Consider the following 70,294-nt stretch of genomic DNA (forward strand, 5'->3'; position numbering starts at 1 on the left):
ATGGCTACTGTCCACTTTTTGTGGTATGTATACAACATCTACACTGTATTGTAGGAATGAGGCCATTGTAGTGAGACATTAGTTGTACTGTTGTAACAGAGCATTCAAGTTTAAGACTACACATATTTATTTTAAAACCTCATTAATGCTGCTTGTGAAATGTGTAACATAACACTGACTTGTTATAACATACAGTACGGCTACTTGGCATGTATCATAATATATACAGCCCTCAAGATATATGTAGCAGACTAGCAGGTGCCAAACACATTAAGGGTATATACTGTACATGTTGTGCATGCATAAATCTCCAGATGTCACCATAATAGAATGATAAGCACACGTGTGTAATACGCAGAGTTTGTAGGATTAGTGTGCCAAACTAAATAAGCTATAGGTATGATGTGTGCATGGATTTAGCATTATATACACTCTTTCTTGAGTATGAGAATGATAAATGAAACCTACAATGGAAATGCGACATGAAGAGCCATGACCATATTGACTGGAACATGACCACTAAAGAGCATATATTTGTAATAATATATGTTCTTAAATTCTTATAACTCAGCATACCAACTACGCTGACTGTTGTCATTATCAGGTTTATTTTAGACAGTTAGTTGATCAGTCAATGTAACCCACACTGTTAGCTATTTCCTTCAGTGACTGGTATATTTCCTCCAGATTTTCTACAAGTAAATTTCTCAAGAAACATAGAGCCTACACTTTACCACTTGAAACATTTCATTCTGGATATGGGACTGGTTTCAGTTATGGACATTTCCTTGAAGATTCAATACTGTGTCCAGTATACTACTGACACGTGTGTTGTTACATAAGTGCAATTGTGACAAGTGCTCTCTGAAAATCCTGAGTCTCCAGGTGAGTTTCTAACAAGGCACTTCATCTCACTGTCTCAATACATATACAAATGTGTCAGTCATGTTTGGTTAGCAACAGGATACTATTTTTTGGGATGCTGTTCTGTCCCAGTACATTAAAAGCAGGCTGGAACTTGAAGAATTTTATCTATCTAGAGGAACTAGCTACCCATGCCAGTGTCATCAGGAAATTGATGGCTACTGACTGTGTATGCATTGTTGAACAGCTGGAAGTAGGATAATGGTAGGATTATCAACTATAAACATGCCAGCCTGTTGCAGCATGTTACACACCTGAGAATGACCTTAAAGACCATGCATATGGTCAAGGATCTACATGATGCAAGTCAGTAGCTGTGACTAGTAAAATGCAGTTACATGAAACATCTGAATACAGTTGACACTAAATGACACACATTCAAAGTCCCAGATGGTGAGAGATTGTTTCAACTCACACACTATATACAATCTACACAATGAGGGATGTGTCTTATTTTGCTTACGATTTTGTAATGGTTGTATATTATGTGTATCCTTTGTGTAACTGTGTGTGGGTGTATACTGCACTAGTGTATGAGCTTCCCTTGACAAGAAAGAATAGCTTACGATAATACTGATTGACAAGATAAAGGATTAAATGAATCACAGGATAAAGGGAGGATAGGAGCCAAATGATGTATCTCTATATATGATATATGTATCTAGCTGTCAGTGAAGACTCTCTAATTTGGATTTATTTCATGATCAATTAAATGACTATTCAGCCTTTAAAATCATTTAACGGTGCTGATACATACTTTGATGTGCCATCACCAGGTGCATACATAGTTATTATCTAGTAATGATCATTATATATAACATATATTTCAGCTATCTAGTTACTGTAACATAAAAATCCACCCCCCCCCCCCCCCCCCAGCATGGCAACAATACAGTTACTCAGTTCAGGATGCTACAGCACGTGTTAAAAAAAAATTAAGCATGACACACGTTTGTGACGTCAGCGCTGGCCGCCAGTATTCTTAATGAATCTTGTTATACGCAGAAATCCTACGACCTTTGAACTTCCGGTACCGAAATCACGTGATCACATTTCGGTTCCTCGGTCATCCGGCACACGAGTTCCTAAAAGTGAGATTCTTCTTCTTTGGTGCTTTGGTGTTTTATCTGTTATTCTCACCTCAAGTAGTTACTTCGAACTGATGCTACGCGGCTTCTACGGTAAACCATAAAATGCTTTTAGTTCAGTTTTGCATCGACTGATTGTGGATCTTTGAGTGCTACTAAAAGAGCTGCAGGTAAACAAATGATGCTAGACTGACTACCTACTGAATGCAACTGATTCTCTCTGTATTCGTGGAGAGTACAAGGTTTGGATATATAGAAACTACATCATATCATTGTTACATTTTCACCTATGTGTTGATGCAGTGTCAAATAGGACAATTTCACAGATGGAATCAACTGCCACTCGTTATCTGAAGAAGTGGTTGGACAGAACATGTCCGGCTGATGTCTGGTTTTCATCCTGGGCAGTTGTTATTTCTTTTGTGGGCTGCTTCAGATACCTTACCAACTGCAGTTAACTTTAGGCGTTGGTGTGTTCAATCTGATGTTAAGTGTACATTGTGTGACTCGACTCATCCTACCACAGCTCACATCCAAGGAGGCTGTCCTGTTGCCTTAACGCAACAGAGATATACATACCGTCATGATCAAGTTCTTCACTTTCTGGCCTCTAAACTCAAAAGAAATATTTAGTGACAATCCATCTATCCATGTTTTTGCTGACCTTCAGGGTTTACGAGCTAGTGAAACACCTCAAGCCACTATTCTATCTACCTTACTAATCACACCTTACAGGCCAGATATTGTTGTATATAACTCAGGCAAACCCTCTGTTGCTTTACTTGAACTAACCTGCCCTCTAGACTCAGAACACAACATTCAATCTGCTAGGTCTAGAAAACAAAATAAGATTGAATATCATCGACTGCTTGCAGAATTTGATCACTTAAAAATCCCAAACTATTATGAAACTATTGAAATTAGTGTGCTAGGTCACTACCTACCTTCTTCCATTCAGAACATCAAGAACTTTATTGACTTTGTACAACTTTGTGTAACCACCAAATCTTCCATCCAAAAGATCCTCGACAATGCTGCTCGTCAATGTATGACATGTTCGCAAAAGATTTTTTTGTAGTGATTGGTCAACCGAGCACTTAACTTAATTTTTGTCTTGTAATTATTGTTGTTGCTGTTGTTGTTAGTCTTTTTTTTTGTTTGTTTGTTTTCTTTTTACATGTACACAACTTGCCGTGCCCACAAGATCTCATTTTGCTTGATCTGACTGTGGTCGCACAAGACCGAGGACTAATAATGTATTGTATGTATCATCTTATTATTAATGATGGTTCTCTCTCTGGACTAAAAGTGAGTAAATCATAAGGTGTTCAGTGCTATCAGTTAATCACAAAATAGTTATGCATTCTATTATAGCTGACAAGATAATCTGCACATCATGCCAATAATCAGTTCAGTCATCACAGGATAGGGCAGAGTTTGCCTCTCTGTCCACAGCTTGTATGTGAAGAGTGAAGACTTTTTTTAGTATTGTAGCTGTTGTAAACTTGTGTGTGTGTGTATTTGTAATGTGATTTTTGTTTTGTATTGTGTGTTCATCAGTTCAGTTGATGGGTGCTTGTAGATCTAGAAGTTGCTTGCACAGAGTGCAATTCCCCTGTTCCCACACATGCAACTGGCATAATGTTGCGCTATAAAGCTTATTAATAGATAACAAAGCCAAAAATAATTAAAATTCACACTGCCACATAATGTACTTTACCATGAAATTTATATACGGTTAGTCCAAAATTGCAATTTTAAGGTTAAAATTCTGCTACATTATTATACTGAATTATATTGACCACATTTGGAATGGATAAAATTACAAGAAAGAAGGCACAGCCTATATAAGTCCTTTCCACTTGTACGCTTACACAAAATGTTGTTACTGTAACAGCTAATTATGTACATATCAATGAAGAATAAATGCTCCAGCAGCCATGTGATCCACATTGAGTTCTATAGCAGAAACAGATCTACAGCCATGCTGGTAGGCTGCATGTGTTTCAGAAATTGCAACAACAGAGGAACTGGCCGACATCACAGAGCTGGAACGATGCAATTACTTACCTAGCTAATGCTTTAATTATTTTTCATATCCTGCTTATTGTGTTGTAAAACTATTTTGCTGAGTATTATAGCAAGATGACACAGAATCCACCAGTTTGAGATTTGGTGTACAGTAAGTGTGACGTGTTTATGAATTTGCTATAATAGACCATCTGAGATGTGCAATCTTGGATGTGGTTTTGTAAAAAGTTGAAAGCCTCGGGTAATGTATTGCAAATGGTAATGTTTGTCAGCCACGTATGTTGTCGTCAGGTATGTTTAGTACAAATTCATGGTCTTGGCTGGCAGAGGAAATTATTAAAACTTTTACCTTAATGCTATCCTGAGGTTTGCTTGTTATGACTTTCCACTGTCTGTATGAAGGTAAGTTTACAAGAGGGCTGGAGAGTGGCTTGTCCCAGCAAAGCCAGGTCAACTCTCAAACTACCATAAGCTTACCTTCAAACACCACTAGTGTGTCAAGTAAAATGAATACACTGCCAGCTGTTTAACCATTCTCGCTTGAAAACTGGCGCCGGATTCAAGCAAGGATTTTTTTTAAAGAAAAGATTCACAATGACATAGGTATAACAAAGATATTTAAACTGCATGCAATATAATCAATATTCCTAGTGGTTGTCATAATAATAATAAGAGACTAGTCAGATATCTCGATCAGTTCACTGGATACTCCTGATAATAAAGGCTGGTAAATGCACACCCTTCCTGTATCCACAGATACTATTGCATCATAATGAGAATTTGTGTAGTATAACAACTCAAAATGTGTTGGCCTCAACAAAGTACATTCTTCCATCTCAGGAATGTGAGGATACTTGAGTGTGGGGTTGTGCAGTGGGTATATAGTATTCCACTTGTGCTCATTTCCTGACTGCTCTATGAAAAATATCGGTACTGCAAAAACTGTTGCTGCAGCTACTACTTCTACCTGAGTGGCCCATGCACCTGACGGCCAGTTTTGCTCACAATGTTTTTCAATTGTATCCACATCTTTCCTTGGAATAAAATAAGGTCTGAAAATACTTTGGTTTTTTTTAACCATACTGGTTACCACGTGTCGAACTTCAAAGTCTTCATCTTGTGTACCGAATAGTTGAAAGGAAAGTGATGCATAGAAACAGTTTCCGTCCCATTTAATCTTTATTACTTTACGACTTTGTGTGGTTAAATATGCATCACATGATAACATCAACTCCTCGGCTACCTAAAATAAACATTCAGGCAGTATATCAAATACAATTTTAAATATTACTTTAGCAAAAGATTATAATAAAATTTGTTGTAAATGTGACTTACACCATGTTGTGTCTTAGGCTGTTTGTTTTTTCCATTGTTACTACCTGCATATGTTAAGTATGTCTGTATATTGTTTCGATTTGTTTGTTCATATACCTGATATAAAATTGTCAGTTAATTTCCTCGAAATTGTGTCGTCAACAGGCTGAATATTTTCCTAAACACATTGTGGTGCATTGGTATGTGTTAATATTACAGTAGTTCAATCATTATCAAACCTTTCTAGCAGTGTTCAGTGTATCAGTTTCCTGTGTTAATCTGTGTGTGAAAAACGCAATATCTCCATATCATTAACAATAAATTTGTATCGACCTTTCACATTTCCGTTCACTGCATGGCCTCTTCTTCTTTCCTGGCCCTCCATATTTTGGCATGTCTTGACAGTTGACGCACTTCTCACAATTTACTCTAGTACAGCCTTTGCAAGTGTCACATCTCTTTCGCTTTTTTCCTATTTGTATGGAAACAATGCAGACGTGTAATTGTAAAATATACTGTTTACCAATAACTTGTGGCTGTTGGTCTTTGACTGTACAAATGTTTGTTTCTCTGTCAACGTAAAGCTGATTGCTATAAATACATGTACGTTGTGTTTATCACCTTTTATGTACATATGCTTTATTTAGCTACCTGTTTGATGCTGTCTGCTGAGATCCAGATATCACTGACATTATCTTCAACTTGTCATCGTTACTAGGCTTCCTAGAAGAGAGAAGATGGTAATTATACTACGTACGTACAGTAGCTTTGCCTATAACTGTGCATGCATGTGTACAGTACACAACAAACTTCATTGGAGGGTTAGAGGGTTTTCTTCCAGGATCTTTTGATGTTTTCCATAATCGTAATTGTATTTCATTCTTTTGTGCCGGTGCAAATTTCTCCTTAACTTCAAAATTACACAATTCATTTTCTGGTAAAGATTGGGTAACAGCCTTCAAAGCTGCAGATGCTTGCATCAGTAAACACAACACACGTTCTAGGACATTTGAATCACAGGTGTGGTCACATGATTCACTTATGGCTTCTAGCATTTTCCTAACTGCTTCCTTGCGTCCATTGATGTCTAGTAATTATAGTAATTTGTAAATCACATTATATTAAGTACCTGAAGATTTTCACTTGTCTTGTGATGGGGTACACATGTATACAGTAGACGTCTCTGTTGTCTCAGTAGGTTCATCCTCTATAATGGACTGATGATTGATTGGTTTTAAGTCTTCCACCTGTGTGTTCACTACCAATGCTCTAACCTACATACATATTAAGTATTAAAGTTTCCCTCATACTGCATGTACATATGCAGAGTATGAAAGATGACCTTATGGGTATGCTTGCATATGTGTCCACATTTGTAGTCAATGCACGAACACTCCATGATACACCGACACAAATGGGAACACTCGGGGGCTATGCAGTGAGGGACACACTTGCTTCCTAGTGCACATTGCTCAGCATAAACATGAATAGTGTACTCCTTCTCTCTGCTTGTAGACACAACTTTAAAGATATCCTCACTGACCATCTATTGTAGAATGACAGATTATCACTAAGTATGAGTATATAATCTATACCTGTATTGACTCATCAGGAATTTCCATCCCACGGGTGTGCCTGTCAGTACCCTCTTGTTTTAGTGATACCTCACTGCTGTCTCTCATGACCTCCTTACGCATGCGATCAAAAAACAAATCTTCTTCAATTTGTAGGAGTGTTCCAACCAGATCATCAATTCTTTTGTTAACTTGATGTGCCAGATATCTTGGATTCATCTTTAGCTTGTTATGAAAACTACAGATACATGCAGTAGTATATATGATGTGTAAATTGCATCTTAACCTCTTACTATTATACACCTACCTTTCTACAAGCATATTAGTGTCTGTGCTCTGGTGATCAAAGTGACGGTAACACATGGCCCACTTTTCTATTAAATTGTAAATGAACATTTTCAGTAAATATGTGCACAAGTGTTATTACAAGTAATTGCTACAACTGGTCCCCCAAAAGTTGGTCCTCCTGACCACCTATATCAGCCACTGATGGTTCCGTAGACCACTTACAGTGCCACAAATGGTCCCTACGGACCATTTACAGCACTATGGATAGTTTCCATTTAACATAACAATAACCCATGTAACAAACATGAGTTGTATAATCAGCAGAGTTTGTCACTTTTCACTTATGATTGTGTACAGTAACTATACCATGTATACATACCACCAATAACAGAAGCCAGTCCTTATTATAAGTTTTGCTTCACTCAACATGTATCTTTTCTAAAAGGTAAAAGCTATGGTAAATCTTTTAAGTATCACAATCATGCTGGTTGAGAACATATCATATCACCCGTATCATTGTGGTTTGAGTCATTAGCTAGCTACCATATTATAGCTAGATAGTTAGGCAGGAGGAAAGTTGTAGCAGTAGGATTCTGGTGAGAAAATTTTTGGTGAAATTGTTACAGATTTGTATTGGACAAATGATTTGGCAGATTTTAGTTTGTTGAAATACCACACAGTTGCCAAACTTTCTACAGTATTGTGTGAGTGGGTGGGGATCACTTGTAACAAGGAACCAATTGAGACAACATTATATGCTCTGGCCAAACCATTAGAAGTACTGTTGTTGGCCTGGCCAGACAACTTGGAATGTGGACCACTTACATCATGACAGTACCTGCTCTGGATCTATACTCATTGTTGTAATACTCTATAAACTTCGGCTGTCTGGTAGACCAATAAGTTGTGAAAGTTTCCTCCTTATCTTTAAATGTGTCGCTGTCCTCTTCGTTCATTAGTATCCATAAACATGCATATAGGTTTGCCTTCTGTTCTGAATCCTTCACTAGGGCTTTCAATTTTCTCTGCCATGCTCTAAGTGTTTTGTATAAATACATGTTGTGATAAAAACAAATTGAGGTAGCACATTAACCTGTACCTATCAATATGCCATTTACAAAGCAAATGTCTCACTCCTGGATATACAGTACTACATCCATTGACTCCAGCCAAATCTACAAACATCATTGAAAATATGAAATAACACATCTTGTCATTGTGACACAATAGCTAGATACATACCGTCATCTGTCATCAAATTAGTAATCTTTGCTTTAGGACATCGTTCATGAACTACTTTGAAAAACATAGTTAGTGTAGCTTCATCTTCTCTATTAGAGATCAACCAAGCCACAGGACATCCTGGGTGTATATAAGCATAAGTATGCAGGGCAGGTTCTAACGATATTAAGAATTGTGATTTGGATTATACAAATGATTAGCTGTTCATAGAAATACAAGTGTGCACACTATCTTGTAATGTGATTGCTGGCAGCCTGGCATGACATGTAATTTTTATACCAAATACATTTGTAATACAATGCCAACCATTAAACCTGCATGTATAGCAGTACGTAGTCAGTACAGGGTACAATATGGGACTCACAGCCAAGAAATCATAATAATCAGGGAGGGGGGTTATTTCAAACTCCTTATGTTTTGCTACTGCTATGTTACTGATTGTTATAGATGGAAAGAAATTACATACATGAAAAGTTATCTTTAAAGATGGGCAAATAAATGTTAACAAATGTAATGTGAAAGTAGCATCCCTTAATTCTGTATATGCATGGGGATGTGCATTTCAAGGTCTTATACTCATTAGGCCATGCATACCTATCTGATCTCATGTTGTGCAGGCCCGACCAACTGCATTTTTCTTCAAGTGAAATAATTTTGAAAATCATGTGTGTGGATGGCATGTTCCAATTAAAAGACCATACAATTGTGTTACAGCCAAAAGGGCCCATTGAAGATTGTCCAACAGTCTAAAATTGTACAGATATAATGGGAAAGCTCAAAGTGGGGAGCCTAGCTGGCAAACAGGCAGTGTGATAATATGAAACCTGAATTTTTAACTGTGTATGTAAAATATAGCTACTGCATTTTGTATGAAAATTGCTATCATTTTCAAACTGATCTACCTACCCAAATTTAAAATAATTTTGCTCGTGCAACATAAGATCAAATAGGTATGGTCTAATGATTATAACAACAGATTAATAATTAATACAGTGCAGTTTAATGTTGTCTTACCATTACGAAACTCATCTGGGACTACCAGTGTTACTAACTTATGTTTATACTGGTTTGTCCGGTGCGTTGAATCCAGGCACACAATTTTGGCTGAAAATTCTTCAAATATATTCATCTGAAATTCTGTCATGATAGCCAAAAAGAAACTATCATCAGGTAGTAGGTACTGGGCATTGGTAATCCCTTGCTGCTTATATGCTATAATTGGTGATGGTGATTCTTGATTTAGTTCATTGACAAGACGATCTACAGAAATGGCATCATCTGTGTGTCGATGTTTTATAAATTCATTTAGTTTTCTTCGTATGTTTCTGCAATCTTGGCGAGAAACGAAGTGCTTTCTGCTTGCAGTTTCTCTGAAATATTGTCTCTTTACACGACTACCCACACTACCACGGATGTCTGTGTGGTTGAAAATAACTTATGTAAAATAGCATTCAGAGACGAATATTACATCTCACAGTAGACCCATGCCATGTGCAGGTTTGACCAGCCTTAATGTTCTTTTGAACAAGGTAAAGTTGTACACATTAAATTTCAACTATTTAGATTATTCACTGACCACTGCTGATGAAGACTAACAACTATCACTCAAAATTGGCCTGAAACACCCTCCAGAATGTAGCATCTCCTAGCAACGAGGGCCACATATACTACATCCCTTAGTCTGCATCCTTTTTTTTTGTCTGTATGCATTCACACAGTGCAGAATATGTATGTCTGACCAAACTTGATTGTGGTCAAACATGCAGCCCATATAATTTACGTGGATGTCTGGTCACGAACTTTTATGTTAATAGTTAACAAGTGCAATGCATACAACATAAGGGTAACTGTGGTTAGTGTAGTGTTAATAATGCAGAAGTGTGTGTGTGTGTGTGCTATATAGGTAGTATGTACATATTAGTACGTATGGTATACATACATGTTGAGCTGAGCCATTGAATACATCATACTGATGAAAAATTACACTAGTTCTTCAATTTGTAATATAATCTATTCATTCAAAATCTGACATGTTATTTATGACCAAAGTTGTCACTGTACATTTCCATAAAAGAGCATAGTCTATTTCCAGGAAGTCAAATCGCACATTATCTGTTTTGCTCTGTATTGTCATCAATAATGGTTGAATAATCTGCATTCTTTTTGCTGTTTTCTCAGGGCTCAGCTCAACGCATGTGTACATGATTGTTGTGTAATTGTTGCATGCTGCAATTCCAAATGAATACAAACAATTATGTGCACTTCATACCATCCATTATTGTTTCCATTTCCACGCCATTTGCTAACATGGTCTTCACCCTTTCTATGACGGCCTTGGGCAATGGCAGATGTTTACATTCTTTCAAATTCAGTTGGTGATTAGTGTGTGTTGCCGTGTAACAAACAGTGACTTTCCCTGATACCAAATTCTCAGTTGCCGTGATTGATGCCAAACAAAACTTCTCTGGTGTGAGTTTGCGAGATTCTTTGGAAGACCTCTGTTTATCAGTCTTGCAGTGCTTAGTACAGCCTCTGTACCCACCATCCCGACAGCACGTATAAACTACTATACGCTTTTCCTCTGTAATTGAACAGATGTGTGTGTATTGGTCACTGATAAACTATTGCAGTGTCTCTTACCATTAGTACGTTGCTTCTCTCCTGTAGGTTGTACAAAGTAGTAATGCAAGCTTTCTTCTTCTTGATCTTTCCATGATTCAAACTCAGTCCAGCTGTTGAATTCTTTCGTTTCTTGTGCTATTAAAGAGTACACCTGATATAATGTTGTATCATCAGTACCTCACCTATATGAATGCTGTGTTCAGTTTGTAAGTGTTTTATCAGTTCAGTACGATGGAAGTAACACTGTTGGCAATCATGGATGTGACACTTAAACCGTCCACTTTTTGTAGCTGGGATCTGGTGGTCTCGTTTCAAGTGTTGAAGTAAATTGTCCTTTCTGTTGTAGGACTTGCAGCACTCATTCTCAGGGCATTTGAACACCTGCAGCTGGTTATATACACACACAATTACATACTGCCTTCTTGGAATGGCCCCATATACAAAAACAACTGTGCATATCATAATACCAACTAGCAAACGCTTTATGTTATGGGTAACAATTAGTCTATAAAATATATAGGTACCTATAAGATTAAACTTGTCATTTCAGTACTGATTTGTTGGCTTTGTAATGAGCTACTGATTCGATTAGAAGTGCAATCAGTGAGTTACTTTACCTTTTCATGATCAACATGAGAGTAACCGTTTCTTTTACAATCCGTGTCAGGGTCACTGTCAAACACGATTTCCCTGGAAGCCATTTTTCCGCCAAAACTCAGTGGATGACGGAAGAAATTACGTGATTTTTGTAGAAACAGGAAGTTCAAAGGTCGTAGGATTTCTGCGTATAACGAGATTCATTTATAGTGAACCGGAAATTTTTTTGCAAGGTGTCGGATGTGCTATATGGCGAGCGTAATACTGTTGAATAACTGTTCCCAGTTGCTGTATTTGCTGATGTTGATAAACCAATCACTGAAGGACAGGATCATGATCAAGCTGCTGATCGCATTACTTGCCGTCAGTACGACTTCTCAGACCGTTCCTTTTTGTAGAAGAAATGCGGGATCACTAACTGATATTCACATAATCGGATTTTTCCCCTGTGCTGCCAGTAACGATACTAGAGGTATTAGAGCGGATAATTGTGATGGGATAGACAGAATACCCATTATGAAGTTAGCTCTAGAGGAGATCAATGAGAGATGTGACCTACTACCAGGATATCGACTAGTCGTCGACTATGCTAACTCCGCGGTGAGTACCTAAGGCCCCTATTTGGTGATTATTAGTTTCTCATCCAGCCATTCTAATTAGTACTATGCGGGCGGGCAGGAGGGTAGCTATTACCATTATGCCATTATTTTATAATATTAACACACTGATGTACAGACCTTGTCCAAATTGTCTTCCTTTCTACAAACATTTCCTTCACCAGCTGATTCTAGCTACTTTTCGTGATCGCCAACTGTTTTACGACAGTCAACTGAAAGTCTGTTTTGATGAAGTCGATAGAACACAATTGCAACTGGCACTGCGGCAAAACAACAGTTCTCCTGGCGATATATAGCGCATTGTAGCATTCATCAACAAAAAATTATAACAGTTTGGTATCACGTGTTCTTCTGAGCATGCACAGAGTAAATAATGGCTTACCATGCGGTAGCTTAAGAAGGATGCGGGCGGTGGATGAGAAACTAATATTCACCAAATAGGGGCCTAATAGCAGTTGTGCAATGGATGACTGGTTACTTGTAAACTGTTTAGCAGCATGTAGCAGCTAGGAAGTGAATGTTTACTAACAAAGAAACATTTATAATCACTTAGAAATCTGTAACGGATTGTAATTATGTCCATGAGCTGAGCCATCAAAATCATAGAAAGTTGCTATGGCATCAGGTGTTACTTTAGTGTTTTTTTATTCTTGGTTTGTGACCTAATTGAGATGATAATTGTGGCCCTGCTATAGAAACGGGATAAAGCACTGAGCAAAGTGTTGTCACCTGGCACTACAGATCTGGAGATAGTACATCCATATAATTTATTTGTTCGATTTCCCCAAATGTTTTGCACAATAGTGCTTCATTGTTATATATGCAACACAACCCAATTTCTAGCCTAAGTAAATACCCTCAATATCGGTTAGCCATTCAATAGAGAATGTATGACAATTCTTACAATAATGATTTCAGCTATGCAATTTTGATGATGTGACACACACTGCTTTATTGTTGCTTACAATTGTTACATGTGTTTGTCTGTGTGCATAGTATGTGGCGCGCATGCGTGTGTGTGTGTGCATGCATGAGTGAGTGCGTGCGTGCATGCGTGCGTGCATGAGTGCGTATGTAGTGTGTATGCGTGTGCGTGTATGCGTACATGTGTGTGTATGCGTGTGCGTGTATGCGTACATGTGTGTGTGCGTGTGCGTGCATGCGTATGTAATGTGTACGTGCGTGTGTGTAGCATGTTATTCCATTTTAAGATGGTCTATACATACCTACCTAATGAGTATGTTTATCACTTCATCAAGGGTGTATGAATGTCATCCACAAATAATAGTGTGTCTCACGGTTGTCTGGTATGTATATCCCCTCGTATCTTGTAAGGATCTTAGCTTAGATCATATTTAGAATTTGAAACTTTGACCCAGTATGATCTGTATTAAGAACCCAATATGGATCTTCATAGATTCAAACTTGGGGCATTACTGGTGCTTGTGTGATCATGCATGTAACAGTCTTAATCATGTGTGAAGCGCACACTTGATCAAGTGGAATGTGTGAAATGTGCTCACTTGATCATGTTTGGAACGCTCACACTTGATCATGTTTGGAACACTCACACTTGATCATGTGTGGAACGAGCACACTTGATCATGTGTGGAACTAGCACACTTGATCATGTGTGGAACGAGCACACTTGATCATGTGTGGAACGCACACACTTGATCATGTGTGGAATGCTCACACTTGATCATGTGTGGAACGAGCACACTTGATCATGTGTGGAACGCACACACTTGATCATGTGTGGAACGCTCACACTTGATCATGTGTGGAACGCTCACACTTGATCATGTGTGGAACGCTCACACTTGATCATGTGTGGAACGCTCACACTTGATCATGTTTGGAATGCAAACACTTGATCATCCGTGGGACACAATCATCCATGTAACCACACTTGATCATAAGTGATCAAGTTTATGGTACGCGTACATGCATACCCCAGCCATGCAATCATACTTGCATGCTCGCATAATTAATTTATTGAAAATAATTCAAATGCTGCATGCCAACAAAAATCATAAAACATATGTACAGTCAGTTCTAGCCATCGTAACTGATAGGCCTGGCGAATGAATACGTGTATGCTAGCTAGATAGCTAGAGCACATCAAGAGCCTTCAATATAGCTTCACTCAGCCAGTTAACTGATCAAGGTGAAGGATGACTCATGTATATGCATACATTTCCTTATTTGTAACTGCTAGTCAATTGTAACATGTTAGGCATTGGAACATTTACACAATAGACTGCCAGTATGATGAGGTAATACCCCTAGTGTATATTCACAATGGCCATCATGGATCCCACGTATTTTACAGCATTCCAGAGTTCACCATCATGTTTAACATACCAAACAGGCACAGTGATCTACCAAATTAAATATGTTTTGTAATGTCCTGTTGTGGGTTTGTGTGTCATGATGATGCATAGAAAAACACACAATTATTAACATGTTTGTAGGAGATCATGAACTCACTCTACCTAATACAATTATTATATGTCTACCTTCATTTCAATCATTAGTGTAACACTATGCTATCAAGAGTTAATAATAGTAGCTCCCACTATTATTAACTCTTGCTGCTATTATATATAATCAGTACTTCCAGGATGGTAAGGTTCAACTGACATCCTGTAGAACTGGGCAATATTTCAATATATTGGCAATATCGCGATATTGAACTACACAGTATATCATATCGAGGTAAATTATAGAGCCACAATAATATCACCTGGACAATATAATCGCCTGTATCGCCTAATTAAATCTGGCTAGTGGTTGTGTTTCTTACACTTGCTATATACCTACAAGGAAAGGTACTTCGATTATGGGCAAATTCCAGCTGTTGTATAGCACCATTTCACATTCTATGATATAATATGAAGCAATAATGTGTTATGTAATGTTACTAGTCTCACCGCTTGACAAATTTAATTATATTCAATATTTAATCATATAGTGAATATAAGCTTGTCAATATATCAAATAGCATTATTTTCAGTATCGCCCAGGACTATATCACCCAGGACTATAACATCCTGTCAGACCTTCTTCATGAGACCATTTCCTAAAACAATGGTAACAAGGCAGTCACTTATGATTCCTAATGACATAACAAAAGACATCACTGACTTTATGTTGCACACACATTACTATTGAGGTGTTAATAACATTAACCATCAGTGATTGTGTGTGTACACTTACATCTATTAATGGTAATGATCCCAGCCAGGATGTACTTATGATGCTAATGTATTTCATGAGCAGTCTAGCAAGTTACCTGACTACCTTATAAAAATAATTGTACTGTACATCAAGTACTAGTCTTGTCTTCTAGACAACAATCTACATGACTTCAGAAAATAATTCTACTGGTTTGGTATATGCAACAAGTGTGATTGATGGAATACAATGGTGTGCTATAATAAATGTCAGTTACTCGTGTGAAGAAGACTTCGCTGCTCCAATCTATAGTTCTTCTCCATTCTGTTGCACTACAAATCACTCAAATGTATTATTTTTATTTATGAAACAACACTATTAATATCAGACATAATGGTACATATATTATAGCAGTCTAAACGTTGTTTCTTTATAATAGCCTAGCCTGCTGTGGCCTAGTGGGATTTTGATATGTGCCAATATTACAATAATATTTACTCCTCACAAATGTGAAGCTCATTCATTACACTGTGGGACCTTCAAAGTGTTTTACATTATAGTTACTTTTGCTTGTGTTACCATTTTTGTGTGGGTATCAGTCATTAGTATGTCTTCAGATACACTAGAGGAACACATGGACCAGCACTGAAACCTTATAAAGTCATAATAGTGTACTTGCATATTCTTATAGTGGCTAAAAAGAGTTGTCAAATCTGTACCATGTACATACTGTACCATGTAATCGGTTTTTGTTATTATTAGTCCACTTGAACTGTACACTTAGCTAATACATGTATATGTTTAGTAGACTATAAGTGTTCAGAATGTTACACTACAAGACTACCACTCATCAATGGTGTCATTACAGCTTTGTAATTTTATCCCAGAAACCATAGATAATCATTGGTTTGATGTGTCATACCAGTTATGATCACATCTTGTGCTAAGTGAACACCATCACCTTCTGTTGTAAAACATTTCTACATGGGAGCCAGTAGCAGGGATCATGTAAGGGGTGGACTTTTCTATCCAAAAAATCAGCCTCAGTTATCCTTCACAACAGTTTAGTAGTACCAATAAGGTAGGCACAATATACCTACATGATTTCTGAGTCCTTCAACAAGTTTCTAGTCTATAATATTAAATTCTAACTGGATTTTGCTACTGACTACCTGACTTATGCCTTCAGCAAACCATTACCTGACTATGGCTAAGGCTACGGGATTACTCACACTTACGTAGGTCCACTTTTTGCCAACCAAAGCAACTATGTACTATGCATGCATCATGAACTGACAATACCTTTGTCCTTCTTTGTGACCCGGTTGTCGATTCATTGATACCATAGTCTTGTGTGGCCAAACCAATTACATAACATGACATGACTTTTCAACAGACAATAATATTTATAAATTATCCTCATTGAATGACATTATTACCATCTTATCTTCACAGTGCTCATCAATTCCACCAGTATATCATCTCATCCAACAAACTGATCCATCACAACCAACTAAACTAATGATCCTTGGAACTACTTGTTCTGTAGCCAGTATCATAATGGGAGAAATTGCTGAGAGACGTTTAAACATTACACAAGTATGATCATGTGTTGTTGTTGCTGCTGCTGCTGTTTTATAACTGTATATACATTCTACACTTGTTCTAGGTAACTTTGTAAGTCACAGTTGCTAAAGCCAGACCACTCTATCACAGTACCTCACATGATGCCTTAACAACAGATAACAGATACCTATTATCTATGTCTAATTCAATTAAAAGTTATGAATACCTTCTCAAAAGAGGGTGAACTGATTAGCATAGGCCACTCATTCAGCAACTGGGGAGGAATTATTTGAGAGCTTTAAATTCTAACAAGTCATGCTCCATATGATGTACGAAGCGTGTTCATTGAACGGGTGGTTTAACTTGTGATAATTGCTTCACTGGAGCTATTTCTTTGCGATATTTGTTTAGTAAATTGTAATGGCCGGACAACATAAATCCACATACCATATTTGAGCAAAATCTCTGTGTGCATTCATAAAATGCGAGCCTTCAAAGTTTGACTTACTTTCTTTGTTTTTTGGCTCTAGATGTTTCTATTTTTTTTTGTATGTTTATAAAAACTATTATAAAATGCAAGTGCATAACTCAATCACCTTAGCATAAGTCAAAGACGTATTAAGGAAAGTTTATGTACAAAGCTTGTTGCAAGTCACAGAATAACAGACAATTCTTTGTGTTAAAAAGACTGGTATTTTGTCATGCCTATAGGGTAAACCACTGGTGGGAATAATTTGAATATTGGTCAGTAATATAACCATCTTGCTCAAATCAGTTTTTTCTTAGTGACAGTTATGGAGTTACAAGGAGAAAACCAACTAGTGATGTGCAATAATATCGATAGTGTGGTAATCGTATCACAGTAATCCATTACCATAATAGCTTGTGATTATTGTGAGTGCAAATCAGATATTCTTATATCTTACAATTGAAACATTTTGTTGGTCTATATCAATTGGTTAATTAACTCTCAATATTTGCTGTATTTCTGAAGGTTTCCTCTCTCTCAATATTTGCTGTATTCACATTGTGTTACACTTCAGTATGGCATAGAATCAATAAAATTATAATGCAACTTATTATTTGGATCTACTATCGTGATAATCAATATAATGGTAAAATCATTATCACACATCACTAAAACCAATCTGGTGAGGTTGAATAGAACAGTCATTGAGAAGTAAAAAAAAGTGGACAAAAATGTTAATAAAAGTTGTCCAAGGTTTGAACCAGGGACTTCCACACCTAACTTAATTTCATCACTGAGCTGCTGCTGTGAGCTCAGCTCACTTTTCTTTATAAAATTAATTAAAGTTCTAGATAGTATCTCCACTCGTTTATTCAGATCATTAATCTGTTCCAAGATCAGGTCTTGTAGCTCCTAAAATTGCTGTTTCCAGCTCATCTGGATCTTGTATAAGTTCGGTGATCCGTTGGTTGAGGTTAATAATTTGCTCTTGCTTCTTCTCTAGCTGAGTGATGGCTGTCTTAAGGTATGCCAGGGCTAGTATATCAACGTCATTGGCTAGTGTGTCTTCCAGAATTCTAGTCATATGTGAGCAATACACTTTCCGTGAGGTCCATTTACAATTCTTCCATTGGTGTACTAGTCTGCTGAATGAAATAAAAAAAAAAGTTTGGGTTAATTAGGTGCTTGCCTCTCCAGTTACCATTAGTAGAATCACAGCATGCCATGCTACCACAGCGTTTGCGCCTTGGGAGTAGTGTTTCAGTCGGACTAACCTGTCACAGCGTCAAATAATGTCAAGTCTGGGGTAATACTGGAAGTGATCAACTCTGATTCACTGACCACACATGGATACAACTGCTAGCATTCTAATTAAAGCCCTAAGAGCCACGTGATGACATACGTCATATACATTACATAATAATAATAATAAATAGTTACAGTTAATTCTCCTGAAAAGCACACTATATTATGAACAAATAAATAATCATTCACAATTGTAACTATTGTCTTCCTTAATCATCGTTATATCTGTTGATAAAAAGAAATGTGGGTAATCTTTATGGCAAGCTTTGAGATACAAAAGAAGTGTAATCCATGCAATACAGCCAAATTGTACAGTAAAAGAAAGTGCATGTACAGCCTGGATGAAAAAAGTTGTGAAATCAAATATATATATGCCAATCAATTGTGATAATGGCTGTGTTTGGTATTAGCATCATTGCAGCCATTTCTTAACATCCACCATTGATTTCACAATGTTATTCACCTGCTGCTTTTGCAATGATAGTAGTATCATACAGCATGGTAGTAACTGTACATAAGGATCGTGGAGCTTTGCACTTTCTTACAAAAATTGTTTGCCAGAAATCAGCTTCACTACACCTTCCTAGTGCCTTGGCAATATTGGTTAGGCACAACCTAGCCCAAAAGTGTCTTCAGTATGACCCAAAATGCTTTCAATAGGTTGTTACAAAACTTTATTTTTGTTTATTTAGAGGTATTTTCTACTGACTGACAGACAGACCCAACCAACTGACCGATTGACCGACATACAAATGCCTTGACATCAGCGTAACTCAATAACATCTGGAGCTATTGGCTTGATCTTTTCACTGTTCAATGTCACTTCAGCCCTATGGGTGTCTTTCAGCATACCACAGTATGTGTTTCATTACTTTTTACTGCTATGATTTCTACTCAAATGTATTACTTTCCTTTCCTTAAACTTGTTAATGTGCTTTTTTGCAGTAACATAATTGTGACCTTATTTTAGAAAACCATACATTAAGTACATTGGTCAGATTTCTTTTTTATAGCTACAATGGAGCACTGAGTTGTTATCTACCTTGTGTTAAAATTATTTTGTGATGATACTTTGGAGCATTCCAAGGATATGGCTAATTTACTGTCTAATACATTACAAACTAACTTTTCATTATCAGTTTATAGTACTGTATAGTGATCAGTTGTGACAAACTGATGACAAATCACTTTGTTGACAAAGATCACCATTCTTACAATCTAAAATGGACAAAATTAGATCCTTGAGAGTTTAATCATGTGTTGTTTGTACTTTTCCTCAATTAAATCACATGTACTGTTGTCTAAAGACAAGAAAATATTTGATTTTGGGAATGAACAAATCATCCAATTTGTAAGTTAATTGATGTTCTACGCATTGTGAAACTACTACATGGTCTGATATAATTGAGGTTATCTCCTAGAAAAGAGAAGCTATGGGTGTGAAATTTCATAGCAAAAATACTTAATAGTTGATTTATTAAAATGTACAAAAAAAATCTGAAAATGTTCAATTGAGTATTCCCACAAATTTTCATGTGCCCAAATGTATGGTTTTCCAAAATATGGTCACAATTCATGAATGGTAAACAATGCCACATCAAAGGAAAGAATGGCACTAGACACATTATAAAGTTTATTGTTACCCAACTATTAAACCATGAAGAGGTCATTCTATTTCGGTAACTATATTCCACCAGTTATAAAACATGAAAAGTGAGAATAGTACAAGAAGCACCTCTGTAATCAATTCGGTCACTATAGACAATAGGGCTGAATGCATGCCCCAACTGTTAATTACTCAAAACACGAAGTCTCTCCTTGAGGTGACTGCTCTATTAGAGTATCTCATCTTGCTCCGATTTGTCTTATAACATTGTGGCTTTAAATCTTATTCTTCTAAACTATTGAAGAGCCTTTCTAAGGTGATTATTCCATCTGCACATCGATTTTTAAATAATTCCACTGAGTGGTTTGTCTGGTAGGTGTGGCAAGTATTCGTTGTTGTTGTTTTTTAAATTAGCTAATCTCGATTGCATAATTGTTACACACTGTTGGTTGTTTCGCTGTATCTTCACAGTCTTTATCTCAATTTCTTCTAAACCACAAAAGGTTTGAGGTTCAATAATTACCCTATCCACGTACCAATTTTTAACGTCTTCCCGTAAGAGATTTACCCTGTAGGCATGACAACATATTGGTGTTATTTTTCGTGAATAATCGATAATAACTCCTTCACTGTTCAGCCAAACTTGGTTTCAAGATGCACCATTATACCCCCCTTCTGTGTGCCAAATGTCAAGGCAATCGGATAATGCATTAAGTGTTTTATGGCAATTTTTGTAAGTGTGCAAAAAGATGAAGAAAAAATGAAAAAGACTTAGCCAATGTTTGAAATCTCATATCTCAGGAATGCTTAAAGCGATTCTGCTGAAATTTGGAATGTGGAGTACTGAAGTTGGCAGGCATGTCCACAGCAAAAATTGCTTGTTTCGTAAAGGAAGCACAGAACTATGAATGCATGAAAATTGCATTTTCTTTCTTCCTGTCAATATACTCATGGTGTTGCGTGCCGGCTTCTTGGGCTGCATGACACACTATCGTGCGTCTTGATATGATAGCTAGTTATTGCTTAGGAAGTAACTACCATACATTGCAGTATAAATATATTGAATTATGGCCTCAGTGAAATGTAATTAAATGATAATTTTGTTAGTGTTGTTGTGATATTATTCATGTCACTAACTCATTTATTCAGGTGTCCTATGCTGCCACCTCACCATTGTTTGGAGACAAAGAAAGATATCCAAGGTTTTACCGTCTGGTTCCAGACATTACACAATACTTTGTGGGATATAGCAAAATTCTGGGAAAGTTCAACTGGAAAAAAGTAGCAGTGATATATGATGATGATTTTACACTGAATGTATGTTATGCATTGTGTGTCTTTGTATTGTAGTGTGTGTGTGTGTCTGTGTGTGTGTGTGTGTCTGTGTGTGTGTGTGTCTGTGTGTGTGTGTGTGTGTGTGTGTGTGTGTGTGTGTGTGTGTGTGTGTGTGTGTGTGTCTGTGTGTGTGTTTCCTACATGCATCATCATTCTTCATTTGCTCATTACCTCAAAAGGTAGTGGTTTTACTCATTATATGTCATTTGTCATAAGTGCATATGTAGCAGACCCACATCATAACATACCCTTAAGAACCTCATACAATGTAACTGAACTATGTTATGAAGTCTGTTCATGCTAAACTACTACATAAGAGGTACGTGTAATAGTGAACTGCATAATGTCTTGAAAATTTTGTTTGGGCTACCAAGTATTCTAAAATTACCAATCTATATAACTGCCCATCAAATGGAGTCATAAGCAGACCAGGTGATACTGGGGGTACAACAGACCTGTGGGTGAGGGGGGGGGCAACAAGGTTAATAATGGATTGGTATAGCTTGATGCATGCAGTACACTTAAGTCTAGTTGAATATCTCCTGAGAATACTGTTTGGAAGGATTGATGATTGTATGTCAGTGTCACAAAATGATGCTAGTACAAAATATAAATTAGAAGTCAATGGAATGTTATAGTGACTGCTCTATTAGAGTATCTTGATTTTGACTCCTCTATTAGAGTATCTTGATCTTGATTCAAAAATTATTTAAACAATTTTTCTACTGCATTATACCATATTCCGATTACCCATTGATTAGAGTGTGAGTAACCCCTAGCCTGTATGAAGCATATGGTGGGGAAGATACCAGTCATAGTACGTGTATATATATATATGTACTGTATACCAACATGTCATATATTCAAGAAGTTAAAATAGTACAATGCCTTGACACCATCAACATTGTGCTCTTCTTTCTTAAAAGGTTGGTAAAAAGTTTTTGAACTACCTAAACAATTCTGTTGAGATAATTTTGAATTTGATATTTGCTGATGGAACAGATGACTTTATCATCCGACAGATTAAGGTGATCACATTAACTTGTTAATAGATAATAATATGATGATGTTGTATTTGTTAATAGAGTGTCAATGCTAGAATTGTGATATTGTTTATTCCTCCATCACCATTAGACATACTGGTTAACTTTTGGTGTAAGGTAAGTTTATATTTTAGCTACACTGCATAACTGATGTTGACCTGAAGTAGGTACAGTAATTCAAACACTATATAGTATGGTGATCCACATGACAAGAGTGATTGTTTAGTAATATAGTAGCTTGCATTATCTTAGAGTAGTGTGCAATAATATTATGTGTATTATATTGTTGGGCTAAGAGATACTTTGAGGGAGTGTCTTGATTATGTCAGTGTCCTATTAGACAGCCCAAAAATGAATACTCAATTTAACTACTCCACTCACAATTTGACCTCTTCGTTGAGTGACATGGCAGATTCTGGTGTCCCTGGGGGATTCCCTTCTGAAACTGATCAATGCTCCACGGCCAGTGTATTAGTAGGACATCATTTTATAAAGTACCAAATTTAGTTTAAATCTATTTACTAAACTTTTGTCACGCTTAGAGGATAGAGACTGATTGGCCATCATACCACACGCCAAACCCCTTAGAAACTAGAATGACAGCTGGTATGTATGTATATAATTACAATGATTGTTCCTGTATGAATATTGATAAAGCAAGCAGTAAGCACATGAACCAATTGTCTTTGTAATAAAAAGGTAATATTATTTCTTTATTTGTCATTTACAACCACTGAAGTGTTGGTTGTTGCAATCACCGTGAAACTGTAGTCAGATTCTTGACCAATGTACTTTATAGGCTATTAAGAGCAAACTAACTGGACCAAACTTTGTGTGGCTCTTTCCTGGATATTTCCAGCCTGACTGGTGGAATACCACTGACTCTGATTGTAGTGCTGAAGAAATGAGAAATGCTCTGGAACATTCACTGGCGATTTTAGATAACAGTGAACTTACCAGTGATGCCTCAAGGATGTTAGTATCTAACAAAGTGAGGTTTATATGATCAAGTGATAATTGTAAATTCCATTATATTTGCAGAATGTGTCACAATTTCAAAAAGACTTACAAAGTAAAACTGCTATAGATAGTGTTGAAACAGATGTGGACATAATGATTACAAATGGTTATATATATGATGCAATATGGACCATTGTTCTTGCCTTAAACTCATCCATATCAATACTGGAAGATAGAGAGTTGGGAAGACTGGAAGACTTCACTTATGATTCAGTTGAAATGGCAAATGTGTTCACTGAAGCTGTTGCTAATGTGTCATTTCAAGGAATATCAGTTAGTTATTATATCCCTTAATATCCCTTAGATGTCTGGTATTGTAGAATATGAATACATACCAAAACAGCCTACGTAGCTGTGAAAAAGGGTATGGCCTCCAAAAAAGCTGGGATGAAAAAAAGTTGTGAAATCAAAGGTAGTGGCCAAGAATGGCTGCAATGATACTAATGTTAATCAGACATTATCATCATTGCAGCCACTCATTTCTTGGCAGCCACCTTTGATTAACTTTTTTTCACACTGGCTTTTTTGGAGATCACACCGTTCTTTTTCACAGCTAGCTGGCTGATTTTGTTAAAGATACCACTCCTTTTTTAAAATTATCCAACACTAACACACAGCCATGTACTGGCTTTGGGACTGATTTTTTAACTTTTTTTTTACTGTGAGAAGATGTGATGAGATTTGAACTATTAATTTCAGCTGGTTGCTAATTATAATCATTTACCAAAAAGGAAACTTATATCTCCTGTGGAAATCTCTACAGAATGACTTGTTTGTAGCTCATAATGAATTCTATACTGGGTGACTAGTTGAACTCTCTACCTGCTGAATGTGTTGAGTGTACATTAAAAACTACCAGGAGAATTATAATGTAGCTGAACTCTCTACAGGGAGACTTGAAATGTAGCCAAACTCTCTACAGGGTGACTTGTAATGTAGCTGAACTCTCTACAGGGTGACTTGTGACCGGATCTGCCAGAATCCCATATGTTGGTGCATGTAAGCAGTATAGAATATGCAATAAACGCAATGGGTGAAATATTTATGGAATCAAAAAAAAAAATCTGTAAGTTTTTTTTGAGTGCTTGTTTCACAATGAAGGAAGATGATACCAGCAAAAACTATGGTAGCATCATGATCCCCACAGCAAGAGGAGTTCGAAACTCGTTATTCTGTGTCAGTACTCCCAAGGAGAGAGAAGATATGAGCATTAGTTTGCCTTACATTGGACAAGCAGTTCATCATTATATTTTTCTCATGTTTTTGCCTTCACCCTAGTTGTACGAAAGGCCTGGAAGACAAACTTACCCAGTCATGAATTTGCCTTTAAAGAAAATGGAATTCAAAAAATGCATGGGGTTCTTGAAGATCCAGTCACATTAATTTTTGTTTGTAGCTGAACTCTCCACTGGGTGACTTGTTTGTAGCTGAACTCTCTACAGGGTATTGTAGTTAAACTTTCCACAAGGTGACATGTTGGGAGCTGAACTCTCTACAAGGTAATTTGGCTTGTACTGTAGCTGACTGCTCTAAATGCATAGCTGACTGCTCTAATAGGGTGACTGCATGTGCTACAGGTAGTTGGTTTTTGCATTATAACTCACAGATTATAAACCTAAATTGTTCTGTCCCCTTCAGTGGTTTGTCTAGTACAGTAGGTGTGACAATAAATTGTTTTTTTATTGACACAACTAGATTACACACCTGTTAATCTATCTACAAACTAATTTTCAACTGCTTTTGAAGTGGTTCCGTGTTTTTGCATTTTAAAATTTGTGCATAACTTTCTTGTATCTTATGTATTCTGTACAAAAACTGAACTTTAAAAGTGCTCTATGACATTTCTACTCTCCCCTGCCCCAAATTTGAAGTAAATCGAATAAAGCAAGCATGAGTTATAGCAATATTTCTAAGTGGTGCAAGAAGCAAAAATATGAAGAAAATTAGATGAATGTCAAAGGAACATATCTCAGTGATGGCTAGGCAGATTCAGCCTTAAATTTGTGAATAGAAGGTACGTTAACTACCCCAAGGTAGTGTTGGGCGGTATACCGAAAATACCGTGTACCGCGGTATTTTCATCATACCATTTGAAAGGTATTGACTTTCAAATATACCAGTAATATTGTATTGGGCTATGAGAGAAGCCAGACATCAGGTCTTGGCATTTAATTAAGTAATGTGTTAATGGTTTGGATGTGACCACAAGGCCAGCCTAACAGGAAACCGTGAGGTTTCAGGTTACAACCTACTGCCAGCCTACTTGTATCAACTGTATAGATGTTAGTAGGGCGTGTGGATTCAGTGGAATGGAATGGTGGACTGGAATGGAATAGTGGAATGGAGTGGAATGGAATGGAACGGTACTTAGGTAATTTCAATTAGGGTCATCTCTTTAAAAAGACCACCTTCTAACAAAGACCACCTCTTTACAAAGACCATTTAACTTTAATATCTGAATTGTTGTTTTAGAGCCCTATAAGACAGTTTTATTGATGAATTGTGTGCCACATGTTATGTCTAGAAAGCCAGTGATATCTGATTTATGATACAATACAGTAATAGCTATATACCTTATACAAAAACAGCTTGGCTATACAAAAAAGGGTGTGTCCACAAACTAAAAGCAACTGGCAACTAAAGGAGCTAATATCTGATGAGGCCAAGAAATGAATGTTAATATAATACTGGCAACTAAGTATAATTTACAATAATCTTGGTCCTTTATCATTGACTTGTGCAGTCTGACTGTATTCCTAATTAATTCCCTGTAAGTCTAATAGGCTATTAAATTGGTACCTTTCTCAATAGTCCGGCGTTGTAGAGGAGAAATAAAAGACGGCTAAATTACTAGCCAATTAGAATTGCAGGGAATTAATTAGGAATGCAGCAAGACTGTACGAGTCAATGATAAAGGACCAAATTTTTATAAATTATAGCAAGTTATTTGCCAGATATTAGCTCCTTTAGTTGTTAGTTACTTTTAGTTTGATGGGGACGTCGTTTTTGTACAGCCAAACTGTTTTTGCATGGGGTATATTGCTGTATTACAAATCAGATATCACTCTAACTTTTCTAGGCATGTGGCACACAACTGATCAATAAGACCATTACATGGGGATACACTCTAAAACAACAAGATAGCAGCAATTTAAACATTAAAGTTAAACGGTCTTTATAAAGAGGTGGTCTTTATAAAGAGGTGACCAATTGAAATTACCAAAGTACCGTTCCATTCCACCATTCCAGTCCACCATTCCAGTCCACCATTCCATTCCACTGAATCCAGACGCCCATGTTAGTAAAATGTATTTATAACCTGTTAGCCATGAGTAACTTTTACTTGTGGTATATATCCAACTTTGGATAATAACTACAGATTAACACTTGACTGTTTTTATCACAAACAAAGCAATACCAAGTTGATTGAAAGTGTGTTATTAGTTGACTGCCAGGATACTGTGAAATACCAGATACCAGATACTGGGGTATTTTCTCAATACCAAATACCAGGATCAAAAATACCATACCACCCAACACTACCCCAAGGGAGTTTCCACAGCAAAATTTGGTAATTCCTGTTTAGGAACTACTGAGCTATGGATGTGCAAAACTTAGTTTTCTTAGTTCTTGTAAATACACACTTGCCTGTCATGTGCCCTCTCTGGCTGTACTTGGCCACATGATACACTATTGTGTGTCTAGATTGTTGTCAGTAATATCACACAATAATAATCTGTAATACTGCATTAGGGAAACGTGTCCTTTGAAGATGGCAACAATACTCAACCTGCTTCTCTTCTAATTATTCAGTATCAAGGTAAATATTGAAACATTAGTTACTTAATTATGTAATTTAGTAGCCTGAAGGCTCTTTGTGAGTCACTTTAAGGTGCTATCAATCAACTTTTATTTAACAAGTACACAACTAGAGTAGGACCCTAGGGACCATAGCACATCAATAAAAAGTGCTGAAACAAGCTGGAGTAGTGCACAATCACAGTAGGGATATAACACTTCTTATTGTTTTACTGTGATTTAATATTGTGGTGCACTACTCCAGCTTGTTTCAGTACTTTTTATTGATGCGCTATGGACCCTACTCTAGTTGAAAATTCCAAATTGTTTGTGTACTTGTTTGTTAACTTTTTTTGTAAAATAAAATTGTTATGCCTGGTGAACACATGCATACCACATCAAATGAAATAAATGATGCCACATGCCCCAGCTACCTATTATTGTCTGAAAAGTGAAGTATCCATTATGCTTTGTTGTCAGCTATGTTCAACCCATTACACAGCATTACGGATCAAGAACTGTTCGAAAAGCACCTCTGCAATCAAAGTAGCTACTATTAAAAATATGGACAATTTCCATTACAAAGGGAAACCATCATGCGCTACTGCCAAATCAACACCTTTCGCTGTCAGCAAAGATGAATGGAGGACACTGGTAAGTCCATGAAGAATGCATTGTACGTACTGCAGTATGCTAAAAGGCATGTGTCGGCTGCAGCAACATCGAACAGTGAAAAAATCAAGCCCGTAGCCTTAGCTGTTAAAAAGTTACGCTTGTCTAAAGGCATCAGTCAGTCAGGTAGTCAGTCAGTAGAAAATTCCATTTAATATATATTTTATTAAATTCCATAGCAACTTGTTGAAAACATTTCGGGTTGATCTGAAGGCTTGTTTGCATGGGTTTAGGTTTACCTAACCAATACTGTCTCATCGTCATCAGGGAAAAATGAGGCTGGTTTTTGGGTGAAGTTTTTTCATGGGATATGCCCAAACCTTTGTGGTTCCTACTATAGCTGTATAATATTTACATTTTAATTGTCATCATCATACAGTACGGTATTACTGAGATCATGAAGGTTTAAATTTTCTCACCTATTTCTTATTCTTCATGGTGACTTGTATTGGTTAGGTAATCAAGCCTTAATGTACTTTCAATGTGACCTGAAATGTCTAAGTAATAGTTATACTTCAGACCACAGGAGTCTGCATAATTTAGTGTCCCAAAGGCCCTGCATCAATGGTGTTTGAGAAAAACAAAGCCAAGACACTGAGTGGTCTGACATCTAGCTTATTTAGACCCTATGTAATTGTCGTACTTTGACATTGTTGACAGCTGCTTGTAACAGAGAAATGTAGCATTAAAATTAGTAGAGAGTCCACCCATGACTGTTGTTATTTAATTCTCAGGCTACAAGTGTTTTGACATGAAATAAACATGAAAGGGTATAAGTAATTTAGAATTCACCTCAAAAGAGTCTAACTTTTATATTGATAAACTGACTAGCACCCAGTTACTTCTTAAAGTAACTCATTACTTATTACTATTACTTGCAACAGTGGATTAGGCATTACTCAGTGGATTAGTAATGGGATTAGTAACTTCATTACTTAGGTAATTGCAAGTAAAGTAACTTTGAGTTTCATTGCTAGCTTTTATAGCATATTTTGTTATGTTACTTAGTTACGTAACGAGATATGTAATGGGGGTAACATGTTGGGGATAACATAATATTACCCCCAACACTGCTAGCACTACCACCACCACCTAACTGACAAATATAACTCAATAATAATGCTACAGAATTGATGCTATTCTTTCCTTTGGTGCAGTATATACTGTAAACAATAAAAGCTTGACATGACTTAAGTTTGCATTTGAAGTACGTTGGCAGATAGTTTGGCGATTTTACCACACACAGTAGACCCTCAGTTATCCGATCCTCGTTTATCCGTACCCTCCTATATCCGAAAATTCTATTAGGGTATTTTGTGTACAAGTGTATGTTCTATTAGAGTATTTTAACAGAGCTCTGTATATAAATGTATGGGCTTCAGTTATCCAAACTATTCATTTATCTGAACACTTTTTCCATAGTCTGAAACACTTGGGGTTCAGATAACCGAGTGTGTAACAGCTAAATAGGCCAAATAAAATAGAGTTTGGCGAATTTCCTCAATTAGACAAATTCGCCAAACTTTAGTGATGCCAAACTTTCATCATTTATGATAGTACTATTTCATTATAATATAGTTTTAAAAAGCTAACCAACTAGTGTGAGGAATATATTAAGAATTTTACAGACTAGTAGGGATCATTACAATAAATGTGATGAAACAGGGGATTGTTACTTGAAGCACAAATTTAATTCTTACTGTAGGATAAAATTTACACTTCAAGTGACAGTCTTCCCTTTTTATCCCTACTAGCTTGTAAATTCCAAATTCTTCCATTACAATATTATCATGATGTGTTTTAGATGGTGATGCTAAACCAGTATTAGTATTTGATCCATCACAAACTAATGAGTCCGACAATTTACGATTTGTATCAAACAACAGTAGCTTTATCTGGCAAGGTATGTACAACTATACGATATGTAACCGGATCTGTAAACACCCAACACAATCATGCATTTTTTTAAAATTCCTGTTTATTTATAATTTAATTAGTCAATTGTACCCTCTAGCAAAGTTTCAGCCTCACATGCCTATAACTTGTAGCCCTAAAAAGTAGCAACAATAGAAAGATCAATTGTACAGCAAGTATAGGGACAATAAATACAGACGCTTACTAAAACAGTTGTAACTTACAGATGGAATTACGTACAGAGTTGTACTTTGTACCATCATGTTTTCCATGAATAGGGGAATTGATTGCTGGGTACATTTTTCCTTCCATCACATTTCTTCACTGCATAAAACTGTGGAATTTGTGAAGAAAGATTGATCATGTACGATTGCTTTGATGTATCATAAACAAACACCCATATTGTGTGACCTTGTGTCTACTGCAACAAGACAAAGATTTTCCAGCTCCGCTTGAGTAGGCTAAGATGATATTCAGGTTTTTATTGTTAGTCCCTTCCTTAAATTCGCTAAGAAAAAGACATTTAAAAATTTTATGGAATTTTTTCATAAGTATTCACCCATTTTATTTTATAATGTAAATTTAGGATTGATCAATTGTGTTGAGTTTTCGCAGATCCTGTCACATATAATGATATAAATGAAATGTTATAAGTTGATATGATCTCTCTAGGTGGAATTGTACCCAGAGATTCTCCTTTTCCAATTGTTAGAGAAAGCAGTTTGGTAGAATTTATAATAGCTGGTGTTGTGTGTTCTATTGGAATATTATCAACAATCTTCTTCTTCATGTTTAACCTCTACTATAGGAAGCACCCGTAAGTCACCTATACAGGTTCAATATACAACATGTTTAATAATTTTGCGGCAAGTCTTACATGGTTGGTCCAAACTAAAAAAGACAAATGGCCATATAGCTATGTACATACGTATATGCATGAATGATTATAAGGCTATGGCTATTTTAATAGTAGAGTGGACAGTTTCAATTGTTCCTTTCACTCATCAGCAATTAAACTATGGAACCAGCTATACCTCAGAACATAACTAATACTCTCTGACTTTTATAATGCCCAAAACACTTATGCGATTACGCCTGTGCACTAAACAATCGTCAACTAAAATTAATGATGAATGATTTTATACATATAGTACTTGAGATTTTGATTTGTTTCTTGTGCTCTGCAGGGTGGGTAAGGTCAAGATCAGTCAACATTGAGGAAGAATCTAGAAAATTCCTTTCACCACATTTTAGCTGCAGATTTTGTATGGCTTCTAACTGATTACTGTCAGTGGTTGTGTGCATGCAGTAGATGAATACTTTATGATAGGATGATTTGCTCAATGATAACTACACTAGTTATATAATAAGACTATGCTCCAGGCAATTAATATATATACACATTCTGTGGTGTATGGAGGCCAAGGAGGACTAAATTTCTATAATTTCTGTGGCCTAGTCATTATACATTGAACATCAATATACTCTAATAGAACAGTCAAATAAATCAGTCGCCAGTAAACTAAATGTCTACACAAGGAGTTAAAGAGAAGACATAAAAGTATTGTTTGTCATAGGTGTGGGTAAAGCCTTTGTAGACTCTTGCTTGATTACCACTTAGAAGAGTGGAGTAAGTGAGCTTAAAGCAAGTAACAAACACTTACTGCAACAAAGAGATGATATAATAAAATTACTTTGCTACTTGTCTGCGCCAACTGCATTATTTATGACTAATCTTAAATGTTTACTTGCTGTTGTCACAGTATCATTAATAAGAGCATAGGTGGTGGAGGGGGGGGGGGGGGGGGCTAGTGGGCTGAAGCTCCCCCCTCGGTCTGTTGAGGGCCCTCAGAATGATATCACGCCAGAATTATCCTTCTTGGAGTGGGGCCATGATAAAGATCAAGATACTCTAATAGAGCAGTCACTCTAATAAAGCAGTCACAGTATTAGAGCAGTGGGAGATGACCAGGAGCAGATCCAGACTTACGGTCAAAATGAGCTGAGGCACTACATTGTCTCTGGTTTGGTAAGGTGAGACCAAAGAAGAAAAAAAAAGTCACAGCCAGCTGACAATAGCTGCCCACCTCGCCAGCTACGCATTTATAGCTGATAAACTACATAAAATCCTTACATAGCTCGCTACAACCCTCATATCAACTCTTCCTCCACCACTGAATAAGAGCAGTATTAGTACAATGTTGTAACAATGACTTATATTACTATCATGGTGAATCCTACTTATTGTCGTCCAAATTATAAAATTACGTATAATGTTTGCTAAAATAATTGTGTTTTCCGAATTATAGTGTGTGTATAAGTGTCAGTTTTTTGTTAGGTCAGGCTAATTGATTCATCAGTTTTCCCTTCTGTAATTAAACTATGGAGTAACTTACCAGTATATAATATCTGTAATTAATTCTCCCCACTTAACTGTTTTTATACTTTGTACTTTGATTCCTGCATAGTAACACTAATAATAGTAAATTTTGTACATATTTTGGTTTCTATCTACTTTGCTAATTCTTACTATAAAGTAATTCCATCCTTATCTTGTGTAGTACCTAGATTATCTTTGCTAAAAAGTGTTCTTTACTCCTTTAGAGTTGTAAGAAAAAGCAGTTACCGGCTCAACTCACTAATTTTAGTAGCAGTTTTGGTAGGGTTTTTTGGTACCCTCCTACATGTTATTAAACTAGATGATGATATGTCAGAAGTTGTCACTACAACAATTTGTAATGTAAGTTAAATAACACAAAAACAGCCTTGGGGCTGTAAAAAAAGGGCGCTGCCAAGTAAAGTAGGATCAATCAAACAAGCTTATTGAACATGACTAGTAAGAACAAGGACTGATATCAAGTTGTGGCCAAGTATTACCATGATCAATCTGTTAAACAACTGGCAAGAACAAGGACTGATATCAAGTTGCGGCCAAGTGAATGCAGTATTACCCATTCTCTTTGTATCTAGCTATAGCTGTATAATAAAACTAGAGCAAATACACATGCATCTGTTATTAAATTGTCATTTGGCCGCTTTTTTAAAATCACTCACTACCAAAAAAAAGTGGCCAAATGACAATTAATAGCAGATGCATGTGTATTTGCTCTAGTTTTATTATATAGTTATAGCTAGATACTGCATTCACTTGGCCACAACTTGATATCAGTCCTTGTTCTTACTAGTCATGTTCAATAAGCTTGTTTGATTGATCCTACTTTGCTTGGCCATGCCCTTTTTTTACAGCCCAAAGGCTGTTTTTGTGTTAGGATATCACACATTTTTGTCACTGAGCAAGACCAAAAAAATTAATGCATAAAGCTATAGCTAGTTTCATACAAGCCACCTTTGGATATCACAACAGCTTCAATAGTTATTGTGTGTATTACATCACATAGCTTGGGACATGAAGTGGTAAAATCAAAGAATGTAGTTTGGTACAAGTGGGCAGGTACTTGTCGGTGTTGCAACCTCACTAGGGTATGGCTTCTAGGCACCGTTGAAACCATCAGTGAACAGATTGAGTAAAGGCCATTTCCCGGCAGGTGAGAATGTGCCCCAGACTTCTTATTATACTGGATTGTCCCTTGAAACAAACCGACAAAGCTATATTGTGGGCCGCTACTTCAGACCCATTATTAAATAACAAATGAATAACAAACACTTACCAGAATAGCATGAGCGATAGCAAGTTCACTGGGTTTACTACACTGATCATGTTCACCTAGCATTGACGCTTACGGCCGAATTTGCACCGAGTTTCACCAACTATAATAAACGCTACCGTAGTTAGAGTTGTCTTATATTTAAGATAGGGTTCTAAAAGACTGCAAAATAAATTAGCAATTAGCGTAGGCGCCGTTATTACCCTATGAGTGCACGTATGGAAATTAACTCATCACTTCCCAGAAAAACGGCAGGTCATAATCGAGCGAAACTACTCCATATGTTTAATTACATATCAAAGATTGTCCCATGAAGCGCAAGAGTGAATGAATCAGACTTTGAGAAAATTGCTTATGGTAGCTCTCGCAAGAGAGGTGGAATTCCATGATTTGTACTGAAGACACTTAACTAGCCAAAGAACTTGTGATAGCAAATCCAAGGCTGTGCCACTATCACAGTGTAAGATACAAGAATTTAAAAAATGGGTGGCTCGCACTAACGAGTATGCAAAGAAGAAGGATAAGAAGAATACGACGTTTTTAGCAAACTTTAATGCAGTGTTACTAAAATATAACAGGAATTACTTACTTAGTAATACGCTTATATAACAATATACCAAAGGTTTTGCTGTATCGCGAGGTTTTTTTTTACAAAAGAATAGTTTTAAAGGTTGGTTTTAGGTGTGTGTTCTATTAGAGTTAGTAGTTCATGTAAATAACTCAGGGTAGTCGCGCGCCCTACTTTCCTTGGCCACGTGACTCACTACCGTGAGTCTTGATCACTGATAAAATCCCGTTTAACTAGTTTATGTAACACAGTGCATGGGCAAGTCAGAGGAGCCACCTACTATATATCTCAATGTAGACCAGCTACTGTGGCTAGCTGATTATATAAAAGTTAAGACTGAAATTGATGTGAGAATGGACATAATTACCATAACACCACTCACATGATCCATGTATTTTGCTATCCTACAAGTTTGGAAGCATTTGGTACTGACTTTTATAAGCTTATTAGCAAACGTTTAAGCATGCTTGCAAATAATGAACCACACCCACTGTATGGATAACATGAAATAAACACTCTACAACAAAGCTGTCTGTTCATATTGATAAATGTAGCAGGACGTATATCAACTGTAGACCCATAAGCAATTGTTGTAGGCCAGTGGATGCACTTGTATTTACTTAGGTGATTGATAGCCCGAATGGGCTACATTAGCCTGCTATGGATGTGTTACATATCTGCTGTAATGTCGGGTTTCTTGATACATATGCCCTTATCCCTAGAGCCTTTGGCTCTTGGGAATTGGGCATGTATATCAGGCAAAGCTCTCATCACTGTGTTACAAGTATTACATGTACACAGGCAAGAAACTGGACTAACAATTTAGCATTTGTAGTTGCTTTTGGTACACTATTTGCTAAAATTTGGAGACTTTACAGAATCTTTGCCAACAAGACTTTGACGAAACGTGTAAGTGTTACTTTAGCAATGTGATTTGGTATATATTTATGTGACTCACTATACTGCACAGAAACATTTGGATGATCAATATTTACTTCTGATGGTAGCAGTTATAGTAGCACCAATCTTAGTAGTATTAATTGTCCAAGTTGCAGCATTTCCACTGAAGTTACATCAACATGAGATTGTGAATGAGGTAATGTTTTCTTTAGTTTTTGTATAATATAATTTTGCATGGTTTATATATCTTACACACATTGTTGATTCCTTTCTATTACTCCAGGATGATTTGATGACAGTAGAAATTTATGAAGATTGCAGTGGAGATCATGAGTTCATATTCTTAGGAGTTTGTTACATTGAATATGTTCTACTAGCATTGTTTAGTATACTAGTAGCTTATCAGACTCAGAAAAATATTGGTGTTTATTATAAACATCTTGAATCAGCTGTGATCAACCTGACAACAATACTAGCTGTCCTGTTGTCCTCTATTTGTCAAGTTGTTGTGATCATTTTTCAGTTGAATGAACAACAAGAAGGAGTATTATTGGTGATCACACTGCGTGATTGTCTGTGGATGTTTCCAATGATCTATTTGTTGTTCATTCCTAAGGTAAAGATGCTACTCTATACAGTGGATAACATAGCTGGGTATTTTTGAGGGGTAAATAATTCGCAAGCAACTGACCTTACTAAAACATGAAGGTAAACAATTCTTAAATCACAGCCTATAATACTGTCAACCTCCAAATAGTTGCTATGAAATTTAAAAGTTTATATATTTAGTGGAATTTTGTACTGACTGACTGACTGACCAATCGACTCACTCACTCACTGACTAATGCTTTCAGACAAGCATAACTCGATAAAGGCTATAGATGCAGGTTTGATTTTTTCACTGTTCAACATCGCTTCAGCCTGACAGGTACCTTTTGGCATACTGCAATTCATGGACTTACCTTTTGTCCTCCTTTGTGTCCCATTTCTTTTTGCTAACTGCCTAAGGTGTTGATTTGTGGTAGAATGATGGCTTCCCTATGTTTGTAATCGAGAATCATCCGTATTTTCTGTGGAAACTGGATTGATTGCAGAGGCACTTCTCTTGCTGTTCTTCATTTGTAATGCTGTGTAACAGTCTGAACATAGCTGAAAGCAAAGTACACACTTTCGAGTCAGTAATTGATGATTGGGGTGCAATATTTTCCGTGGTGACTGCTGACTGGATTGATTGCAGAGGCGCTTCTCCTACTGCTCTTCATTTGTAGCACTGTGTAACAGGCTGAAGATAGCTGAAAGTGAAGCAGAATGGCCAATTTACTTTCCAGTTGATAACTGCACGCGTTTAGATGAAAACATTGACTCTGGCACCATTCTTACCTATGATGCAGTATGCACGGTTTCACCAGTCATAATTATGTTGCAAACAAAAAGTACACAAACAAGTATAAAGAAAAAGCCTACACTGAATATAGAGAGTAAATGTCCACTAGTATATCTGCCGGTGTAGGCGACCTCCTTGTCTCCCTACTTTTTCTATGATCCTAATTGAACCTATAGTTCATAAGTTTATTCCTTTAAATTTATTGTTGACTGTGAAAGATAAAAATTATATGGCATAACCAGTTTGGATTATACATATGGGAGTGTAGTGGACCACCAAAAAAGTTTTTTTTTTAAAGCAGTTGTTTTGAGATGGGAGCTATTAGTCAAATGGTACAATATAAAAATGCACACACACACATGTGACCCAGTGATCCAGTCTGCTAAAACCAGTTAATAGTCTTTCGAGACATCCAAGTTTGATAGCTAGTCACTGTGTTTCACTTAAATACTTAGCTGTCACATCAGTTTCTATTAGAGGCTAGAAAGGGGATAGTTGTGGCCAAAAGATTAGTTGTAAGTATTGTAAATGGCGACTGCATGGGTTAGTTGCAAAGTCAGACTGAAAAACAGCATGTACCACAGAATATTGCTATAATTTTTATGACCCAGTCTAAGCTTGTAACCTTTCCAATTATCACATCATTTCTTACAGGTATACAGAGTAAAGAAAATGCCTTTCCAGTTCATTATTAAAGTTAACGAGTCTGTAGTAAACACTTTTTTGAAAAGAAAGAGTGTAAAAACAGCAGATTTTGAGCTCGAGGAAAGACGAAGTTCAGATGTTTATGTAACACATGATGAAAAAACACTGGAAACATCTCTCGATTCAATTTTAAATTTTCACTCTGAAACTAAAGTAACATTTTCAACTGTGTTTGAGAATCACAATGGAATAGAACAGGATGCAGTAGATGTGCCATATCACTTGTGTGACAATGATACACTAAATGATATTCAGTTATAGTAAATCAAACAATGTTTGAAGACTTTTATGTATTTCTACATGCTGGTACTTCAGATGTTAAGTTGAACCTTGTTTGCAATATCTTTTGTATATTTCATATTTAATTTTTATAGAACACTATCTGACTGACACACTTCAGAATGCTCTAGTCCACAAAGTGGGGTATGCATAACACTAACCTTTGAATTACTTAACCTCAGCTATCCAAATTCTTGGCTAACCAAACTATGGAAATGACCGCTCTATTAGAGTGATGACTGTTCTATTAGGGTAATTGATAATACTGAAATTTTTTCTTTGGCTATTTATACACAGTTTCAGAGATATGAACTTTTCAGACTTATGGGGATCACCCCCTGATCCCAAGAGATTCAGTTTCAATTTTCATAGCTGCACAACAATCGTATACTATAACAAGTTTTATAAAACACATTTTGTGAGTTTAAACATTACCATTCGTCTGATAACATGTTAGTATCTTATAAGTGACTATTGTTGTTGGTAGATGCATTCAGTATATGAACACAATGTTTGACCGGCCTATGACTGTATCTGATGCTTAGTCGCATGGAAAATGCTGAATGGACATACGAATGCCCCATCTCTGTAAATATGTACATATTTGTACATGTAACTATTTGAGGCCTCTATACTACGAATGAGCCACAATGAAATTTGAAAATCGATTGAGTGTATCCATTGTGCAGGTTAATGATTGTACTGTTAGTAAATTTGTTTGTGAAGCCAACCACAGTGTCCATACACTTGCTGATTGATTGATTTATTGTTTATCCTCACAGTAGTCGGCAGAGCCGTTCTTCCCTACTGGAGCACACATACATACAACAAAGTACAAAAACAAAAACATACAGACACAAGAAACTAACTACTCAAACAATACAAACTCAAGAAACTAACTATACTCAGCACATCAGTGATCATTAGTGAGGTGTGCTGTCTATTGACTCCTTCAACTGGAGATAGAAGGTCTCATTTTAGAGAATCTCTCCAGAGGTCTCTTAGGGATTTTAAAGACCTCATTATCTCTCAAAGATCAAATGATTTTATGCATACAATTTTCTAATTTGCCTTAGTAAATCTACTGAGCGCAGCTGATAATAGTACAACATAAAATGCACAAGAAACAAAGGAAGGAAATTACACCAGATATTAGCTATGTAGTTAATGACTGTATTGTACTAAGTTCTGTTGGTGCTGCAACAAGCTTGATCTAAATGGTTAGCTATTCTTCCATCATGTGAACAAATAATGCCAAACATCACACTGTGACAAGATTGAGTTGTTTTCTTAACCTTTACTAAAATAGCTAATTGTAGACTATTATAATGTCTGATCACTCTAGTACACATACACTGTAGCTAGTACCAGCACTGATTATGGTCTTAGCTAGTTATGAAGTGTGGCTACCTGAGATAGATCACACAATAGACCACATACATGCACAATTGTATTAACGTAACTTGTAGTATAAACAGTCTACTGAGTGCTATAGAGTCCTCAGAGGTCATAGCTATGTGGCCTTCAGTAGTATTATTCTGTGCAGAGGAACGGCAAGTATTTGGAGTCTAAATGAACTTTTTTAACGTCTTGCTATAGATTCTTAATTCATCCAGTAATAACTATATTTCATCCTACATAAGGTTTAAATTACTAATCTGTATGTAAGGATACTAGCTAGTAACATAGCTGTTATAATTAACTTTATATAATTGAGGGGTCAGTGGAAATAGCTGTAACTTAGAAACAACACATTAAATAGAACTATTATGCAGACATTACTGAATTGCCACATCCTAATGCAAATTTATAAATATAACTAAGTTGTGATGTGATTTCTGTTGTTTTAATTTGTGAAAAATTATACAAGCAACTACAAAATGACACATGTACAACTCAAATTATGGCATAGCTAGATTACCCACTGACCCTTTCAGTTGTTGTGTATAATAATGTGTTTCAATATACATAGTTCCAGGAAAATGTTTAACACCAGTAAATTATGCATTATTGTGTGATACTTAGCCACTATAATATATGGAATGATGCTTAAAGGCATTTTAATGATGTAGTGATGTGGGATGACTCCATATAATGGATGTGTTGTGTTTGTTGATATAGCTAAGCTATCTATAGACCTATAATTTTTTTCTTCCTGGTAGCCAGTATCACCTGCATGCAGTTGTTTACGAGAACTCACTCACCTCTAGTGCTTGTTGACAATGCAGGTGTTCCATCTGCTCTGTGTTTTACTTTGAGTATTGTGTGTCATGTAGGATCACTATAATCTGATAGCTGTAATGTACTGCTCAATGTTCAACTGGCTCTGTATATTATGTACCTTGTAATTGGGTGCCAGTTATTTAACTCTAATGTTTAACAAACACTGGTAAATAGTTAATTCCAGCTGTCTAGAGCCTGACAATAAGCCAGACTTTCCTTCCAGCCTAGAAATGAAGCTTGCAACTTAGCTTATCAATAACCTTCAGAAGTATATTGTGAGAATATTTCTTTATTAGCTGTTCGCAATATTTATATTTGGTTGTTATGTGCTTATACCTTTCCAGTATTTGCAATTGCTTTTTATACCATGTGGTAGGAATCTCTCAACAACACTACATTGAACACTTGTAAGGAAGCTAGCTAGCACATACCTTTCACGTAGCAGTATTACAGCCCAAAATTGCCTCCATACAGCATTTCAAAATGTACAGGGGAACATGTCCCCAGACTCCATACGCTAGAACTATACATGTACACTTTACAATGAATCTGGTGGTCAGCTGAGTGTGATACAACAATAATTAGTGAGCATCATCCATGTATTATGAAGTTTTACTAAAACCACAATCAATTCATCTATCTAATAGTATAAATGCACCCACACCATTTTCTAAGTCAGTTAGAGACTGCCCACTCAGATCTTTGTGGCATTAAAAACCTTGGCTTTGCCTTGGGTTTTTAAAATCATGAAGATCCTCGTGGTAGGTCTCTAACCATTACTTAGCTACCATCCTCCCTGGATACAAGCTCAGGCCACTGAATAGTGCTGCTTGCACCAAGTATAATCACTACACTGTACAGACAATTTATACCTATAATAAGCGATGGTCAAAGTTAGCTATGCATGTTCGACTAACAATACTATAATTATACAGGGATTTATCTAATCCGTAGGGTAGCACCAAAAGGCACAACCTATACAAGGGTGCTTCCCTAATTTACACACAAGGTAGCTACAAACAACACACACAATAGCACAATTTAACAAAACAACACAAAACACATAACCAATAGCTATGTACATACAAAACAAATGATAAATGGCATGATGAAAAGAATTACAGACTTGATAGTAGCTAAGTATATCTATTGATGCATTGGTCCACAACAAAAAGGTATTTACAAAAAAAGAAAACATGTGGCTGTTGCAGTTGATAGATGACCATGGAGGAAGTTCATGATAAGGTCTTGTACAGAACGATATGTATTGATATAGTAATCAGTAAAGAGATGTTCTAGGTCTCTTATTGAGGATAACAACACAGACAGGTATTTATGACAATTAATGAGACTAGGTCAAGACAATCATTAGAAAGATGATTTACCCACTTCCTAACTGAGAAATAGGATTATACCAGTTCCCACATGCCCACCTAACAGCACGACAGTACATCCTCTAAAGCAGAGTGATGGACACAGGTGTTCTCAAGCTAGAAATTTAAAAGTCACAGATTTTGTAGCTGTGAATAGTCTTGCCAGCCCATTTGATAACTAGTCACTGCTAGTCTCACCTGCCAGCCAGCCTGTATTTTTCTTTCCCGACCAAATGACAAATGTAAAAGTACAGGCGGGTCTTGCTGTAGTAACAAACAATCAGCAGAGCTTTTAACTTCTCTACACAATGCAACGTCATCAGCAAAAATAATAATTAAAATGTAGAGTTGCTTACAGCATTTTGCAAATCATCAATACAGATCCCTGTGGCACTCCTTAACTGGAAACCCACCAAACTAGGTCAATAGCTGACTGTATGAATATCAGTCTTATCAGCGAGTACAGTACAGGCTGGTATTACTGGCCAGCACAGCGGGAGGTAATATGGATCACATAGCTTAAAACAAGTTTAGTAGGTTAAATCCCACAGATTTAGGAGTAAAAAGATAATATTCAGATCATCATAGGTACTGATTATAAGTAAGCCACAAATTTAATTAGGAGATCATATAGCTATAGCTTCTTTATACTGTCAATGATTGTCTTTGCTATGTGGTAAAGAGTACAAAGATATAACTTAGTAAATTATGAAGTCAGCTAATCTGTTTTGACTGTCTACAGTGTCCCTGCATGTTACTCTTACATATGAAATCAAATATGAAATAGTCAACATAGCTACAGGCATGGTGTCCTCATGTGTCTCATAGTGTTCCAGAAAAATGATCATACAGAGTTAGACAGACCACCACCTGGTACGAAAATTTTTAAGATAGTTCTGTGAATGTGGCTACCCACTAGGGAGAAGTTTATGGGTACAGTAACACTAATCTGGCGGCGCCCGCCCCTTATAAAGGAAGGGTATTCTATACAAGAGCAAAAGATGGAGGTTGAGAGCCTTGTAAATGGAACTGGTATGCTTAGCATAATAGAAAGTACCTTTGGTCGTGCTAGTAGCTGAACTACCTGGGTGTTAATCGTGCCATTCTTGCCGCCATTCTACGGCTTAATTGCATTCCATTGTTACTGTAACAATTCCTTTCCTCTTTTTGCGAAACTGCGGGCGCCGCCAGACTAGACGAGTAGTGTGAAACACCAGTCACTAATGCTTCAAGCTAATCACTAATGCTTTAATGAAGATTACACGGAATAATCCGATGTCAAGAGGTAGTACCGGGTATTTGATCGCTGAAATTCCGGCGAACTGCGGGACATAGCTAACTAAGTTACTGCTGTTGCAGATGGTTGAAGATTTTGATAAACGTATGACATTATCATGACCAAGCTCCTGATTCTATTGCCTGTCATCAGTACGACTTTGAGCTCGACTTTCAGTGCTCTTTGTAGAAGAAATGAATCAACTGATATTCACATAATCGGATTTTTCCCCTGCACTGCCAGTAACGATACTAGAGGTATTAGAGTGGATAATTGTGATGGGATAGACAGAATACCCATTATGAAGTTAGCTCTAGAGGAGATCAATGAGAGATGTGACCTACTACCAGGATATCGACTAGTCATCGACTATGCTAACTCCGCGGTGAGTATTTGATAGCTAGTTGTGCAGCTACTTGTTAACTGTTTAGCAGCATGTAGCAGCTAGGAGTAGCTACTGGTTAATTGTTTTCTAATTACAAAGACTCTAGAAATCTGTAATTGATTGCCGTAATTTGTTATTGTTATTATTGTCTACTTTACCAGTTAGGCACTGGAGGATGTACACAGAAGGCAGAGCCTGTTTACTAAAAAGGTTGAATGTAGAGAAGATCTCAGATCCCAGCTGTTGTGGTTCCTCTGGCGCATGCCTAGACTGCACGTTGTGGGGGATCAAGTCACCACTGGGTCTGGGATTTTTTTCTGCATTCTTCAACATTTCAGTTACATGTTTCTTACTCCCTGTATTCACAGGCTTTAGCCTTCTCACAGGTCCCTAGTGGGATAGCATTTAATGTGTACCCCTAGGCCCTCCTTACCTTACCTTGTATATAGCTATTCCTGTATGTTGTCATTATCATGACGTTCACTACTATAATAATGATTACCCCATGCTTGGTTCAAGAAACTCGTCCTGCTACGGTTTGACAGGTACAAATAAAGGTCACAGTAGCTAAAGCAAATCTCCCAGTAGCCCACTGCATATCAATCTTCACACTCATTGTGCCCATGAGCTGAGCCATCAAAATCATTGAAGGTTGCTATGGCCTCAGCTGTTAGTTTAGTCAACAGGAAGTAGTGATTGAGCATTCTATTGCCAAGGCAACCGTACCTCAGTGTAGCACACTTGTATACTTTTATGTACAAACTTAATAATGGAGTATAAATTTCATTTGCATTTATAAAAGACTTTATGGTTCAGAATGTGTATGTATTTTTCCTGCAGTAATGGTGTATTGAATACACCGAATTTTACACTTCATCATGGTTTGTAATGTACATGGTCTAGCTGCTGCAATGGTCGGTATTATTCTACTAGTTGAGAGTGCTGCATAGATATTTCATTATCATTCTATTGTAATGAATGTACAACACAACCCAATTTCTAGCCTAAGTAAACATCCTCAATTTCAGTTAGCCATTCAGCAGAGAATGTATCACAATCCTTAAAATAATGATTTCAGCTATGCAATTTTGATCATATGCTTTATTTTTGCTTACAATTGTTACATATGGTCTATGTGCATAGTATGTGGTGTGTGTGTGTGTGTGCGCGTGTGCGTGTGTGTGTGTGTAGCATCAAGAGTTCGTAATAACAAATAATTCATATAAATATAATGCCGAGATGGTCTAATAGAGGATATGCATACCGAAAACATTCTAATAAGCACGTGATCTTTTGACGGTGAATGAAGTGCGAATTGATTCATAGCGTGGCAGTATCAGTGATTATTACAGAGCGGTGATTTCTTCTACCCAGGAGATAGTATAACTGGCAAGCGAAAGGCTTCCCGTAGCATTAGTGGTGAGTTATAGTCTTAGCGAAGTTATCAGCGTTTCTTACGGAGAGGTGATTTCTTCTATCTAGGAGGTAACACACCTGGCGAGAGAAAGCCTGCCTGTAGCATTAGTGGTGAGTTATGCATTAGCTACCCATACTTTTGTATGGGATTTTCACAAAATTTCGATAGTCGTTCACCGTCAACTTTTTTGGAAAGTGTCACCGCACTACTGTAATTGATCATTTTTCTTTCGAATAATATAGTACGCATATCCTCTATTAGATAGTACATACCCACCCAAAGAGAATGTTTATCACTTCGTCAATCTGTGATTATAGAAGGTATAATGTCATACCAAACAAGCACAATGATCTACAAAATTTAATATGTTTTGTTGTGGGTTTGTGTGTAATGATGATGCATGAAGAACTGAGACATATAATTATTATTAACATGTTATTAGATCATGTACTGCATCATGTGTTTCCTACCTAATACAATTACAGTATGGCTTCAGTCACTGGTGGTATAACAATGAGTTCTTCCAGGATGGTAAGGTTCAACTGACATCCTGTCAGAACGTCTTCATGAGACCATTTCCTAAAACAATGGTAACAAGGCAGTCAATTATGGTTCCTACTAACCAAACAACATGATCACTGACTTTATGTTGCAAACACATTACTATTGAAGCGTTAATCATCAGTGATTGTGTGTGTACACTTTCATCTATTAATGGTAATGATCCCAGGATGTACTTATGATGCTACTGTATTTCATGAGCAGTCTAGCAGGTTACCTGACTACCTTTATAAACTGTACTGTACATCAAGTACACTTATCTTCTAGACATTTATTATAGCATACAATTGTGTACCATGTGCCAATTCTACCTATGAATGACCATTTTCCGTACCAAACCAGTAGAATTTTTTCATCCGATTTTTACTATTAGACTTTTATGTTATGTGTCTGTCAATATTTCAGAAGACTTCACTTCTTCAGTTTACAGTTCTTCTCCATTCTGTTGCAATGTAAAACACTCAAGTGTATCATTAATATATAACAATAGACATTAATATGGTACACATCAGTGATGTAAGTGGGCCAGATTATCCGGGTCATTTGGGTCACATTTTGTCCGGGTCAAGTGGGTCTTATCCACTTCACTGAATGTCTGGGTCTGACCTGGATGAGATCACGTGTGACTATAAGTTAACAAGCTCGATTGTAGTGGTGGAAATGCAGTTGTAAACACTCATGAACTTACGTGGAGCCACACCCACCATTCAGGAATATGCTTTGCTGACTGTGCGGGATATGTAGAGCCACGCCCACTTATCTGAATTGTATCAGCTGTTCTTTGTGTGCATCACCAGATCCGTGTTGCTACTTGAAATGTAGGTAACTAACTTCTAGAAAATTCTTAATTGCTGTAGCTGCATGTAGACTTACGTAGAGCCACGCCCACTTGATAATACGTAGCTACTCATTTCTTGCAGTCAATCCTTTCTATAGTGTAAAAAGTCTAACTAATGGAACGTGGAACTTGTGGGGCTTCAATCTAGCTCCTGAGGCACACCTCTATTTTAATTAAACCAGGTCACATGCGCATCAGATCTAGGTACCATCCGGATTATTATTCAGGTCAGTAGGTCAACCGGGTCAACAACACTGACCCACTTACAACACTGGTACATACATTATAGTAGTCTGAACATTGTTTCTTTATAATGGCCTGCTGTGGCCTAGTGGGATTTTGATATGTATAGTTCCCCCAATACTATACAATACCCTCCTCACAAATGTGAAGATCATTACATTGTGGGACCTTCAAAGTGTTTTACATCTCAGGCTTGCGTTACCATTTTGTGTGGGTATGCGTGTATTGTATTGATGTATATGTCTTCATCTACACTACATAAACTCATGTATATACCATTGAAACCTTATAAAGTCATAATAGTGTACTTGCACATTCTTATAGTGGCTAAAAAAGGTTGTGTCGTATATTACCATGTATGTATCATGTATATGTACCATGTAGACTATTGTTATTATTTGAAGATGTATGTGTACTTAGCTACATAACAAAATCAGTCACTAGACTATACTGTAGTGTTCAGGATGTTAAGAGTTAATTAACTCTTGATGTTACACTATTATGGTATCCTATACAAGACCACCATTCATCAGTGGCTTCCAAAAGTCATAATAGTGACCTTGTAATATTATCCCAGGTGTTATTAAAACATGTCATGCATGCCAACTACGATCACATCTTGTGCTCCTTGAATGAACACCATCACTTTCTGTTGTAAAAAAGTTCTCTGTACATGGGAGCCAGTTATATCATACAATACAGTCTGCAGTGTACTGTATAGCAGGAATCATGTAGGGGTTGGACTTTTCTACCCAAAAATATCACCAAATAACCAGCCTCAGTTATCCTTCACACAGCTCAGTAGTATTAATTAGTAAGGCATAATCAAACGCTTACATGATTTTTTTTATTGACTCCAACAACATTCAAAACAAGTTTATTTTTTGAATTTTGCTACTGACTAATTGACCGATTCCTTCAACTAACCATTATTCGACTATGGTTAAGTCTATGTACTTGATTGCTTCAAATACTGGACAACTATATATAACTGTTTAATTTACTACAATTGTGATTGAATTTTGGAAAATCACCCATATGGGTGCATCGTTGATTTACAGAAAAATGTATTTAATAATTTAAAGCTTTATTACCAGCCTTGGCAGCTAGCCAGCTGCACATATGGAGTTTTCACCAAAGATGGAGCAATAACATTTAAGACCATCTGGTGGCCAAGGTAATCCTTGTAGAGTTTCCTGCCATTTTAGATAGGTTCTTTCACCAGTGTTGCTGTATCATGAGTCCTCAAAAAGAGGTGGAGGGTAGCAGGGTGGGCAACAGATAGACTAGAAAATGGACGAGGATGGTATTTAAAGGAACCAGACCACAAAACAGCCGGCAGAAAATAGGCTGAAGTCTCACAAGCAGACAAACACTACACATTCAGCTCCCTGTTCATCTGTCCAGAGTGTTTGAACCCTCTACAGCACTTCCCTGGTGTTCACAGGCCTGTACGGACATATTATGGTGTGGTATAACATTATACAGGCTGCCAGAAAACATGCAGTCTATATATCAAAAGTAGACCCGACAAGTTGAAGGTGAGTTTGTACTAGTAGTAGCATGGGTAGCAGTGTTTGGGATAAATACCACAAGTGTTGCATTGAAATTTCCATTTTCAATGTAACAAGAGCAGTATTTATCCCAAATTTCATTGCTATACCCATGCTATGCTTGCTGCATATACCCATGTACGCAATTTGTCACTATGTACTAAACACGCATCAACACTAATTGGCGCTACATTGTTAACATAAATTCTAGCCAATGAAATTGCAATTACAACTTTTTCACTGCTACCAGTGAAATACGGGATAAATTTCACTGCTACTATTGAGACTTTTGTATGGGCAGTGAAACAGGTATGCATGGTATTAGATGTGGAAATTGTTTGCCAGATAATGCAGGAACTTCATACTGGTGTTATATCAGATTTGCCTTTTGCACCAATATGTTTGATTTTGCCAAATCCAGTCACAAATACAATTGTTCAGAGCAGTAGCTTCAATCTGTAACGGTGCCAAACATATGTGTAGGATAGTGCACGTATTATTATACCGGTAGCTACGTACACTGTTAAAATGATATGGAGCAGTTGTGCATGAACTGTATGACATAATAGATTGGGAAGGATCAACGCTTTTATGATTCTTCCATCATAACAACAATGATTGCCTTATTAGGTAATCCAACAGTACAAGGATGTAATATTCCAATTTTACATCCACATTGAAATTATCATCTTAGTGGAATTATCCTCGACATTATTACCATCTTATCCTCACAGTGTTCATCAATTCCACCAGTATATCACCTCATCCAACAAACTGATCCATCACAACCAACTAAATTAATGATCCTTGGACCTCATTGTTCTGAAGCCAGTATCATAATGGGAGAAATTGCTGAGAGACGTTTAAACATCACACAAGTATGATCATGTGTTGTGATTGATCTTGCTGTTGTTGTTGTTGTTGTTGTTATGGCTGTGGTTGTTGGTTGATGTTAGCAGATCAATAGTGGTATCTAATCACTGGACTGGACTAGTGGATTGACATTTCTAGGGTATAAACAGTAGACCAGGTGACCCAACTTTTCTTGGAATTCTATACACTTATACATTCTTTACTTGTACTAGATACCTTTGTAAGTCACAGTTGCTAGACTTATAAAGCCAGACCATTCTATATATCTCTGTCACAGTGCCTCACATGACACCTATAAATCATAGTAGTATAGCAGCACAATTAATGCAAAAAAATCATACACTTTATAAAGCATGAAATTTTCCACATAAGTAGTACTCCTCATGACATAATATTTTTGATGTAGTGCCATCACAGATTTGACCTTTATGGCCATTTTGCCCAGAAATTTGATCATTTCTGTCTTTATCTCCCCAAGCATTTATTAACGTATTAAAACATGGTACCAAAATAAAGATATTGTTGAACGAAACAGCTTGATATTAATAGGTGATCCCATTCTAAAGTTATTTATTATTACCCATGAATTTTGAGATAATTTACCTCCCCATGAGTAATACACACCCCAACAAGTCCTCAAGGGCAGGTAAACACAAAGAACTTTGCAGCTAATAAAAGTGATCATAACTTCAAAATGAATTACCTGTTAACTTCAAATGAAAACCAAGCTGTTTAGTTCATTTAACAAGACCTTTACTTTGGTACCATGTTTGTTAACACATCAATTAATGTCTCAGGGAGGTAAAGACTGAAATGGTCAAATTTCTGCCAAAGGTCAAATCTGCAATGGCACTATACATGTCTTGAGGAGTACTACTTGTGTAGAAAGTTTCATGCTTTTATGAAAAAGTGCAAGATTTGGTCCATTTTGGGGGCTACATCGCTATACTATAGATAATAGATGGCTATTATCTACGTCTGATTTGATTAGAAATTATATAGTCACTATGATTAGTATAGGCCACTCAGCAACTGAGGGTGATCATGATGCATGAAGTGTGTTTGTTGAACTGGTGGGGGTTAACTTAACAATTGCTTTACTGAAGCTATTTTTCTGGAATATTTGTTTACTTAAAGTTTATGAACTTTTAGTAGCTAGACAACGTAATAGACTAGCATGCTCATCATGCAATGCAGTCAGCTGCAGACCCCTTTTCAGAGGTGCTTATAATTTATGCAAACATCATGTAAGGCACCATGATAAAGAAGATTGATTGGCCATGCAAGACTACACGTTGTGACTTGCAGAAGTATCTATTACAAGCATATAATGTATAAACATTGTGAAATATGTATGTAAAAGTCCAAGAAGAGTTGGATCCCTGGGTCCTGAATCACTAGTCACCGGGTCCACTATTTATACCTACCTCATTGTTTTGGTTTTACATATTTTAAGGGTGGGGTTCCTGTAAACTTGGATGACTTGTGACACCATTTCAGCACTGAGTATTAGTAGAGTAGCTTAGCATCAAATTTTGAGGAAATCGTTACAAAGCAGATAAAAGCACCAATTTTTTTCTGAAGGTTTGTTGAAGCATTTGGACCATTTTTAGAAGGGGTGCCATGCCCCCATTATTATTGGTCACTGCTTGTAGCAAAAAATCTAAATACTCTAATAGAGCAGTCAACCACTAACATATATATTGTAAATATCTCCTTTAGTAAGCTGTAGCTAATAATTTACCCAATAAGAACAGTCTAAAATGTCATAACAGATCTTCTATAATCTATACTTTCGAAATGACATTACACAGTGAAGTCTGAATAATACAGCAGATTTGGATGCCATTCTGGGGTCTGGGTTCATCTTTCCCAGGAATATTATACCCTATTCCCCACACTGCATGTTAAGAGTATAGGGATAAGGAAAGCAACACTTTCTTTGGCTTCTCTTAAGTTGTTTATTCAGTGTACAGTAATTTTAATTTTCAACGTGTTTGCCCTTAAACTTGCCAATCTTATGGTAGGACAGCATATCGTAATAGTTTACATCTTTGGTTTACTTCCAATGAAAATATTATGTGCCATAATTACACTGATGATCTAGAAACCTATTATGCTAGGGAGTCTAGTTTGTAAACATTTTTGAGCTTTTAAAAGTACATTCAACTACTGCATGTCATGGATAATGTAGTAATTGATTACAACCTCCAGGAGTTGGTCCACCCTGTTATGACTGTACAGAATGCAATTTTACCACCATGCAATTTTAGATGACACAACAGAGTGTCCCCCTTCTAATATTGATAAGTACACCATAAAGAACTTGTATACCAAAAATGGTGCTTTATCCACTCTGTAACAAAACGTTTGCTACGCTACCCTACTATATACAGGGAATATGAAATGTTTTACTTAGAGACAAGTGAGGAAGGAGTACACTTTCATAAATATTTGTTTATAGTGACTCTGAGCATGTTTCTGTGTGTGTATAGAGTTGATACTAGCTACCAGTATGCCCAAACCATCTTCTGATGGGTTGGGCATAGCTATTACTCTATACACATGCAATGGGCTGGCTACATCCCTGCTTGGCTGAAAGCATCAGTTAGTTGAGTTATATAGTAAAAATATTCATGTCAAATTCTTCATAACAACTTAGTAGTACCCATGAATGTTTCAGAGCTATCCCAAACTCTTTCAACAAGTTTCTATGGAAATACTAATCCCTACTACACAGTACTACTACACTGACTGTATGTATACGATGAATTACACTTGTTTTGTCAAAGATGATAATTATACACCTTACTGAAAGGACTATATGGTAGTTATTGCTCAATAGGTAACTACTATACATTCCAGTACAAACATGTTGAATTATGGCTTCAGTGGAATATGATTAAATGATAATATTCTTTTGTTAGTGTAGTTTTAACATCCTATGCTATTATTTATGTCACTAACTCATTCATTCAGGTGTCTTATACTGCCACCTCACCATTGTTTGGAGACAAGGAAAGATATCCAAGGTTTTACCGTCTGGTTCCAGACATCACACAATACTTTGTGGGATATAGCAAAATTCTGGAAAAGTTCGACTGGAAAAAAGTAGCAGTGATATATTATGATGATGATTTTACACTAAATGTATGTGGTAATTTATGTGTGTGTGTGTGTGTGTGTGTGTGTGTGTGTGTTTGTGTGTGTGTGTGTGTGTGTATTGTGTTGTGCGTGTACTGAGTTTGTGATTGATGCATGCATCATCATTCTTCATTTGTTCATTACCTCAAAAGGTAGTGGTTCTGAATGCTACAGTACTCATGACATGTCATTTGTCATAATTGCATAATATAGCAGACCTTACCTTAAGAACCTTATACCATGTAACTGAACTGAACTATAAAGTCTAAACTACAGGTTAGTTTGGTACTGCATAAAGGGATGGTGTAGTAATGTCTTGTTTGGGATACTAGGTATTCTACATGACCAATTTATATATTTGTTCATCAACTGGTGGGTCTATAGGTGATATTGTTAAAGGGGACACTGTTAAAGGTGACACTGTTAAAGGTGACACTGTTAAAGGGGTACAGAAGACCTGTGGGTAAGGGGGGGAAACAAGCTAATTATTGGATTGGTATAGCCAGCACGCTTACGTTCTAAGGGTCTAGTTGAATATCACCTGAGAAAACTGTTTAAAGGTACTGATGGTTGTATGACAGTGGAATGTTCTATAGTGACTGCTCTATTAGAATATTTAAAACTTTTACACCTCAGATCAAAGGAATGTCAGTGCATATATATATATATATAGCATATTTCACTGGTTCAGGAAAGTTAATGACTGTAAACAGTGCGTATATCTCGTTAAAACAGTGCATATATCTAATTAACTCTCAAGATATTACACAGTTAGGTGTGCATATGTAATAGTTATACCATGGCTGCAGGTGTATATGTCAGCAAAATTCCAAGCAGCCATGGTATAAGTGATATATATCACTTGGGGTGCACTCACCTAATAGGTGAAAGAACTAACGAAAACTCATCACATTTGTTTTATACAGTAGCATCTGAAGATTGATCGTAGTTTTAATAGCACGGGCTAATAGCCATCAAAACGTTGTCCATACGTTAAAACATCATGAGAGAAACCATCATTGGTGATGAACAAAAAAAAATGACAATGTACAAAAATATCTATAGCTAATTAAGTGAGTGAGTGAGTTCTCGGACACACACTACCACAGAGAAGGCAATAGAATGCCCACAAGTGGGTGTGGCAAGGAAAAAAACTAGTTACAGCAACACAACACACAAAAATGTAATTACAATAAACAGTAGAGTTGACAACATTCAAGCATCTTCAGACCATTGTGGGAAATCTCTTGCCTTGAAAATTCTTCTTGATGAAGAAATAGAAATGGTAGCAGCCAAGTCAAAAATCCTTTTGCAGGTGGATTTAGAAATCTTGATCTCATTTTAAATAAAGTTAACACAGTTCATAACAATGACAAAGATGCCGGCAAGTAGTGGCCTAAAGCACTTATTTCAATGGTATCATAAAAACAAGGAATTCCTTGACGATCAATTCTGACTAACTCTTGGTACTCTCTCTTCCCTTTTTTTCTCAATTCCTGGAAGATTTGAGGTGTTCAACTGAATCTAAGGGGCATGTCAGTTCTAACAAGGCCACCGAGTTGCTGCTTTTATTGTAAAAAAACAATATCTGGGCGATATGAGGTAGTAATATGTTACTATGCTTCAACACGCAATGTTAGAAAACTTGCGATTGTGGGATGGAGTTTATATTGTTATCATTTTTGTACTAAGTTAAGCCAACTAACTTTGCTATTGGGACAGTCAGTAAGTTATTATATTAAGTTAAGTACTTAGAACTGTAAGTTACTAACCTATTTCAACGTAGCAGTAGTAGCTTTGCTGTTCCGTGGTCTGTTCAAAGGCTGATATGCGGTGGGTAGAAATACGCATCCACAATTGCCCAAACAATTATTTTGTGCCTTCATTATCCTTTAGTAACAACCAACTACTCTATCTTAGCAAATGTACTAAGCGTAGCAACCACTACAAAAATGAGTCCCACAATACAAAGCTCTATGTCGTTCAATATAACAAGTCAATGCGCATCAATTCTTTGAACTGGCTGGGTGTCAAGGTAATTGGCAAACCACTTTCCCATGATATTGTCTGGGCAATATGCGAGTTAAACACCGAGCAGCACCTTTGAACGCCCACACTAAAGTGGTATATATCATGTTAACCCATTCCAAGAAATCCTCAGATTTCTTTGATGTCCTTTGCTATCTCTTTGTGCCATTATAATACACATCTTGAGATCAATTGTAGGATTAAGTTTCTAAGTCCTATTCCCAAAGCATGCTGAGGAGTTCCTTTGACTGAAAATGGAGCTGTTTTTAATACGCGTGGGTTCTATAATACTGCTTTGATGAGTTCTAGACACCTGTCTCGATGTTACATAATGTATGCAAAAGTCTCCACCTTTTCAAACACACTTTATGTAACAACTTTAAACAGGCTACCTTCAGCACTTGTGCTGTAAAGTCTTAATAAATAAATAAATAAGTAGATTGAGGTGAAGTGGTATTCACGAGCGACTAATTTTATTCATGAATGTAAATAGGAGTGCCTTCGAGTTACCAATAATTTCTATAACAGCCATTCTTTTAATAACCATATGGTAACTAAGTGCAATATGCATGCATACACAAGATACAATATGATTAGTTAGAATATAATATGAATATTGTTAGTTTATGGAAGCTCTGTTACATCACCTCCTCTCTCTAACAAAGCTCAACCCAAGCTTTAACTGCTATAACGAACTGGAGCCTTTACAATCCTAATCCTAGTTTTCCTAGGCACCAACTGCTACGTATTGTCATCTACAACAGTTGTCTCACTTCCATTAGTACATCACTATGAGCAATGTTCTTATCTGTAGTCAGACCATCAACATCTGTATGATCAGTATCCACATTATCCTTATCCAAGTTAGTATTTTGCTCATAAGCTGACTGATCACCATGACTGGTAGTCTGTCCTCTAGTATCTTGTTGATCATCACCATCACCTCCAATTGATTCATCAACCCATTTAAATCCATTTTGGAGGACGGCCTGGGGTACTGCAATGCCCACCATACCAGTAGTTTCCTGCAGGAAAGGCTGGTGGACACCTGGTCACACACTGTAGATGAACTCTAATTTTATCCTTTGTTGAGTCACCATAAATACGTTCCGCAATAACTCCCTATTCTCCACTCCAGTAATTTGAAAAGGCTGTACCATGGCCTTGATAGTTTACAACTAGCTCCAGTCTCCTATTGTGGATGTTTAATCAGTATCCACTCACCAATATTATACTGGCTTGGTTGAGCTCTTTTATCATACTGGGTCTTATACTTCACTTGAGCCTTCTGTATAGATTCTGCAGCACACTGCCTAGCGGAAGATAAGACTTTGACCAGTTATTCTCTGTAATCGTTTACTACTGTGACATCTGTTGGAGTTGATGGTAAGAAGACAGCCTCCATTGGTTGCCTACAGTCCATGCCAAGTAAGAGGAAGGAAGGTTTCTCGTTTGTGAAATCATGAGGAGTATTCCTATAAGCCCACAGTACTCCATGTAAATGCCTGCAGTCCATAGGTGGCTGCCTGCTTCCTCAACATTGTTTTCAGGGTGCGGTTGAATCTTTCAGTTAACCCATTACATTGTGGGTGGTAAGCAGTTGTGTTGAGTTTTTCAATCCCCAGCAGACTGCAAATGTTTTTCATCAAAAATGACAATAAATTCGTCCCTCTGTCAGACAGCAGTGCCTCTGGCACACCAAACATTGGTTTGAACTCTTCGACCAGGATCTTCACGATTCTTACTGTCTTTTTGATCAGGCATAGGGTAAACCGTTGGCCATTTAGTCAGAAAGTCTTGTAGCACTAATACATGTTTGTTTCCATCCTTGGTCTTGGGAAAATCCATGATGTCAATCCCCACTATCTGGAATGGCCTTTGAACAGGTATCGGTTCCAGGGGGGGGGGGGGTTACTATTGTACCAGCTCCTGAAGCAAAAACACACTGTGGGAAACTCTTACAATGTTTACTCACATCTGTATACATGCCATCCCACCACCAAGATTGTACCAACAAGTTATACACTAGATTGTTAGAAAAGTGACCTGCCCAGGGTCCACCATGCACACTACCAATAACCTTTTCCTTCAGGTGACTAGGTACTACTGCCTGTTTCCTTGACTGTCTCTTAGGATCAATGTAGTATAGCACACCTTCCTCTATCCCAAATAGACTTGCGTGGGAGATCACTCTACGTGCATGTTGGTCATCTGTTGGTAAAACTCCAGTTGTAAGGTAAGTCAAAATTGCAGCAAACTGGTTATCCTTTCTTTGCTCCACAGCCAACACTTCAGTTTTTACAATGCTGTTAACTGGCTCTACCCTTAGGTAAGTTGAAACATCACTTTACTCTTCTGTCTGGTCTGATTCATGTTCTGTGATGCTGGCAACTTTAACTTCTGATTCTCCTACTCCACTCAGCGGTGCAGGCCCACAGGGATTACATGACAGGGCATAAACATTAGAACTGAGTTTCCCAGCTCTGTGAACAATCTCAACTTCTCTTAGTCCACTTTCAAAGACCTTTGTCCACCACCTAGCATGCTTTCCTGAAATGTTTGTATTTAATAGGACTGACTTTACAGCAGCATGATCAGTGTATATCCTTACATTCTGGTTGTATAGAGTGTCGAAAGTGACCAATTTCCCAAACCACTTCCAATGTCTCCAAATCTGTAATTCCATAATTCTTCTCTGCTGGTGATAGTGCTCTACTGGCATAGGAAACTGGATGAAGGCAGCAATCTTCTTGTTTCTGTGAAAGTATTGCTCCTAAATCCAAACAGCTAGCATCTGTCTCCAAGATAAACTCAGATTTCAGGCTAAGACAGGTGCCATAGTCAGTTTCTCCTTAAGAAGTTGCAAAGCATGATAGAATTCTTCTGACCACACAAAATGGACATTTTTCAAGTCAATATGTGGAGTGGCTGTGCTATCCTAGCAAAAAATGGTACAAATTTTCAGTAAAATGAACATATACCCAGAAACTGTCCTAATTCTTTTGTACCCTTGGGACTTGGAAAGTCTCTGACATATACTCTGACAGCCTGTACATGCTGATCACATGCTGATCACATGCTGATCACTTACTTGCAACCCATTTGGTGTGATCACATGTCCCAGATAATTGACCTCTTTCCAAACAAACAAGCACTTACTTGGCTTCAGTTTCAATCCTGCACATATCAGTCTTGACATCACAGCGCTCAAATGTTATTCCAGTGTTCTTGAATAATTCAGAATATCGTCAATATAAACAGTTACAAACCCTTGACCATCCTGTGGGTTCAGATCCGTCAAGACTCTTTGCATCAGGCACTGAAAAATGGCCGGTGCACTTGTTAGACCAAAGGGCATCACTTGGAACTCGTGCAGTCCATGTGGTGTGACAAATGCTGTTTTAGCCCTTGAATCTGGGTGAACTAGTACCTGTCAAAATCCAGAGGTTAGGTCAAGTATGGAGAAGAATTTTGTGTCTCCCAAGTGGTCCAACAGGTCGTCTATTCTTGGCAAGGGATAGCTATCAGGTTTGGTCACAGCATTCAGTTCTCTGTAATCAACACAAAACCTGTAAGTGCCATCTTTCTTATGTACCAACACTATGGGACTAACCCACGGGCTGTTAGATGGCTGAATGACACCTGCCTCCTGCATGCTCTGAATCTGTCTAGCAACTTCTTGTTTGGCAGCTATTGGGAGCCTTCTTGGACGCTGTCTTCTAGGCTGGGCATCTCCTGTGTCTATTTCCAATTGCACAAGGTCTGTTTCTCCATGTTCATCGTCTTCCAGACTAAATGCTTCATGATGGTCCATAAGCATTTTGCAAATTCTTCATTTTCAAATTCTGACAATTGAACATAGCACTTAGAAATGTCACATACCTTGTCCCGTCTCTCACTATTTGTGGTTACCATCTTTACTGCAGAGCATTCATCTGTGTCAGTGGTGACTTCTCCTGGGGGTGGAAGTACCTCTTCAGCATCTTCCAACTTGTAATCCCATCTCTAACTTCTGTGTAAAACCTGTTGGATTAGCAATCATGAGATGGCCTGTACCATCTCTAACTCCATCAAACATGGTTCAATCTTCAAACCCAAGTCCACAACACCAGAGTCAGGCTCCATCACAATCATTGTGGCATCTCTGTAGCCTCCTTCAGAATGCACCTGGATTCTGGAACATTGTTGGGACTCCTTCTATCAAGTGCACGTGCACTAAAGGTATCACAGTACCATCTCTTTCCTCATCTCCTTGGTTCTCATTCTTACTTTCATCTACCTTCTTTACTCTTGATGGGTGGACATCAGGATGGTAAGTTATAATTCCTAGTTGTCTGCAAACTCCCTCTGACAGTAACAATTGGTTATACGCATCCAACTTAATGTAAATAGTTGTTTTCATAGTCTTATCCCCAAAAGAAATGTCCAACTCCATTTGTCCATCTAGAGAAAATGTTTCCCTGCTGTAGGTTTTAGGGACTTTGTCTGGCTTCTTGCAGTCTCTTTTCTTAAGACGATTAACAGTAGCAACTTTCTTGAACAACTCACTCCCCATTATTGTAATTTCAGCCCCACTATCAATTAACCCTTCAGCAGGAACTCCTTGCACAAAGACTTGGGCACATTGTATTTGGCTTCCCTTGTCACAGATCATTCGAACCCCATCATCTTTATAATCCTGCTCTGAATCAGAATACAGGTAATCATCTGTTGCAGAAGCAGCACTGATTTGTCTGTTCACAGTATTCTTGCCAGACGTCTTGCTACTTTGAGTGTGGGCCTTACTCTCTGTACTCTTAGCTCTACAATCTTTAGCAAAGTGCCCTAGCCTGTCACAGTTATAACATGGTTTATTGCCAATCCCACCTTGTGGTTGTAGCCGGTTAGTCTGCGGTACAACTGTACTCTTCCATGTTGGTGGTCTATCATAGTCTTTCAAAGCTGAGAGGTAAGTTCTTCTCTTCTTCAACTCTGTCTGCCGCTGCTCTTCGTTTCTTGCTGCTAAGCATAAACTCTTATAGTCTAATGCCCCAGATACTGCAGAACTCTCCATGAGCTTTAGCAGTAGGCCTTCTTGCATTTGTCCATGTAATAGTGCTTCTTTACTCTCCAAGGACATTCCACTCTTACCATAAGCAATTCTGAAGGTTCTTTCTAGTCTAACAATAAATTTACTTACACTCTCATTTATTCCTTGGCTTAAATGTCAAAATTCCTGTGCTACCATGGAGTGCTGACCATGTTCCAATCTGTTCTGCAGCATCTTCACTGCTTCATGCCAGTCATGGCTATACTCATCATCTAGTAGCTCCCACTCTTGTAGCACTCTACCCTTAGGTGCCCTGCCAACTGATATAAGTTTCTTCATTATTCCATTCATTCCAATCAGCAGCGTGTCGCAGCGATGGTAGCCACTACGCCTGGATCTTCTCCAGTGAAGTAGTCAATAGGCAGTGCCTTGCCACGACGCCCTCTTCCAGAGTTGACACTTGACCATGCAGATGAGCTCTGGGATTCTTCAGGTAGCCCCAGACCAAAATCTGAGTGGGTAGATCCACTTGCCGTTGGCTCAGCTTCACTTTTCTGTCTCGTCTCATCACATGCTTGGTTACCTCGTCTAATTTCTTTTGCAGTATAACAATCTTCGTGTCTCTCTCTTCTATCTCCATCTCATGTGTAAGTAGCTGCTCACACTTCTGGGACCACAAGCGTTTTGATTTACTAGCTTCTGCTCTTAACCGCTCTTCCAATTTCTTCATGTGAACATTGTCTACAGTTCTCATCTGTAGTTCCGAAAGTTGCTGCCGAAACTGTTCATTAGCAAACTTCATCAGTTCTAGTTGTTCAGTGCATTGGTGCAGCAATGCAGACTGCTCGTCTAACCTTGACTCAAGTTGCTCATTCTCTAGGCGCGACTCGCACAGTGCACTGCGTAAGCTTTCTACTTCATTTGAGTCCTTGTTACCGGTAACGTTCTGACTCAATATTTAATCTTTATTAAAATTATTACCCACGTGATCATCAACAATATCTTTCACGTGCAAGTGTGACGTACATTTATTTCTCATGTGCTCCATAAAGACAATTACTCCCTCGCCGTCAATGAGGAAGATTCGTTCATCACCCCCAACTACCACTTGGACGTTCTGAGGCTCCGGCTCCAACTCCAAGAGCCTCCCTTCTATCAACTTCCGTGTCTCTTCTGTCGACACTCCACTTGGCAACTCCACTGCCAGTTTCTTCGCCAGTGCCTGCAACTGGCCGAAGACTGGTCGCTTCGAATTAAGGGGATAAGTCCTTCCCTCTGGAAATTCCTCCTCCACAAGTACTCCTCCGTCGAGCTTGCTTCACTGCTTGCCTCCCAGTCGCTGTTCCATTTGTCAAACCACTCCATGTAGGGAAAACGTCAAGGCAAGCATTGTCCGACACTCCAATATAATCTTTAGTTCCTCCAATATCTCGGTAGGACTTCCAAATGTAAATAGGAGTGCCGTCGAGTTACCAATAAATTCTATAACAGCCACTCTTTTTATAACTAAATGGTAACTAAGTACTATAAGCACGCATACACAAGATACAATATGATTGGTTAGAATATAATATGAATATTGTTAGTTACGGAGGCTCCGTTACATGAATATAATTTTTTATAGTAAATACCCGGAAGCACTTACAACGATGTTAAACCACCATTATCAAGTCGCGTTTCAATGTCCTGTGTCTCGATGTTATGTATTGCATGCTAAATAGATTGAGCCATTTGTGGTGAAGTGGTATTCATGTATGACTGTAATTTTATTCATGGCTCATAATGAATACCTGGCAGTATAACAGCATTAAACCATCGTTATCAAGTTATGTTTCGATTTCTTGTGCCTGCTTGCTCACTGTATAAACCCACAATTGAATTTTTCGTATACCCGTGCCATTGCGCGTATGTTTGAACTCTTAGAACAGCAATGCCTTGTCATTCTTCTGCCCACTATCAAAATTCACATATCCCATTATAAATTCACTCGTGAAGCATGCCAGCAGTTTCCTACATGTGTAGGTGATTAACTCACATGGCACATATTAAGTATACCATGGGCATGAGTGCTTTACCTGGTATATACATACTTGCCCTCGGGCCTGCAGCCCTTGGGCAAGTGTATATAATTATACCAGGCAAAACACTCGTGCACATGGTATAACTATTACATATTGATTGTGACACAAAAATTTCTTTGCCCAATCACCTTATAGTGTTACAGTTTCTATTATACTCTTTTATTGTGTACACTCACAGTCTGAGTCCCTCTCATGCCAACATTTATATGTTATTAACTGTACATTAATAATATATGTGACACCATCAACATTGTGCTTGCTTTCTTAAAAGGTTGGCGAAACTTTTATAAATCACCTGAACAATTCTGTTGACATAATTTTGAATATGATATTTGCTGATGGAACAGATGACTTTGTCATCCAACAGATTAAGGTGATATCACATTAACTTGTTAATAAATAATAATATTAATGTTGTTTTTTGTTAACAGAGTGTCAATGCTAGAATTGTGATATTGTTTACACCTGTATCACCACTGAACATACTAGTTAACTTTTGGTGTAAGGTAAGGATTGATGTTGACCTTATTATAGTAATTCAAACACTATGGTTTGCTTATTCAAATGGCAAGAGTGATTGTTCATAAAAGCTTGTATTTTCTGTTCGAGTAGTGTGCAATTTGTGCATTATATTGATGAGTTTTGGGGGAGTGTCTAGATTATGTCAGTGTCCTCTTACACAGCCCAACAAGGAATAATCAATTTTTACGATTTTACCTATTTGTTGAGTGATATGGCAGATTCTGGTGTCACTAGATTCCCGTTTGAAACTGAGCAATGTTCCAAAATGTGCAAAAATCATACGTAGTTGTGAGGTTTTGCAAAATCAGTCCATATGTATGTATGTGTACAAAAGTCAAATTCAAGATAATGCCAACACATCAAACACGATGTTACTGTACTATCAGATGAGCTGTTCTCTCATTGGGAAATGTGATCATCATAATTATGTTGTAGCAACGTTCGAGACATCCAGTGGTGTGTTGTGTGGCTAAGAAAACCAGCACACACACAGACACACCAGTATAATATTATAGGAAAAAACAATGAATTCATTGTCAGTCGTGTGTAATTTCTATGGTCCCTAAAATGTATTGGGACCATTTTAATAGGTTAGCAAAGTGGGACCATTTTATAGTGCATGATTTCAGAAAGCACATCAGTGTTAAATCAGGTTGTGTCATCCGTAACATCTGGGGTATGACCCCCTTTACAGATTATCTAGGCCTGATCCGGATTGGATCATGTGTGAAATTAATTAATTAGTTTGATTATGTGAAAGTATGTTAAAATGTGTCATAGTCACAGTTCAGCTTCTTTTATGAGCCACATCCATTTATTGGAATTAGTGTCTATAGGTTAACGTACATCCACTCCGATTTATTGGTAGCATTGCAGTCTGCAGGTATGCATGAACTGTCTGTGAAGTCACACCCACTAATAGATTGTTATTGTATGAAGCATAGTCTAGTCTTGCAGTAGGCCAGCTTCTTTCATGAGCCACTCCCGCATTATTATCAGTAATGTGTGATACTGTTTGTAAGCATACGTTGAGCCACACTAATTTATCAGTACAGCAAGATCAACTTTGTAGGTATGCATAAAGCCACAAGAAATGTATCATCTGCTGTCTGTATTCTTAAGTGGAACCACACCCAATGATTGATCATTTATCACAAACCTTACCTGTTTTAGTTTTCATATAGCGCATGCCTCTAATTCAGGTCTGACCAGGTTGCTATCAAGAGATTTACAATCCAGGTCAGTAGGTCATCCGGGTCAACAGTAGTGACTCAGCTTCAATGCTGGTTCACTTACCAAATCTGAGCAAATATATCAGCCCACAAAATTCAGGCTTTATTTCTTTCATTACTCTTTAAAGAGTGATGCTGCCATCATAATGCAGAACTCAGTAATTGGCAGCTTAGTCCAAAGAAATGAGGTTAATGATTACTCCACTAATTAACAGTACACTACACCTGGAACACTGGTAATAACATGTACTATTTCCACTCACCTGGACTAGTACTGGTAGCCTATGTAAGTGAACAGCCAACATATGGAGGCCGATGTGTTGGCATGTTTTATGTACTGAGTTTTGATGCACTAGAACTTTCCATAAATAATTCCCTAGCTTGTGGTATACAAATAATAAAGCACTCAGTACTTTGCCTCAGTGCTAATGAAGCACTCAGCTTTGCCTCATTTTTTATTAGCATCTCAGCGTGTGTATAAAGAAATAAGTAGAACATACAAAGTACAAAAGTTAGTTCAAAATCTATCCACTGAACTTTTGTCATGCCTAGAGGATAGAGACTGGTTATGGGTGACATGTTACCATTATACTGCACAAATTTTGTAGAAACTGGAGTGACTGACATCTGGTGTGTATGTAGTTACAAGAAAAAAACCCAAATAAATGCAACAAGTTTTCAATTGAGTGAAAACAAAACCTCTACTTAAACATCCACAGATGACCTCCATGAAGGATAACCAGGATTTTCTGGAAGGGGGTTCAAAATTTGAAGTGCATGGATGTCTTGTGGGGGAAGGTACTGGGCACATCAGCAGAGCTGCTTGCCCAGTAATAATAAATAAATAAATAAGGCCTGGGTGTTTCCCTGCTGAACCTCATTTAAACAAAAATGATCCATACACAAATTGTGCCCTTATACAGTAATATTAAAGGTGCTGTTTGTACATCTATCTAGCTAAAACCTACACACTGCTGTTATAGAAACAACTATAAACCTATTGTAACATTAATCTTCACTTCCAGACGGCAACATACTGACAGTGAATTTCACTGAACTTCTTAGCGCACAGCAAGCCTCCACATTTTAGTCCCTTAGTTGGTAACACTTTCTTCTGGGTATACATTATTCTCGGTCGGCTCTCCTGTTAATAGTCAGTAACTTCAGACTTGGCTTGTACTCTAATATATTAGAGACATCACATGCTCGCAACATGTGACAAATAAACGAAACATTCATCATGTAAACATACACCAACTATTCACAGTTGTGCTAACCTGACACACGTATGACACGACCAATCAAGTTTATCGCAGCTGCTGCCTTGTAATATGTCTGAACTAATAGTTCTTCGCCATTTCCACCGTGCATCATGTGCACAGTTGATCACATGATGCAATACTTAGTTTGTCAATGATTCAGCATTAATGCAATATGACCCTCAATAGTAGTACAGAGCTGTGCCAGTGTGCAAGTAGCTACCAGGGAGTTCCAGAGCTGTAAGACTTAGTAATGTAAAAATAATTCTGCTTCTGAAAGGGAGGTTCGTCTGAATCATCTGAACCCCCTCCCCTTAACCTCCACGACTTAAACATCCAAACTGATATTAAACAAAGCAATACAATATTATACTGTTACTTTGTTTCTTCAATATTCCCTGTATAAAAATTGATAAAGCAAGCAGTAAATACATTAACCAATTGTCTTTGTATAAACAGGTAATGTTATTTCTTTGCTTGTCATTTACAACCACTAAGTGTTGGTTGTCACCATGAAACTGTACTCAGATTCTTGACCAATATGTATTTTCTTAGGCTATTAGAAATAAACTAACTGGACCAAACTTTGTGTGGCTCTTTCCTGGATATTTCCAGTCAGACTGGTGGAATCTCATTGACTCTGATTGTAGTGCTGAAGAAATGAGAAATGCTTTGGAACATTCATTGGCAATTCTAGATAACAGTGAGCTTACAAATGATGCTTCAAGGATGTTAGTATCTAACAAAGTGAGGTTTATATGATCAAGTGATCATTGTTTATTCCATTGTATTAACAGAATGTGTCACAATTTCAAAAAGACTTACAAAGTAAAACTACTATAGATAATGTTGACACAGATGTGGACATTAGAAATGGTTATATATATGATGCAATGTGGACCATTGCTCTTGCCTTAAACTCATCCATATCAATACTGGAAGATAGAGGGTTGGGAAGACTGGAAGACTTCACTTATGATTTAGTTGAAATGGCAAATGTGTTCACTGAAGCTGTTGCTAATGTGTCATTTCAAGGAATATCGGTTAGTTACAATATCCCAGATGTGTTGTATTGTAAATGATAAATACATTTACTAAAAAACAGCCTAGCTGTGAAGAAAGAGTGCAGCCTCCAGTTATGAAATCAAAGGTAGTGGCCAAGTAATGGCTGCAATGATACTCAGACATTAACATCATTACAGCCATTAATTTTCTTGGCCACGTAGAGAGTTTAGCCCTAATACAAGTTACCCAGTGGAGAGACTACATAACAAGTCTTGCTATAGAGAGTTCAGCTACATTATAATTCTCCTGATCAATATGTTTTGATATTTAATTAAAATTCCACAAATAGAAAGTTCAGTTGTAATATTACAAGTCACCCAGTATGGAGTTTCATTATAAGCTACAAATAAGTCACTCTATAGAGTTCCACAGGAGTTATATACAAGTTTCCATTTTGGTAGATGGTTATAAAATTAACAACTAGATAACTAAATATTTCAAACTAGTATATTAAAAATTATGAATTTAAAAATGAAGTAGGTATCCAAGTGATAAAAAGTAGTAAAACAAGAGATGAACAATGGTAGTTATTACAGCATAGCTCAGTAGAAAATCCCTACTTTGGCACTGAACACAAAATAATTGTAATAGCTACCATGCCAAAGTAAGGATTTCCCACTGAGCTATGCAGTAATAACTACCATTGTTCATCTCTTGTTTCACTACTTTTTATCGCTTGGATCCCTACTTCATTTTTAAATTCATAATTTTTAATATACTAGTTTGTTTAGTTTTTTGCTAAAGCATACAGCTAGCTATAAACGTGTGACTGTTCTATTAGGGTGACTGCTGTATTAGAATATTTTGAGTCAGCCTGCAAAAGATGTGTGCTTGCTCAAAAAGGGTGTGTTCATCATGGTTCAATCGATTATTAGACTAGAGCATCTCGAATCAGCCTACCAACTTGAAGGTGTGTGGCCACAAATACAGCTAGCATAAAAGGGGCATGGTCTTGATTGATAGATCGATATATGTAGGATAAAGAATGGGCGTGATCTTCCTCCATACAGTAGTGTACTCTAAGCACCTTAAATAATTTTGTGGCGTCTATTATGCTGCTTAAAGAAAGTATTGATATGGAATATTAACGCCTCGATATGATTTCGTTGGATGAAGAAGAAGAAGACAAGCAGCCTGATTGAAGATAAAAGAAAAGACAAGGCGCACAGGGCGTACACTAGTCGGAACCCCAAAAAGGCACATCCCACCGGTGAGTTTGTTGTTGTAGCGTAAAACGTTGACCATGCGCTGCTTCATTTGGGCCCTAGGCTTGCGACTGTGGTCAGTGAGTGAGGCAGTGAGGCAGTGAGGCAGTGATACTAAAGTTGGAGTTTTTGGCGATTTTTAAAAATTTTATACCTGGCCACCTGTAAGTGTTTTGTTGTATTTAATGCTGTTTTATGTATTATATGGACTAGTACTATTCCGTAAAGGTGGTTTTCACCGCATACAATGTCTGTAGGATGATGTTTAAAGGCGGAATTTTGGGCGGCGTGCGAAACATTCACCACGATCCCTACTTAAACGGTATGACCGTACCGTTTGATAAGAACTTTCTGTTCACAGTAAAGAAAAAACTCAGTCCCAAAGCTGGCTTATGGCCATGCATTGGATAATTATGAATGGAGTGATATCAATACCAAAAACACCCTAGCTGTGACAAAAGGGTGCAGCCATTCAAAAAATCCAGGGTGAAAAATGTGAAATCAAATGTGAGCGAGACTTGTAATGTAGCTGAACTCACTACCGAGTAACTTGTTGTAGCTGAATCTTGTGGTTTAAACATAGTTGAACTCTTTACAGGGTAACTTGAAATATGTGACTGGGCCTGCAAAAATAGGGCATGTGGGCACATAAAAATTGCCTACTTTTTCAAATGTTGATGTGAACTTGGTATTGCATGACTTTGTGGCCATGAAATTTTTAGCACTTATTAAACATTTAGTTGGCTTTACAACACAAGATACAGAATGAAAATATTCTATCCCAGTACTGAGATATGACATGTTATGTGACGGGGAGAAGAGTGTGCCCACATGCCCTAGTTTTGCAGGCCTGGTCACATATATAGCTGAACTCTCTAAGGTGTGTTGTAGTTAAACTCTCCACAAGGTGACTTGTTTGTAGCTAGCTGAATTCTCTATATTTTGGCTTGTACTTTAGCTGACTACTCTAATAGGGAAACTGCACTATTCGAGTATTATTTGACTGCACATGTGCTACAAGTAGTTGGTGTCACATCAGGTTATAAACTCAGATTTTCTATTACACTGAAAGGCCTTCTTAGAATGATCAATTTACTTTCTATTTCAACTTTCAGCTCATCCCTTTCAGCGGATTGTCTGATAGCTGGGTGTAACAATAAATTCTTTTTCCATGGAGAAGTTCATGGAGAATTGCTCCAATTGCACCGATTTGTTCACTATAAAAATGAATAGCTTCTATTGTATTGACAATTTATACTCACATATCTTTTCACTCAAAATATGGAGTACAGATTCGCAAGTACCTTCAGAAAGAGCAGCTCTTGGCAGACAAATGAATGTTGGTACAATGAAACTCTACGTGTGATTTGGACCCAATCATTCTTAATATGTTTCCAACAATTCTTATATATTCATTTATATCGTGACATGTTACTGGATTTGCTGCTATATTGCACAGCAATTCTAGCAAGGGAAAATGAGCACTGATAACATAAACTATCAAAATTAGTGGTTAAATGTGTGGGCAATTCTCAGCAAGATTAATGCTATGTTTTGGCATGGATTTGGTCTGGCTCGGTCTGATGAGTCATGCACAGCAATGCTTTAACCATAAATAACTCCCCAGAATTAATCCAGAGCTTAATGAAGATTTTATTAAAGAAATTCTGTATGCATACAAAAGTTTGTTGTTCCAGTGCACCTGTCATGAATTGCTACTATGCAGCATAGCCACCCTTACTTTATCAGAAATGTCCCAAAATCTACAAAAGTAAAAAATCAGTGACAGTAAAGTTTTTATCAATGAAATATTGCAAGTTACAGCTGCTTAGTAGCAATTGGACTATTCACCTACGTAATTTGTCCCTGTTTTTGAGCCAAACTTCCTGATATGTAGATACCTAACTTTCCTGTATTTGATGCGATCTGTACAAAAACTGAACTGTATAAATGTGCTTCTACTGCCCCCCACCCCAAAAAATTTTTTTGAAGTAAATCAACTAAAGCAATTTTCTAAGTGGAAGAAAAAATACTAAGAAAATTATGAAGGCATGTCTCAGTGATGCTAAGCACTTTGGTATCTCAGTTCAAATTGCAAATAGAAGGTTCTCCACCCCAAGGGAGGTTCCACAACAAAAGTTCATAATATCTGGTTAGGAACTATTGAGCTATACATTCGCAAAACAGCATTTTCTTGATTCTTGTAAATACACTCTTGTTTGTCACATGCCTGCACTTGGCCATACAACACACTATCATGTGTGTCTCGATTATTGTTGTGTCAATAATCTGAAATATTACATTAGGGGAATGTGTCCTTTGAAGATGGCAACACTACCCGACTTGCATCTCTACTAATTATTCAGTACCAAAGTAAGTATTGAAACATCAGTTACTTAAACCAATAGTACATGTAAATCACAAGGATTTATGAAATTTAGTAGCCTGAAGATTCTTTGTTAAGGCACTATCAATAAATTGGTAATAATTATGCTTCAGAGCACAGGAGTCTGCATAATTTAGTAACCCTAGGCCTTGTGTCATGACACAGGACCTTCAAGCTACTCCCCTAATCTAGCTTGTTTAGACCCTATGTAGTTGTTGTACCTTGACACTGTTGACAGCTGCTTGTAACAGAGAAATGTATAGCATTGTAATTAGTAGGGCTGCAACAAATAATTTTATTTGATTCATCCAGATATTGGTTTACTAGTAAATTACAAGTGAAATGGTGTTGGTTAAAAGAGAAAGTGGCCGTGTATGTGGCATTATGTAGCTGATTTCTAGCACTTTTGCATTTACCAAATAGTTCAGTATTCATTTATAAGACATCCACATAGATTTGATTCGTTGCAGCAGCCCTTGCAGTTAATAGAAACAAGCCCACTACTCCACCCATGACTGTTGGTATGGGTTTAAAAATTAATTCTCAGGAGATCAGCGCTACAAATGTTACTGCACAAAGTGAACATGAAAGGGTATTTGTAGTAATTTAGACACCTCCAAAATTCACCATAAAAGAGTCTAACTTTTATATTGACTAACTAACTGACTGACTAACTACCAGCACCACCACCACCTAACTGATATATTCAGACAAGGATAACTCAATAAGCGCTAATGTTACAGAATTTAGTTGGTACTATTCTTTCCTTTGATGCAGTAAACAATGAAAGTTTGGCCCGACTTAAGTTTGGCATATCAGCATGTGAGGCCATAGACTGATAGTTTGGTGAATTTGCCACAAAGTTAATGTCGAAGAATATAAAATAGCTAAATTGGCCAAATAAAGTTGGCAAATTTCCTTGATTAGCCAAATTCACCAAACTTTAGTCATGACAAAGTTTCATCATTTACAGTAGTACTTAGTTCATTATAATATAGTTATGCTACAAAAAAGTTAACAATTTTACAAAAACTATTAGAGATTATTACAATAAAATGTGATGAAACAGGGGGGATTGTCAACTAGCTTTAATCCCTACTTTAGGAATTAAATTTACACAATCTTCCTTGTTTAAGCAGTTTTTATCCCTACTAGCTTGTAAATTTCACATTCTTCCATTACAACATTATCATGATGTGTTTTAGATGGTGTTGCTGAACCAGTGTTAGTATTTGATCCATTACAAACTAGTGATTCTAACAAGTTACAATTTGTCTCAAACAACAGTAACTTTATCTGGCAAGGTATGTACAACTATAATGATATAACTGTTATCAGTTGATATCATCTCCCTAGGTGGGGATGTACCCAGAGATTCTCCTGTTCCAGTTGTTAGAGAAAGCAGTTTGGTAGAATTTATAATAACTGGCGTTGTGTCTTCTGTTGGAATATTATCAACAATCTTCTTCTTCATGTTTAACCTCTACTACAGAAAACATCTGTAAGTCAGCTAGTATACAGGTTCAATATACAACACATAACGATTATTTTTTAGGCAAGTCGTACATGCTTTATTTACATTGGTCCACGTTACCAAAGACATATGGCCATGTAGCTACACACATGCATAAAGTTAAAAGTTGTTTTAATAGGCTGTTATATTATTATATTGTGTACTGTGTAGAAATCATGTATGATATAATGCATAGGTGTAATTATATAAGTCTTTAAACTCAGGGAGTATAATTGTTATGACAAGGGTAGCCTGGTTAAGTGAACTTTCCACTGTCATTACTTAATGGAGATGTCTCAATAGCTTCTTGAATATTCATCATATTCACAGCAAACTTGGTATGTGAATTCACCTTTATATGCTCTTCATTTGTCTCAAAGAA

General features: G+C 37.1%; 4 protein-coding genes and 1 long non-coding RNA gene across 7 annotated transcripts in view; 3 read left to right on the forward strand and 2 right to left on the reverse strand.

Moving 5' to 3' along the window:
* Positions 1-1,929: 1,929 nt before the first annotated feature.
* Positions 1,930-4,194, forward strand: LOC136265426 (uncharacterized). The gene is made up of 3 exons (XR_010705504.1): positions 1,930-2,254; positions 2,316-3,320; positions 3,387-4,194. It is a non-coding gene; the product is annotated as an uncharacterized lncRNA (long non-coding RNA).
* Positions 4,195-4,570: 376 nt separating this feature from the next.
* Positions 4,571-6,311, reverse strand: LOC136265421 (uncharacterized). The gene is made up of 7 exons (XM_066060268.1): positions 6,009-6,311; positions 5,881-5,948; positions 5,691-5,829; positions 5,597-5,636; positions 5,475-5,535; positions 5,379-5,422; positions 4,571-5,286 (listed from the first exon to the last, which is right to left on the reverse strand). Exons 1-7 carry the CDS (start codon positions 6,047-6,049, stop codon positions 4,720-4,722), a joined length of 960 nt encoding a protein of 319 aa, XP_065916340.1. The 5' UTR covers positions 6,050-6,311; the 3' UTR covers positions 4,571-4,719.
* LOC136265412 (uncharacterized) lies at positions 6,009-11,896 on the reverse strand. 3 transcript variants are annotated; one of them, XM_066060258.1, is made up of 13 exons: positions 11,701-11,896; positions 11,266-11,470; positions 11,102-11,218; positions 10,731-11,042; positions 9,476-9,877; positions 8,462-8,581; positions 8,319-8,394; positions 8,058-8,254; positions 7,239-7,305; positions 6,953-7,169; positions 6,700-6,903; positions 6,487-6,631; positions 6,009-6,080 (listed from the first exon to the last, which is right to left on the reverse strand). In XM_066060258.1, the coding sequence occupies exons 1-12, from the start codon at positions 11,782-11,784 to the stop codon at positions 6,497-6,499; spliced, it is 2,136 nt and encodes a 711-aa protein (XP_065916330.1). In that variant the 5' UTR covers positions 11,785-11,896; the 3' UTR covers positions 6,009-6,080; positions 6,487-6,496. The 3 variants fall into 3 exon arrangements, with proteins under 3 accessions (XP_065916330.1, XP_065916329.1, XP_065916331.1); XM_066060257.1 differs by lacking the exon at positions 6,009-6,080 and adding an exon at positions 6,338-6,444; XM_066060259.1 differs by lacking the exons at positions 6,009-6,080; positions 9,476-9,877 and adding an exon at positions 6,338-6,444.
* Positions 11,675-37,798, forward strand: LOC136265400 (gamma-aminobutyric acid type B receptor subunit 1-like). Its single transcript, XM_066060236.1, has 15 exons — positions 11,675-12,280; positions 16,933-17,076; positions 21,573-21,740; positions 22,685-22,786; positions 22,844-22,918; positions 23,601-23,792; positions 23,843-24,094; positions 27,575-27,641; positions 30,096-30,194; positions 30,878-31,022; positions 32,810-32,945; positions 35,240-35,347; positions 35,409-35,534; positions 35,622-35,954; positions 37,377-37,798. Exons 1-15 carry the CDS (start codon positions 11,921-11,923, stop codon positions 37,686-37,688), a joined length of 2,619 nt encoding a protein of 872 aa, XP_065916308.1. The 5' UTR covers positions 11,675-11,920; the 3' UTR covers positions 37,689-37,798.
* Positions 37,799-64,213: 26,415 nt separating this feature from the next.
* The window catches only part of LOC136265416 (gamma-aminobutyric acid type B receptor subunit 2-like), a 10,887-nt gene continuing 4,806 nt past the window's right edge, over positions 64,214-70,294 (forward strand). The window contains exons 1-5 of the mRNA XM_066060262.1: positions 64,214-64,490; positions 64,541-64,786; positions 68,320-68,386; positions 69,605-69,703; positions 69,756-69,900. Of these exons, the coding sequence (XP_065916334.1) occupies positions 64,404-64,490; positions 64,541-64,786; positions 68,320-68,386; positions 69,605-69,703; positions 69,756-69,900 (644 nt within the window). The 5' untranslated portion in view covers positions 64,214-64,403. The remainder of the gene's footprint in view (positions 64,491-64,540; positions 64,787-68,319; positions 68,387-69,604; positions 69,704-69,755; positions 69,901-70,294) is intronic.

The sequence above is a fragment of the Dysidea avara genome, chromosome 9 (genome assembly GCF_963678975.1).
Source record: "Dysidea avara chromosome 9, odDysAvar1.4, whole genome shotgun sequence".
NCBI classification, from domain to species: Eukaryota; Metazoa; Porifera; class Demospongiae; order Dictyoceratida; family Dysideidae; genus Dysidea; species Dysidea avara.

What these genes read in the sequence shown, in the direction of transcription:
- LOC136265421 (XM_066060268.1), bottom strand. Translation starts at nt 6,049, where the DNA reads ATGTCAGTGATATCTGGATCTCAGCAGACAGCATCAAACAG. An exon ending in CAGCAGACAGCATCAAACAG is followed by an intron (nt 5,949 to 6,008) that starts GTAGCTAAATAA and finishes ATGTATTTATAG; the next exon opens with CAATCAGCTTTACGTTGACA. An exon ending in CACTGAACACTGCTAGAAAG is followed by an intron (nt 5,536 to 5,596) that starts GTTTGATAATGA and finishes CAATGTGTTTAG; the next exon opens with GAAAATATTCAGCCTGTTGA.
- LOC136265400 (XM_066060236.1), top strand. Translation starts at nt 11,921, where the DNA reads ATGTGCTATATGGCGAGCGTAATACTGTTGAATAACTGTTCCCAGTTG. An exon ending in GACGTTTAAACATTACACAA is followed by an intron (nt 17,077 to 21,572) that starts GTATGATCATGT and finishes TCATTTATTCAG; the next exon opens with GTGTCCTATGCTGCCACCTC. An exon ending in TGTCATTTCAAGGAATATCA is followed by an intron (nt 24,095 to 27,574) that starts GTTAGTTATTAT and finishes ATACTGCATTAG; the next exon opens with GGAAACGTGTCCTTTGAAGA.
- LOC136265412 (XM_066060258.1), bottom strand. Translation starts at nt 11,784, where the DNA reads ATGGCTTCCAGGGAAATCGTGTTTGACAGTGACCCTGACACGGATTGT. An exon ending in AGAGAAGCAACGTACTAATG is followed by an intron (nt 11,043 to 11,101) that starts GTAAGAGACACT and finishes GTTCAATTACAG; the next exon opens with AGGAAAAGCGTATAGTAGTT. An exon ending in TTCCTGATGAGTCAATACAG is followed by an intron (nt 6,904 to 6,952) that starts GTATAGATTATA and finishes ATTCTACAATAG; the next exon opens with ATGGTCAGTGAGGATATCTT.